This window comes from Brassica napus, chromosome C7 (genome assembly GCF_020379485.1).
Source record: "Brassica napus cultivar Da-Ae chromosome C7, Da-Ae, whole genome shotgun sequence".
Classification (NCBI taxonomy): Eukaryota; Viridiplantae; Streptophyta; class Magnoliopsida; order Brassicales; family Brassicaceae; genus Brassica; species Brassica napus.
In genome coordinates this window covers 21,869,725-21,937,642 of record NC_063450.1, presented here as the reverse complement: position 1 = coordinate 21,937,642, position 67,918 = coordinate 21,869,725, and the positions used below count along the sequence as shown (strand labels likewise).

The following is a 67,918-nucleotide window of genomic DNA, read 5'->3' as shown; positions in this document are numbered from 1 at the left end:
GTGAGACCCGCGTTTTCTTATTACGAGGTTTTTACGACGAATACGGCTTACGTGGAATTAACGACCCCCGCGTTCTTTATTTTTTTAATTTCGTCATTATTTCCTGGTTATTTACGAGAAAATTACGAAGATTATGTTTAAATCCCTAAAATCCGAAACCCCAAACCCCATCGTCCTTATCTTCTATTTCATATGTTCCAAACCCCAAACCCATCTTCCCTTTAACCTCAATCTATTCTTTCCATTCCAAACCCCAAATACTAAAACCACAATTCCTTAACTTATAATCTCAATCTCTTATTTCTAATACAAACTCCCATTACCTTACACAAAATCAAATTATATAAATAGTTTTTCATGATTAAATCCATCAAATCACAAATTTGAAAATCAATCTTATTAAAAACAAATACATCAATCGGATACATCGACATTCTCGTCATCACTAGAAACATCATCATTTTCATTAAACTCGTCTTCAACAGCTTCGTCTGTGGCATCGTCGGTAAGATCTTCGAACTCATGATTATGCGGATCAATGAGAAGGATGTCATCAATTTCTTGTTCAGGTTCCTCGACTTCATTTATTTGTTCTTCTTGCCATGGTGGTTCTTCTCCACTGATGATTCGTCCTCGAGGTGTAACTTTGATCACGGCTAACCAATTTATTCCCGATTCTCTTATCCGAGGGTATGGAAGGAAGCTAACTTGGTCTGCTGTGAAGCTAAGATGAAAGGCTCGAATTTGTTGTACCTGCAAAAATAAAGAAAACATAGAAATAAATTTATTTTGCTCATGTATGGCAAAAAAAGAATTTGTTGTACCTTCGTCCACCACTGACATCAACTACACCGAATTTGTTAAATCGAACACCTCGACGACGGGGTCGAACCATTCACATTTGAAGATGACGCATTTCAGCTTCAATATCCCTGAAAATTCGACATCAATAATCTCCGTCAAGATCCCGTAGAAATCTGTTTTCCCTTTCACACATATTCCATAGTTACTGGTCGCCCGCTGTCTACCATACTCATATGTGTGAAAAGTATAGCTTCGGGTGAAATACATCTGTGATGTGGTGACCTTTACAAGTGGAGATTGAATTATTTGTGTAACCACTTAAGATAATCTGCATCGTCGTCATAATCAACCTGCAAAAATAAAGAGAACATTGAAATACAGATCTTGTATGAAAAAAGAGTTTGATCGACCTGAAAAAATTAAGAGTTTGAGTTAATACCTGATTCTTCAACCACTTAATAAAGTGTTGATCTTTCCTTTTGTCTACGTCACTTGTGGATATACCTGGGAATGTTTCTTTGACTTGAGAAACAAATAGGCTGTAAAATCACATTTTATATTAATTAATCTTTGACAATTATATAATTTATACTTATATGTGTTTAGAAGTGTCCATATATGTTACCTTTCAAAATAACGCATCAATGGATCCTCGCAATTGAGTAGAATATAGGTGTGTGCACTATGAGCATCTTCTTCACTCGACCACCAAACCTCTTTTGATTTCCCACCGAGTCGCCCAATCTGGCTAAAGATGTCTGGAACACCAGCAACTGCATATGTTGGCGCGACACCACCATCATCATATCTTCTTGGAGCTCTTTTCCGGGTACGTACTTTTGACGCAAAGTAGTACGATGTGAAGTGAGAAGTTTCTTCCGTCAAACTTCCAGCAATTATAGAACCTTCAACTTTTGCGAGGTTCTTTGTTTTTTCCTTCAAATATTTCATGGCTCGCTCATACTGGTACATCTATCCGTAATGTACAGGTCCACGAAGGAATGCCTCATATGGGAGGTGAACATCTAGATGCTCCATGACGTCAAAAAATCCCGGAGGAAATATCTTCTCCAAGTTGCACAATAAGATGAGAATGTTCTCCTGAAGCTGTTCCACGACTTCTTCTTTAAGAGTGCGTGTGCTCAGATCCCTGAAAAATGCTCCAATGCCTTGTATATTCCAAAAACAATTAAACACATTACTAGTCATATATTATTGCAAACTAAACCATTATAAAATTACTGCGTTATAATATACTACCTGCAAGTGCTTCATGTACGTTTGTTGGAAGTAGCTCCACAAATGCAAAGGGAAGTAGCCATTGCATAAAGACATGACAATCATGACTCTTCATCCCGGAGAACTTTTGACCATTTTCAACACATCTAGAGAGATTTGAAACATACCCATCGGGGAACTTCACTTCTGATGCCACCCAGTTGAACAACACCGACTTTTTTTCTGAAGACAATCTAAATATCGGAACGGGAACTTGTCCATTGCTTTTTATATGTAACTCACTTCTTGAGAAAATATCCGGCAAGTCCAACCTCGATTTTATGTTGTCTTTTGTCTTCCCTGGGACATTCAATATTGTATTCATGATGTTCTCAAAGAAATTCTTCTCTATATGCATCACATCGAGGTTGTGCGCAGAAGAAGATCCTTCCAATATGGCAACTCCCAAAATATACTCTTCTTGTGTCAGTTGTGATGAACACCGTAAGAATCAGGCATATTACTCGGGACATGCCAATTACCACCACGAGGAACTGTTTCCAAAGCTCCATAGTAATCGAGTTGCGCTTCAATTTGTTGTCCAGTTAAATGTGGAGGAGGAGTGTCTCTCACAACCCTTTTGTGCCTAAACAATTTCTTGTTTCTTCGGTACTAATGGCCAATGGGAAGAAATCGACGATGACAATTGAACCAACTTGTCTTCCTACCATTCTTCAGTTGAAACGCATCTGTCGTTCCATTACAATATGGACAAGCTAATCTCCCATGTGTAGTCTATCCAGACAACATCCCATAGGCAGGAAAGTCACTTATGGTCCACAAAAGCATCGCTTGCAGCGTGAAATTCATCTTCGTTGAGCAGTCATACGTCATCTCCCCTGTTGACCACAAATCCTTCAGCTCTTTTATCAGTGGTTGTAGGAAAACATCCAGAGACCTTTTTGGATGGTTCGGACCAGGTATTAATATGGTCAAGACTAGCAACTCCCATTGCATGCACATCTCTGGTGGCAGGTTGTATGGCGTAAGAAAGACTAGCCACAATGAATATTGTCTCCCTGACATTCTGAATGGACTAAATCCATCTGTGCATAATCCGAGATACACATTCCGGCTATTGCTAGCGAAATTCAGATGTACTTTGTTAAAATGTTTCCAGGCTCTTGCATCTGATGGATGAGTCATCTCACCATCCGTCTGAGTTTGCTCGGCATGCCATCTCATCTTTCCAGCAGTCTGCTCTGATTGGTACAATCTTTTCAATTTGTCTGTAATTGGTAGGTACCACATTCTTTGGTACGGTACCATATTACGTCCCCGTCCTTGCGGCTTGAATCGTCGCTTCTTGCAGAATCGACATTCTTCTAACTTCTCATCATCTCCCAAGTAGATCATGCAGTTGTCGATGCAAACATCTATCTTCTCCGAATGCAACCCAAGACTATAAACCAGTTTCTGAATCTCATAATAAGAATCAGCAGACACATTGTCTTCCGGCAAATACTCTTTAAACAAGTCTGCCCATTCACTCATGCAACTTTCAGGTAGATTGTGATCAGTTTTAATATTCATCATTCTAGCAGCCAACGACAATTTAGAGAGACCTTCTCTACAACCACTGTAAAGTGGCTGATTCGCCGCATTTAACATTTCATAAAACTTTTTTGCATATATATTAGGTTCTTCATCTTCATCATAAGCTACGAATGCATCAGCTACCATATCATGAACCCTATCATAATCTAGCATCTGCTCCTCCTGATGGTAACTATGTTCATTATGCAAATGATGATCAACCGGTTCTTCCTGAAAATTGCTATTACTACTACTAGTTTCATTCTGATCGTAATTATAACATTCTCCATATTGAAACCAGATATAGTAATTTAGCGTGAAACCTCTATTTATTAAATGCTTCCAAACATTTTTATGATTTGTCAAATTCGAATTGTTGCATTTAAGACAAGGACAGAATATCTTTCCACTTTCTTGGGCGAGCGGTGTGGAATCTGCTTGATGCATAAATATCTCCAGCCCCGCAAGATATTCTTTCGTCACTCTCCTGTTAGCATCTCTATGCATATACATCCACCTCCGCAACTCGAAAATATTCCCGGAGCCCGACATTTTTTTTTCTTTCACGTTTTTTTTTTCTTGTTGGTGTGTTTAAAATGATGTTCAAACATCCATATTTATAGGAAATTTTTGAATCTGGTAATTGTAATTTTGCTAGGAATTTACGACGAAATTTAGTTAGGTTGCCGAAAAAAATGTGTTACAACTAAAAAGTTGGTGGATTCAAAATTTTCTCGCTAAGTAGACGTAAAATATTTCCTCGTAAAGTACACGCTACATTTACGTCGAGTTTACGAAGAAAGCGTATTTCCTCGTAAAAGCCACGTGACATTACATCGACTTTACGACGAAATTTCGTCGTTATTTTACGAGGAAATAACGTTGATTTTATATTTCTTCGTAAGTTCCTCGTAAAGTCGACGTAAATTTACGAGGATTAGTTTTCCTCGTTAAGTTTCCTCGCTAAACTTGTGTTTTCTTGCAGTGCAGAGTCAGGGGAACATAATCCGCTGTGCGTGTTTCCAAATGGAGTGATAGCATAGTCAGCTCGTAGTAGCTAGCTTGTGTGATATTCAGAATTCTCCACCGAGTTGCTGGGCAGAGAAAAGTTGTCTTGTAGCTCACCATCTTGTCGTTGATGTTAAAAATAACTTGTTTGGCATCGTATTCAAAGAGATGCCAATGGTGTCGTTTTCCGCTCAAAAATATTGTTGTGTTTGTGTGATTTACTCGAGGAGCTTTTAAATCAGTTTGTTAGACCACTATTTGTGTAGTAGGTAGAGTTTGGTCTTGATAATCCCTCCACCGGTTCTATCTCCGCTACAGCCACCGATGTTGGATTGGAGCGGTGCGGTGACTCTGGTGGGAGGAAGAAGAGGACATGCATGTTTTTTTGTAGGTGATTACGAAGGATGATATGCTTGAAGATGGATTTGTGAGGATCATAATCCATGTAGGCTTTTCGCCATTTGTGGATCATATTTTTTTCGTAAAGTGAATTGATTGATAATAGGAGTATATAGGAGCTGAGAGAAAACTAGAACTTTTAGTGGAGATGAAAAAACTGAAGCGATTTACAATTTATGAGAGATAAAAATAAGATTACAACTGAAGAGACGAAGAAACTGTTCAATTTGTTAGCAGAACAGAAGAGAAGACACTAAGATTCAGATGTAGCGTGGATAACGAGCTCTAGCTCAATCCCTTTTATATACTGGAATTGAGAAATTGGTAGAGAGACTGACAATAAAGATCTTAAAGAGCCTAAGGAATTTTTTTAAACGCTAAATTTATGTTTGTGTGTTTACAAACAACTGAAATGGTAGATTCATAACTCTGTGCACTTCAGTCTTCAGGTCATGTTCGCTTAAACCCCGAATTATGAAATGTGTGTTACTTGTAGTTGTAGTAGTGAAAATTTTAAAGTGCATCATTTCACTGAAAAATCAGACTCTCACCTTGCGGTGAAGATTCATAACTTTTAAGCTATTAATCATAAATCATAAAACACATGAAAACATACACATTAACATGTAATTTAATTATTAATCTATAAAAAAAAAAATTCTCCTTATTTCTTTCAATAAAAGTTACAGAATTACCTAATATAATTTAAAATATATATGACAATTAATGAAATTTAGCAATACATATTTGATAAATCATTGTGTATCATCTATCATTTTGTTTAGTTTTATATTATTAAGTAAATTTAAATCACATTAATCATATAATAAAAAATAGATTTTTTCAAATTTGTTATATTTTGAATTTCTTAAATGACTATGAATTACTAAAACTGTTAAAATCTCATTTTATGATTAATAGCTTAAAAATTGCTAGTTTTTTTTTTTTTTTTTACGGCAAACGGCTATTCTATTACTCAAACTTGAGGTGGTCTGGGAAGCCAGACCGGAATAGAACAACCAATAAAACATAAGGATCTATGAAAAGAACGTGCATTCCTAGCTAACGAATCCGCAATCTCGTTCTGCGTCCTTGGAACGTAGCTTATCTTAAAAATTGCTAGTTAAAAGATACAAATAATCATAAATTATATGAGTAGTAAGGCTCATTTAATAGATATCCAAATTAATATATATATATATATATATATATATATTTATTTATCTTAATATCACTTAAACTAAACTACACACTATACAAAAAATTCATAAATACTTTATATTTTAGTAAGATGTATTATAGAATGGATGAAAATTAAATATTTATGCAATTTTAACTTGATCAAATCATTAAAATATCTTCATTATTATTATTAAAAAAAATATATTTTTAAAGCAAAACTTGTTTATTTAATAGATATATTATTTAACTAGCAAAAAAAAAATTCATGATATCATAAATATGTTTATAATTCAAAATCTTAGAAGCCGACACTAAAATCTAAGAGAAACATATATAACAATCAGTATATGTAATATACAGTGTTTTGAAACCCGGTCCGGACCCGCGGTTGAACCGGTAAACCCGTTGACCCAGAAAAATCCGGTTTGGGTCTTGTGAAAAACCCAATATTTATAAATTAGTGTGTTGTCTATTTAAGTGAGGCCCTTAATTTTGATTTAAAATTGAGGTTTTTTCCTATTTTTATAAAGATAAGCGTGACATCTTGTATCTTTTCCGAGAAGTTCAGGACTCACAATTCTATTTTTAGCTGTCCCGGTTTCCCCACTCCGACCTCTGCAGTCCCACCACACTACATGCAGCTACACATTAAACCCTTTGAGTCTAGAAAAGCCACATTGAGGCTCTTTGTTGTCTCAGAAATGACATTCTTTGTCTTTTTTGACGAGTTATCTAAAATTGAAATCATGACTCTACATTTAGTTGTCCCGGATTTCTCCTTGAGAATCCACATCTTTCTTTGTCGCATTAAACTGTCGAGCCTAGAACTATCACAATGAGTCGCCTTGATTTGGATATAGTGTCACTTGCTTTTTAAGATGAGTACTCTAAAACCAGAGTTTATGGTCCAACTCTCTTTCACCAAGGAGTTTTTGTGAAGGACTAACCAATATATCTTTCTTTACCGATCCTAGCATCGTCAGAGACGGTCGCCAATCACTCTCAAACTCATCAGTTGGGTCTTTCAACGTCGGTTTTGTATCCGACTTGATTGTGATTGTGTTCTTTCAAACACGGGATTTAGAATTCGAAGTAAGACTTCTCTACGGATCTATTCTATATTTGGTTGTTTTATTTTTTTTATTTGTGTGCTTCTCCAGTTGCAACCATCTTAATTTAGGTCTTGATTGGTAGAGCATTAGCATTAGCAGTAACAGTATGCTACAGAAGCAGTATGCTGCAGGAACTGTATGCTTTTGTTAAACTGTTTAATATGATGATTGGTAGACCAGTATGAATATGCTATTTAAATTATTATAAAAATTATTATATAATATATAATATATTTATTTTAATGAATATATTTCTAATATATATGCATATATATATAAATATATTAACATATAAAATTTAAAATATATATAATTATTTTATATTATTTAATAATTTAAAAATTATGTTTATATCAAAAAAATATTATTTTAAAATAAATTTTATAATTAAAATATCTATTTTTAAAAATAATTTTTTTATATTTAAAATAAATTAAATTATATTTTAAATGTGAAATACTATTTTTTAAAAAAATTATTGTAAATTAATTTTAGAAATCAAAATTTTATTTTCTGGATATAAAAATAATTTTATGATATTATTAAATAAAATAAATGAATTAATTATATATTTTCCTTAATTTTATAAATTATAAATGCAAATGCTATTCTAAAAGCTTCTTATGAGAGCATTGGCTAAAAATCATTTGAAAAGCATTAGCATTTAGTAAATGCTTCTCTAAATGCTTACTAAATGCTTTTATAACAATTGGTGATTGGATAATGTATAGCATAATGCTAATGCTAATGTTAATGCTCTACCAACCAAGGTTAGCAGACTTCTAATTTTAATAGAAGAGTTTGGTGTTAGAAAAAAAACACGGCGTTCCCTTCATGTTGCGCTTCTATATCAAAAAGGAATTATAAATTTGTATCATACAAAATGCGTTTTTATATAACGGAATTTTTTATTAGAGAAAGAAATGGGACTAGATTTTTATTCTGTTGGGCCTATGTTTGGATTATACTGTTAATACCTCATTCATGGGCCTATGCATTGGCTAGTTGAAGTAAATGTTATATATAATGGCATGACTCCGTATAACGTTTCAACTTTGTCTTATATTTCATCAAACATCAGTTTATTATTAGAAACGTTAAATACCTAAATCGTTTGCAATTTGCTGAAAATAATCTGGTCAAGTTCTCGTCTGATGTGTCCATAAGCTAGAATGTCAGACGACAGTATACGTGTTAATAACATTCTTTCGTTTGATAATTGATTTTGATCCATAAATTATCCACACAAAGGTAATAAAGTTCTTGGTCCACACGGTACCGAGTCTGCCGACCCAAATCTTTAACGAATAAATCTATCTCCAATACTTGCACGAAAAGAATCATTGCAGAGAAAATGACATGCAGAAGCTGGTAACGAACTCGTGCCCACTTTATAATGACGCATCAATAAACTCCAAGCCCTGGACCAAAACTTGTGTTCATATATACATGAAACCATGAGTTGTAGGCTTGTAGCCAAAATGGTAAAGAACAAAATCATTATTCATTAATATGACATAACTACGACTCTACGAGCAGAATGTTTATATAAATAAGATGTCTAACCACGCTTTCACTTTGTCGGTCTTAGTATATTACATGTATATTGTATATATATGTATCAACTAATTTGTATCCATTAACGTCGTTTCTGCGAAGTTTCTCATATTCATGAATCTCCCATTTGACATTAGCTAAAGGACGCTTTCCTTTTGGACAATTAATTAATCAAGTCATCCACATGTACCTTCGTCCCATATCTATCGTGATTATAATGTAGATATATATAACATAAATATACATAGACTTGTATCCAAAAGAACCTGAATAACATAACTCTTACATGAATAACCAAAGTTTTAACAATACAAAACCACACCCTTCCCTCTGTTTGTATACCCAATGAAAGCCACACCAAAGAAGAAATGTGAAACTAAAAAGAAATCAAACGTGAAATGAGTTTTCTGACCCCATGAGAAACTCAATTTAACCCAAATTTACCCTTCTAGTTCCAATGAAAAGAAACACCAACCCATGTGGTGGACCTTCGAATTACATAGATGAAAAAAAGATGATGAAAGTCAGGACCATATTATTTACGTACACATATCATTTACCTCGAGTGAACATAACAGTCGAACATAGTTAACCTTCAACCAATCTTGAGCGCTCTTTTGTTTTTCTTGAACAACGCGGGATGAAGATGTTGAGATGAAGAGGATCCGAGGGAGTTTATAGAAGCTAACATCAACATTTCCCCTGATTTTATCTCTCTGATCCAAGCTTCTTCTCTCATCTCAAAACGCAAAGAAAAAAAAGTGATGAAGATGAAACCCCAGCTAGTAATAGATTCTATAAGCAATAAGTTAATTTTGGTTTATATCAAGGAGGTAAGGGAGGATCCAACGTTATTATTTGTCGAATCAAGCCATTCTCCATTGACAACACTCGCATTATTCCATATGTTGTTGTAGTTTGAAGGATCTAAAGAGGATGGTGACATGAATCCACTAATGGTCCCTGAGATCTGACCAAGCTTCCCTTCTTTGTTCACATCTTCATTGTTACCTCCAACATGCAGATCTTGAAGGGATGCTAGGGTTTGGAGATGGGATTGTCCCATCATCTCACCACCATTGTTCATGGGTTTGTGTGGATGCTGGACAAGATTAGAGGAAGATGAAGATACCGAGGACCCAAATAGCCCCGAGAGAAGAAAGGGTTTGTTTGCGGTAGAGTTGTCGATGAAGCCACCGTTAATGGCGGTGTGGTCATGACTCATATGATGTGGAAACCCTAGACCAAGAGCACCTAGGCCACTAAAACCAGATGAGAAAAACTCACTCTCTAAACCACTTGATGAAGTCTTTGAAGAATCATTGAACCGGCTTGGAATCATTGGAAGACTATTACAACTGTTCACATGATCTGATAAACCATAGAGCATGGGATGATGATTCATGGAAGAGAAATGGGAGATCTGATGATTAGGGGATGAAGAAGTAGTCTTCGAGACCGTGGAGGCAGCGGTTGCTGGCCGCTTCACACGTTTATTTTTCCGGTAGCTACCGCCTACGGGAACGTTACGGAGGGTCCCACCTCGTGTCCAATACCTCTTGCAAGCCTTGCAAAAGTGCCGCGGCTGAGAGAGGCTGTAGTTGTTGTAGTAACAGAACTTTGTGTTAGAAGAATCACAACGAGGGCATTTAAGTTGTGGTTGCGGTTGATGCGCTTGCTGTTGTTGCTGCTGCTTATGAGACGGAGCCACAATCATGTTCTTGCTCTGCATACTCGCCTGAGAAGAGAGGGAGAAGGAAGAAAATTTTAGACCGTGTGGTTTAACTAAAAGCAAGAGAACAAATGGATATTATTCGGATCCAAAAGCTAGGAAACAAAAGATAACTGACTCATATTATTTGGGATATATATATATATATAGAGAGAGAGACCAGTGGAATGGTATTGGGAGAGCTGATGCTAGGCATCTTCTTCTTCTGGTCACAATTGCCAAACATATCTTTCTTGATTAAGCTCTTTTGATTTTGTTTTCTTTCTTTGTTTCTTCACTTCTTTAAAAGAGAATCCTTATGAAACCAGCAGTGTACAGACAAAGAGCTGTTGGCCACTGAAGCTATTATTACTGTTTTAACTTTCAAAGATTGAAGCACAAAGATTCTTGACAGATGTTTTCTTAAGCTCTTTATTTTATATTATTGTAATTATTTGTGCCACTATTCATTAACTTTTTATATATGTCACTAGGGTTTTCTCTAGTTGTACATAACATAAACTACTAGTATTAGTTTGTTAATATTTTGTACAGAGATGTCCAGGATGCCTTTGTACTAACTATCTTGAACAATTTAAATTATATATGAATTTATATTTTTTTAAATAATTTAAATTCGTTATCTGTACCCGAACCCGAAAAAATATGAAATCGAACCGAAATTATAAATATCCAAATGAAGTTGATCTTTAACCCTAAAAATCCGAAACCCAAATAAATCTGAACCGATTCCGAATGGATACCCAAACACCCACCGCTAGTGAAAAGTTGTGTCCATAACATTCGAAACTACGAAAAACGAGTTACACAATATTACAGATTTATATATTTACGCTATTAGTTTACATAAATTATATTTTTGGCAATCAAATCACATAAGAATAATCTAAACATTCTTAATTGAAAACGGTAATTAACTCTTACTGGACGTTTACATTTACTCTACTTCTTAAAATATATTTTTAAATTCAAATGTTTAAAATACCATCAATTAGTTGTGTAGATTTAGTGACGACAATAATTTAAAATAGTCATGTAAAATAGTTTTAAAATTGATTAGAAACAATTCTACTTACATCATGTAGATTCGATCCGATTGTATGGAGCTCGTTAGAGCTGTCAACTCGAATTCATATCCGGTGGAATTTTTTGAAATTCTCATGTATATCGAATTTTTATCTTTATCTTTCAATTTTTTTTTGTTTTACCTTCATGCCTAGAGAGCAGAATGAACTAGCCGACTCTCTTGCTAAGGGAGCCTTACTATATATGTACTGAAATAATTTAATTAACAAAAACAAAAAGTCCTTTTGCTAATAGAAATAGTGTACCTGTTTGTCAGCCATCGTCTTTGGATATTCTATGGTCTTCACCGTTGTGTTTCCAATTGGTTGCTGGGTTGTACTGCCTTTTTGGTTGAGTTGTAAATACGATTTTCTAAAGAATATTGTGGTATTTTTCTTTCATTTTTTTTGCGTAAATGTTAAATTTTATACCAAATTTTTGTTTTTGACAGAAGTTACAAGGAAAACTAGAAGCTGATAAAGATAAAAAAAAAACTAAACACCGAGAGGAGGAAAGAAGAAGCAACACCAAGAGTCCTATCAGACAGTACAAACAATTTACAACACGAGCTAACTAGCAAACCAGAAAAAATAGCTTGGTTGATAACGAGCATTGCCAAATGAGATTGATACCTTTGATAAACCATGAGACCACGTTCCGGTAGAATGCGGCTTGCCCAAGAAAGCTGCTCCATATGATTGACACCATTCACCGCTCAGCTTTGCGAGTAATGACTGTCGAGCAATCAAACCTCACAACTACCACAGGTAGACGAAGGCATGAGCCCGAGCTATAGACTTCTAAATCACACCAGCTGCTCTATTTGCGCCATCCGGATAGTCACAGCTAGGTCAAGGGCCACACTTATTTAGCTCGACTACAGAAACAAATGCGAGCCATAGCAAGAAAGCGGGATGCTAAGAGAGCCACATCATGGCGAAGCCCTTCAAACCCTACCAACTGGACCAAAGATTAGTCCACCACTATGGACCAAGAGACCCGACAATGGTGCTGGGATGACTAATCAAAACACGGGTCTCCTACGAGGAACTAACCGACCAAAGACTCAATGGAGAGCCAAGTTCCTCGCCCCGCGTTACCACCGAGAACCGGTGATAAGTCCATAAGGCCTCGATGGAGAAGCATCAACGGAGGAGTTCCATCAAGCAACACCGAAGAGCCGGGTCAGAAAAGGAAGCACCCGCACACAGCAGAGCACAACAACACAAGAGCGGTGAAGACCGAGACGACATAGTTGAAGCGCCTGCCGGAAAAGTACAAGGCAAGTCATAGACGGCGAGCCTTACATCAGAACACAACTGGCGCACACGAAACCCGACGGAGCCTCAGCTAGGGCTGGGCACAAGGCGGGTACTTGTTATTTTGCGTGTACTTGCGGTTTGACTTGCCTTGTACGAGTAATGAAATTTTTGACTTGTACTTGACTTGTTAAAAACGAGTACTTGCTATTTCAAGTACTTGATCAAAAATAAAGTACTTGCAAGTTACTTGCATTGCTCTATTACTTACTATTTACGAGTATTTGTGAACTATTTACGAGTACTTGTGAACTATTTACGAGTTTTCGGAATATTAAAGAACTACTTTCTACTTAAAAATGTAGTTATATGACTTGTTATTACATGTTACTTGTTTAGAGAAGACATTTTTGTTATCGTGAAAATTATACAATGTTTATATATCGAAATATGCATATATATTTTTTATTTGTCTTCTTTATGTAATACTTGACTAAAAGACAACGAGTATTTAAAAATCAATATGGATACAAAACAAGTAACAAGTATAAAGAGAGTAATGAGTATTCGTGTCCATTCCTAAATGCAAGCAAAAGAAAAGACAAATATAAACAACTAATTAATAGATCATGTAACAAATAGCAAGTAATAGAGCAAGTAACGGGGCAAGTAACGGGGCATAACGAAACAAGTAATAAAAATAATAATGATACTTGATACTTGACTTGGTCTTGCAAGTAATGAAAATTGTCGACTTGTTACTTGCCTCGACAACATCGAGTACTTGAATTTTCAAGGCGGGTACGAATCAAGTAGCGAGTTTAAGGCGAGTAACGAGTAATGATGCCCAGCCCTAGCCTCAGCTACCACACAGCAACCTAAGCATCGACGAACGCGCCTTTGGAGAAAAAGATCTCCGAAGCCCAACAAGACCAACCACAGAGAGGGATATCGTGATGTTCCAGTCAGTTAAACAAAACGAAATGACATCAATGTTCACCGCTTGGAGGACTTTATACCTGAATGTGCATCGGAACTGATCATATATCTATACTAAATCCCAAATCCGATCATGAGAAAATGACTCTTTTTTTTTCTTTCTAAAGTCATCGGAAATGACCTTTTTTTAGAAAGTTCATGAGAAAATGATAACAGAAAAAAAAATAAACACACAAGCAAAAATAAAGGTTGAACATTTTAATGAGTTCAATATACATTATGAGGACCGGGTGATTGTGGTCGAGTGGTAAAGAGACGGAACTGAGACGCCAACACGTTTCAGGTTCGATCCACCTGCTGCGCGAAACTAAGTCACAATTATCCTGGTCACCTAACACGGATATGGGCCTATGCTTTAGGGCTCATTTGAATACCCGGAGAAAGGGTCTATCCGTGGGCTGCACCTCCCCTTGGGGATTAGTCTGGGCCTCTCCATGGCCCTGGGATACCCCCAGGTTAATCAAAAAAAAAAAATATATATATATATACTTTATGAGATAATCTTCTTGGACAATCTTTTAAGTTCTTCTCTTGTTTTTCCTAATCTTAATTGAAAACCACAAAAAAAATCATGTTTTTTTTTTCTCATGATTCGATGGATGATGAAAATTCAGTTTAATCTTAACAAAACTAAACTTCTAAATAGTGACAAAGCACTTGAATTTTTTGTCTGCTTGCCTTTTGTTTTTCAACAATATGTATTATGCATATTAAATATGCATGTATCTTGACCAAAAATAGTACGAATGCTTAAAATGAGATACAAAACATTTTGTTACATGTATTATTTATAAAAACATATGAACTATAAACATTCTTCAGAAGAATGAAACATAAAAAATGTTTAAATATTTGTACGAATCAGAGCAAACAGAAAATATTTCAAATTTACGAAAATGTTATATATCTTCTGCCCAACCCTAAATTTAGCTTACAAGGCGGGTCAAGTTGGCAAACCAAATCTAGATCCCTAATCAATTAACTTACATTAAAGTAAAGTGTATATTTATATGAAAAATGCAAGAAGAAAAATATAGAGACAATAAAGGAGAATGTAACAGGTGAATCTTTCAGAGGGATCGAGGAACATCACTCATCACGATAAGTGACATTCTTTTGCATATTTTGGAATTGGAGTGAATCCCAAGACCCACATCAACCTATTAATCCCACTTCCAACTCTTTGATTTAATTTATACAAACACCAACTATCATATTATATACGCATCTATCATACAGACCCACTATAGTTTATACGCGTCGGTTTGAATATTATATGATAGTACTAGCTGCATCTTTTGAGATGGTCGTAATAATTCAAGAGATTGCTTACAATATTTTGGTAGGCTGGAGAATGTTTAGAGATAATAATACATTCAACAGTGACTGCATTACATAATACAATGAGAAGAAAACAAATATAACTCTTAAATTTAAATAACAAATTTCAAAATATAGGAGTTTTTTTTTTCATATTGATTGACGTCACAAAATATGGTTTTGGTGACTACAATATTTTTTGAAATTGCCACTATTGTCCAAGCATAGTTGAGACTATATGCATGGTAGATCAAATTAGCATATCATTAGTTATAAGTCATGATTACGATAAAAAAAGGACCTTTAAGAATTAAATACGAAGTGGGGTTGGATTAGAGTCGCAAGGAAAAAACAGAGAAGAAGGTAAAAGAGAAGTGAAAGCTCCAAGAGCAAAGGGACAAAAGAGAGCATAAGTGCATGTGATGTTCCATCTCACTCACTGCCAACACCAAATGGGTTCACATTTCCAATCTCCACTTTATTCTCCCTCGTCTCTTTCCTTACATTATCTTTGCTTTTCTTTACTTTTGTTCTAATAAAATAATATAATTAGATCTTAGGTTTAACTGTCGAAACGAAATCATATAGATATTACTGCACATTTTCAAGTTTTGTTGCATTTAAACAAGGCTAAAAATTCGTATTTCAAATGAAGTATAATGAGATAACCATGAACAACAAATATTCCGAAACATTCAGCATATAGATCATCAATGTCCTTTTTTCTTTTAAAATAATGGTAAATATGGAATAGTGATTTAGATTTAAAATTAAAGTAAATTATTGGGTACGAATGATATGATATGCTTTAAAAATGAATTATAAATTTTTAATTGGTTGTTGTTATTCCAAAGTACAGATGCAAATCAATCTCACGTACTCAATACGTTTGAGTTTATAAACTTTTATAAATCTTACTCGATTTATAAACCCTTATAAGAAGTTACGAGATAATTATGTTTCTTCTTCTCACTTCTTAACCGATTGTGGTTTGATAGAGGTTCGCCTAAACAATCTCCTAACACAGAACTATACCCCTACAATGGTGTGTGTAGTTTCGTAGGCGTCTATCTTGAGAATACAACTATCGGTCTCCGTACAACACACCCGTACCGAGACCTTAGCAAACTTTACTTTGAGTTTTCCTTCACAAACTTGTTATAGGAAAGAAGAATATTAAATCCAATTGATTCTCAGTTATCTTATCTCTTCTCTCCTTCTGCTCTTCCTTTCTCGTATTGCACTTGATCACTTTACATAATCATTCAAGTAGTGCCTTTAATCAACGCATACGTTAACTCAAACGGTGCATTTTAATCAACGCGTATGTTGACTCATAACCGACACGTTTTGTCTGAAATGTTGCTTCCTTTAATTAATTAAAGTCCAACAGTTGTTGCATTTCAACCGCATGGTGCTTGCTTTTTAATTGTGAATTTAAAATCAGATCATTACAGAAAATGTGGGTATTAATAGCATCATAGGATAGCGTTTAAAACAGTTCTGCTATTATATACCAACGCTGGCTTTTCTAATAGTGTTTCTGTTTTTAAAACGCTATGTTTCGTATCGCGGAAAAAATTATAATTTTAGCCGCGTTAATTTGCTAAGTGTAGGCGCCTTACTATTGCAGACCCCAAACTAATAGCTATCGTAAATGTAAAAATATATTTATATTTTGTCAAAAAAATACTTTAAGTTTAAAAATACTCTTCGGTTCCTCTCTCTTTCTTCGCACTTAGTTCTTTTTACTCGAAACCGAGAATCCAGAGAGTTCCTTGACTCGAAACCTTCGTTCTTCATTGTTTCTCAGAAAATCGAGACTGTACTCTTGAATCGAAGCTTCAAATGGTATGATCTTATTCAATCGTAGCTTATTTCTTTAATCTCATTGATATCGATCGTTTCGTTGTTAATTTTTTTTTTAATGAAATTTTTTTTGAATTATACAGAGGTATCATGGCCCCACAGAAGTGATCCAAACTAGTCACGTGTTGCCACGTGTCGGTCCTCTGTCCATGGCGATGTCGAAATGTTAATTCCCCAGTGGCCGGGATTCGAACCCAGGTGGCGGTACTCACAGCTGTAAGCCCTTTACCACTAGAGCTAGAAGCTCCGTTGTTAATTATCAACAAATATTTTGAAAAGCGATTCTGGTTTTGGGTTTGTGTGAACATTCATGTGAAAGTTTTTGAATTCGGGTATCAATTTTGATCATTGCATGTCGAAGTTTGTGAATTTCGGATTCGATTTTTGATTTTGGGTTTCGATTTTGATTTGGGGTTTCAAATTTACTTTGATTGAACATGTTCTTCGTTTGATTTTGGATTTCGATTTTACCTTGATTGATTTCAGAAATGGCAAAGACAAGAGGAGGAGGACGAGTTGGTTCTCGTCGTTCTAGTAGATGTACTCAAGGGTTGGAGGTACAAGTTGCTTTTGCAACAACACTTAAGGTGAATAAAAGATCAACAAAGAAAGTGGCTTCCCCAAAAAAGAATTTAGCTCTAACGTCAACGAGAAGAAGTATAAGAATCAAGAATTTGACTGTTCAAGAAGCTGTGACACCTGAAGATGATGAGATAGAAGATGTAACACCGGAAGATGTAACACCGGAAGATGTAACACCAGAAGATGTAACACCAGAAGATGATGATGTTGCAGGAGAAGATAAGGAAGATGATAAAGAAGATTCTGAGAAAGACGGAGAAGCATGTTTGACTGGACATGAAGAGCAAGAGGAAGACATAGAGAATGACAATGACAACAATGAGAAAGGAAACGAAGAAAAAGCTCTCAATATGGAAGAAGATGAAGTTACCAATGCTCAAGATGATGAGATTCCTAGTACTGACGGAGTTCAGCTACCAGCGGATGAAGTGAAAGAAAAAAATAGAAGAGGACCAACAAAGATGCGTAGAGTGGCTGAAAATCCTAATGAAAAGGTTGCGGTCACATTCAATGACTTTGGTGATCATGTTGGACCTGGTTCAGTTACATTGTCATCTTTTCTTGGTCCTCTTGTGAGGGAACATGTTCCGGTAACTCTTTCTGATTGGAGAAAACTTGATGCAGCGACTAAAGCAACAATGTGGGAAGAAATTCAGTTTTGTATATATATGTTTTGTTGAGCCGCAAGATGAAATTATAAGCATGTTTGACCTTTGCTTATTTTGATGCAGGGGAGGTTTAACTTGCAAGATGAGTGGCAGAAAGCTTGTATTTTCGAGCAGTTGGGAAGCTTGTGGAGGGCTGGGAAGTCAAGGCTAGTGTCACAAGTACGTGCTGCTAAGAGATTAGATTTAAAACCCAGCAACGTCCCATCCATTCAATTGTGGAACTCTTGGGTTAGGAGCAAGACGACCACAACTTTCACGGTAAATTATCCACAACTAAGTGATAACTTTCTTGTTTATATGTCATGTCTTATAGATTTAATCACACTCATATTTATATTGTAGGAAATAAGTAACAGGTACAAAGAGCTGAGAAAAAATCAGATTCCTCATACAACCAGCCGCAAAAGAATGCTTCGTTTAGCTTATGATATGGTAAAATGAATACCTCAAACTTCTATATATTGTACAGCTTACTAGAATAAACTCGTATTGAGATATATCTGTATTTTATATAGAAAAAAAAAAGAGCCAAGACCCAAGTAAGGTAAGTAGGAGTAACGTATGGATTGCGGGACATACTCATGCTGATGGTAGACCCGTGAAGCCTCAATTTGCGGAGACTATTGTAAGAATTCTGGAACTTGTTATACTATGTATGATCAATGGATTATGATCAATGTGTTATATTGTGTATAAAATGTTTGTATCAGGAACAAATACAGTCACTTGATAGTCAAATGGACTCTACATCAGCAGATGATAACATAAGGGAGGATGTTGTGACCAAGATTTTGGGAAAAGACAAAAATGGACGAGTAAGGGGGTTTGGTAGAGTGGTTACCGCTACTAAGCTAGCATTTCTGCAATCTAGAGACGCAAAGATTGCTGATATGGCTAGTGAGATTGAAGAGTTAAAGGTCATGGTCCGAGACTTAGCTGAGAAGAAGGTAATTGTTTTAATTACATTTACTCAACTGGTTTTATGCCATTAATAATTCTTTTTCCTTCTCACAGAATAGTAATGGTGAGACTGAAACATCCGAGACTAGTGCTGGATTCAAAGAATGAGTGAGAGTACAAATACTGGATTGGTTTGAGGCAGAAGATGTAGTTGTTGGTGAAGAGGAATTTTGCTCTGATGAACCGATGTACAAAATTGGTCGTGTACCGATTGGTCCTAATGCAGTGGCTGTTATTGTGACATCTGCATTAAGTTCAGAAGCTTCTCTCTGGAGGCCTACAATAGATGTGTTATCTCTTGAGGACGCTGTGGGGTGCAAAGTAGCTTGGCCAATAAATAAAGTGATTTTGCACAGGAATCCAGTCGCTTCTCAAGATGTATCCATGGTAAAGTTTGCCAATCTTGTTGTTTCTGCATAAGTATATATATGTCTCTAATCATTAGCTTCTTACATTTTAGCAACCCAAGGAAGGTGAAACTCGAAGATACAAAATCTATGATTGGACTACTGAAGAGAAGGAGGTTGTTTCTGAAGGTCTTGTCTGCTCATCTAATTCCAGAGATATGGTTAACAATATACCTCTGGTTCCAAATGCTGTTAGCAATGAAGTTGTGAAGGTGTTTAAAGATCATGCTCATTTGTGGAGGCCAACTGCAGAGATGTTTTTGATTGGTGATGCAGTTAACGAGAAAATCGCATGGCCAATCCTCAAGTTCGAAGTCATGGCTTCAACCACAACAGATGCAACACCTACAAAAACTGCAGCCAAGAAAACAACATCACCTACGAAACCAGCCAAGAAAAAAGCAGTGGTATGCTATTTACATGAAGTTATTTTATTTGTTTGTCTGTTGATTGACGTTGGAACTTGTTGAGTTGTAGAGTCCAGGCAGCACTAGTTCCACCAGAAGTGCAAAGCAGAAGTGTATTCTCTTAGATTGCAGCGACTTTGGACGTAAGGTAGCTGAAGGAAGAGTAGCTTCGACGGATCTGAAAAAGTTGTGCCACTTTGTACCCCTAGGTCCAAATGCAAGCAAGGTTTGGGTTGAAGTGGTTAAGATTGGTAATGCAAAGGTCTGGAGGCCAAACTCAGAGATTGAATGCATATCTGATGCAATAGGTTCAGTTGTGGCATGGCCAAATGATAAACTCAAGTTCGTGTGAAACAATGTCAAGTTGGTGTTATAACTTATATATGCTCTGGAACAATGTATTATATTATCCGTTATGTATTTTTAGTTTGAAATTATGTTAGGTATAATATTATGTGTAAGTTCACAGACAACAAAACAAATATTATGTGTAATATTATGAAGGTTTATGTGTAGTAAAATATTGTGTAATAAATCTCAAAAGTTTAAAATTTAAAACAACAAGTTGTAAAATAATTTAGACCATAAACTTAAAAAATTAAAACCCTATACCCTAAATTTAAAACCCTAAAGTTCAAACCGTAAACCCTAAAGTCTTTGATCCCAAATTTTTGTGATAATTGTTCTTGATTTCGGATTTTTGTAATTATAAGATATGATACTGTAATCTTGATTTCATAAAACTCATTTGTTGATAGTTTTATAAAAACTCATTTGTTAAATCCCTAAATCCTAAAGCCTTTGCACCTACACTAAGTCTTAGTGTTTATATAAGTTAGATTCTTGGATTTTATAAAAACTCATATAAAAATTTTATATTTATAAGAAATAATATTTGAAAAAATGGAATTCAGATATTTAAATTTTTAAGATTTAATTTATATTTTTAGCTCAATAACATATTTTATATTGTAATTTTCGCATTTAAAACGAAATTAATATTCTAAGCCAATGAGGAGCAACCTCCGAGATTGCAGACATGGCGAGTCATACACCGATGGATGTGACTTGCCAACTTTGATTTGTCTCGTGAGCTTTGATCTGAGCAGTTCTTGTTCTGAGCCAATGAGGAGTAACCTCTAAGATTGAAGACTGATTAATCCTAGACCGTTTGATTTGTCTCCCTAACTTTGATCAGACCCGTTCATTTTTTTTGTCTCATTTCGCGGCCAAAAATTCAGAACACAACTCAGACCAATTCGTGTTTTCTTTCAAAATAAATCGTGTTATGTCTCGCGAGCTTTGATTCGAGCATCTCGTTTCACAACGAATCTTACTTCCATTCGCCGATTGAAACGAAGCATATGGATAAGACATGGATTTGGCTGGGTATAACCTATAATCTCTCGAGCTCACTTGTATTCACCGATTGAAAGAAAGATAACTTGTTTTCTCTGATTTACCATGTAGGAATAGTCACGAGTACTCAGAAGGAGCAACTAATTTCGTGAATTCATCAGCAAGAAGATTGGGAAGCATGTCTGAAATGCTATGCCCTTGCAGAGAATGCCGCAATTTAAGCCATCAGTTACTCGATAAAATAGTCGAGCATCTAGTGATTAGGGGTATGGATAAGAAGTATAAGAGCTCTTGTTGGAGTATTCATGGCGAGACAAGAGAATCTACACAAGACAGTGGTCTTCAATATGAAACGGAGGCATTTGATTTCTTTAAGACAGCATTCTCTATGGATGAAGATGGTCCGAATCAGACGAATGACAATGTGGTGGAGACAAATGATGATGATGAATCAGCAGAGGAAACTGAATTTAGGAAAAAGTTAAGAGACGCTGAATCGCCATTGTACACGGATTGTATCAAACACACGAAGGTTTCAGCAATCATGGGACTTTACAGATTCAAGGTTAAAAGTGGTGTGTCTGAGAACTACTTTGATCAGCTGTTGGTTTTGCTTCAGGACATGCTATCTGAAGACAATGTTCTTCCGAAGAGTATGGATGCAATCAAGAAATTTTTGAAGATATTTGGTTTCGGCTACGACAATATTCATGCTTGCAAGAATGATTGCATACTCTATAGCAAGGAGTTTGAGAAGCTAGAAAGCTGTCCAAGATGCAAAGTTTCAAGATGGGAGAAAGATAAGAACATCAATGAGTTAAAGGTTGAGATTCCAGCTAAGGTCCTTAGATATTTTCTAATCAAGGACAGACTTAGGAGGATGTTTAGATCAAAAAAGATGGCTGAAGATATGCGTTGGCACTATACCAATGCCACTGAAGATGGTACAATGCGACACCCCGTTGATTCTATCTCTTGGGCACAAGTGAATGATAAATGGCCAGACTTTGCTGTTGAACCAAGGAATCTTCGACTTGGAATTTCTACAGATGGGATGAACCCTTTCTCCATGCAAAACACCAATCACAGCACATGGCTAGTGTTGTTAGTGAACTACAACACGCCTCCAACTATGTGTATGAAGGCTGAGAACATAATGTTGACTTTGTTGATCCCTGGTCCAACAGCTCCTGGTAATAACATAGATGTTTACTTAGCACCATTGATAGACGATTTGAAAGATTTGTGGGCTGAGGGTATTGAAGTCTATGACTCATTTGCGAAGGAGAATTTCACACTGAGAGCCTTGCTGCTTTGGAGTATCAGTGACTATCCAGGCTTAGAAACATTTTCTGGATGTAAAGTGAAGGGGAAACAAGCCTGCAATGTATGTGGAAAGGATACACCTTCTAGGTGGCTTAAGTTCAGCCGTAAGTTTGTCTACATGGGAAATAGAAGGAGACTACCGCCTGACCATCGTTACAGATATAAAAAAGCTTGGTTTGACAACACTGTTGAGGAAGGGAATGCTAATAGGATACAAACTGGCACTGAAATATATGAGACACTACAAGCTTTTAGGAATGATTTTGGAAGACCTCTAGATAAGGAAAGTAAAAGAAAAAGATCAGAGTTGGAAGATGATGAGATGGTTCAAGAAGAAGAGTGTGAGGAATCAAATGATCTCTGGCGGTGGAAGAAGAGATCGATATTCTTTGAACCACCTTACTGGAAGGTAAAGTAGAGTAACTGAACTTTATTCTCTGATTGTTGTATATGAATATGCCTAACAATTTCTTGCTTAATGTGTTAGGATATGCCAGTTCGCCACAATATTGACGTTATGCACGTTGAAAAGAATGTGTCGGATGGTATATTGTCTATCTTGATGCAAAGTTCAAAGTCAAAAGATGGTTTGAAGGCAAGAAAAGACTTAGAAGATATTGGAATCAGAAGTCACTTGCACACAGAGATTAGGGGTTCGAAAACATACTTACCTCCAGCAGCGTATTGGTTATCCAAGAAAGAGAAAACCATTTTCTTGCAAAGGTTATCTAAGTTTAGAGGTCCTGATGGTTATTGTGGTAATATTGCGAATAGTGTTTCAGTTAACCCTCCAAATATATGTAGTTTAAAGTCGCATGATCATCACGTGCTAGTACAGAACTTGTTACCAGCTGCATTAAGAGAGTTGTTAGATAGGGGTCCTAGGATTGCCATTAACAGATTATGCAGTTACTTCAACAGGTTGTGTCAACGCATCCTTCACATGTGAAGGAAGAAGATGGCTTCATTCTTGTTAACCTTCACATGAACCAAGCAGCTTATCTGAAAGATCCATTCATTCTGCCCTCTCAAGCAAAACAGGTTTTCTACTCTAGGGAAGATGATAATTCTAATTGGTATGTTGTTATAAGAGCACCACCTAGAGGCTATCATGAGTTGGAAACATAAGAGGATTTAGGTGATGCACCTTTGCCTGTCCAAGAAGTCGATGATCTGGGTGGTGAAGCTTCTGATGATGATAGTGTTTATGCTAGGGATGATTGTGAAGGATTGTTAGTGGTAGATTGATAGTGTGTTTGATAGGTGTTGATGGCTTGTGTAAACAAGAAAATGTATTATGGGCTTTTAAACATTTGAAGATTTTTTAGTTTTTCTAATATGATTTATTGTTTTTATTACAAATATTCGAAATAAATAATAATTTTAAAAAATAAAATCTATTCGTAATTATATTTAATTAAATATTCGGATAATTTAAAACAATTTAATAACATGAAACATTTGCTATCTATGTATAACAAACTGGTATAGGTAAAATCAGTTTGATGGGTTTTAATAACATTTATATCACGTTATTATAACTATTAACAATTGCATAGATAATAACGCTATCATTATTAACTTAACTATAGCATACAACAGATCTGCTATCAAAAGGGTCGGACATACGATAACGGGCGTTGTGAGAGCGTTTTTGGGAACGCTATTAAAACGGACTAATAGCGTTTATCGCCAGCTATTAATACTCACATTTCCTGTAGTGGATGTTTTCTTACGATCGAAACCATATTACATGGTACACTGCAAAATAAACAGATTTTTATGAATGGTGCTGCAATTAGCCGTGTCACTTACAACCAAGTTATGGTCATGGTAGACCATATAACAACCAAGTATGGTTACGGTAGACCATATAACAAATAACAATTGTAAATCTTTGTATTGAGAAGATAGGAGCAGCAAGAAACTCAATAATTGTAGTTTTAAAAATGAAAATGCACATGACTTTTTCTCTTTCGGATATGTCAATCACAACCTTTTTTTTTGGTGAGCCACACAAACTACTTATCAGTTATAAATTGGGCTTATTTGTGAAATAGCAAAAAAAAAAAAAAATTAGTTTTGTAGAAAGAAGGTAGAAAGAAAAAGGAGGTGAGAGTGTTATTTTGGTTAGTGAATAAATTTTGGATATTTTCTGGTGTTATAGCAATTTTCCGTATAAATTCTATATACACTATTTGTTTTTCTTTTTAATCTGGAGTTATTTGGACACAAATCCAACTAATCCTTCAAAGAAAACAGTACTAACGAGTACTCCCGCTTCCCTAATGAAAGCTAAAACATAGTTCTATCTTTATCTGGCCAAGCAAATAATAACTTAGTTTCTACTAGGCTTCGAACCTAAAATCGACATGGTTATGTCTTGTTCCGATTTCTTTTCTTATTTCTATACTACCACCAGTTAGTTCATTCCATATAACTTTGGCAATCAACTCTTTCTGCAAGAGAAGTATTTACTTGAAACTCTGATATGTTTTTGTATTTCATCTTGTAATCGTCCAGGAAATATATCTTTCCTATATTCACCACGGAAGCTATACTCTCCTAATAAAAAATCTCCAACAGATACGAAACTTCTATCTTTTTAGATAACTCATTTTCTTAAAGAGTCTATATGAATACATAAAATATGTGTGTATGTGTATGTTAAATTGTTAATATAATGTTTACGATAATGCATGTGGGAAGCAGATTGGAAAGAACAAACAAAAAAAGCAAAAGCATTAGCATTAGCATAGGGAAACTTAATGAATTTGTAGACTTTCAAGGGATTTTCTCTTCTCCCGTTAAAGTTACATTCTCTATTTGAGTTACTGCAAAATTATGACTATTTACTTGTTTTTGGTTTTTGTCAGATGATAAATTTACTTATGGGCAAATCTCCAAAATAGCACCTTTCTAAGTTTATATCACAAAAATAGCACTCAAAAACTAAAATGACCAAAATAGCACATTTCTAAGTTTATCTTTTGAAAATTTTAATTTTTTTATTTTTCAAAATTTGAAATCTTATCCCCAAAACCTCATTTCTCAACTCTAAACCTTAAACCCTAAACTCTAAACCCTAAACCCTAAACCATAAACCCTAAACCCTAAACCCTAAACCATAAACCCTAAACTCTAAACCCTAAACCCTAAACCCTAAACCATAAACCCTAAAATCTAAACCCTAAACCCTAAATTCTAAACCCTAAATTCTAAACCCTAAACCCTAAATCCTAAACCCCACCCTTTAACTTTAAACCCTAAGTTTATGACTTTTGATAAAACATTAAGTGCTATTTTTGTGACTTTTGACCTTGAGTGTTAGTTTGGGAACAAAAACTTGATTTAGTGCTATTTTTGTCTTTTTCTCTTTACTTTTTATTCTTCTGAACTTCGCTTTATTTTATCGAATTTTAATGTTACATTGTCTTCTCCAGATTGCTCTTGCAATATTTGCTTTTGCCACAAGGGATTATTAAAATATAAATATTTTCATTATGTTATCGTTTTCTTAGACAGTGTTCTCGAAGTTTTGATTGGCAGTTGATTTTCGATTCCTTTACATCACAATCAATATTAAAGTAAGCATATTCCGTTATTAAACCAAAAAAATGTTTTGTTTTGTCAAGAACTTGCGAATACAAAAACAAAGAAAGGAAATTTAAAAAAAGAAGATAGAGAAAGGAACGATGACGTGTCAGTTACAAAAAAAAGGAACGATGATGTGCATAGTTTTAGATTTTATAAGATTAAACAAAGATGGAGGTTAATATATAAAAAGGGTTATATACCTCCAAACAACCACAAAAAAAAAGAGAGAGCAAAGTAAGAATATAACACTCTCTCAGCTCTTCTCTCTTCCTATCTCTCTTTCCCTTCTTTCTGCAAAACCATCTCTCCTTATTTTTAACTATTTCACAAATAAACCCTATAAAAAAAAGATGTGAATTAGGAAAATTGCATGATATATACATCAAACAAATTATAATTTACTATCTAACCAAAAAAAAAATTTCCTCCATCATTTCTATGTTGTATACCATATTACTCTTTTTATTTATTTCTTTAATTTTAAAAAGTTTTGTTTATGTCTTTCCCCCAAAATCTTATTTCTTATATATTCTTCAAACTGTACAATAAATCAAAATTTAAATTCAACTAAAAAGTATAGTCTTTTTTTAATATAGTCTTTTTCATATATAAGACTATATAAAAAAGTAAATAGTCATATATTTACCCCTTGTTTTTTATATAGTCTTTTTTTATATAGTCTTTTTCATATATAACATGATTTGATTTTTTTTATTTAGACACTTTATCTGAAAATATAAGTAAATAGTTATAAAAAATTTCCGTCATTCTATTCTATCTATTTATATTTTCTCAGTAGTCATATATTTACCCCTTGCTATTTATATCGTATTTCTAATACTATTTTCTTATTAGTTATATATACAATTTTGACAAATCAGATTCTTAAAACGTAGCACGTGTCCAGTCGTTTAAAACAACATTGATCAAGAATAAATATTTTTTACATATACCATTCATTCAGTAGTAGCTTAATTTGGTTTCATTTGACATCTATCAATATATAGTATCATATATCTTATAGTATACTATCATGTAGCCATACTATATAAAGAAATGATAACAATAGACATAGTATAACTATATTGTGTGTTATAGAGGGAAGGGTAAAACATGAAAACAGTGTGTTTTGGTTATTGAATTCATTTCCGAATTAGTGATAATATAGATTCTTCATACTTATTTAGAACTTAGGTTAGTTGGAAAATTCACCCTATGATTTAAGCAAAAAAGAGAAAAAAGAAGAGATCATATGGGCTAAGTCTTTTTGCAAGTGCTCACTTCGGCTTTGTGGTTGGCTCATCGATCGATGTAATAATCATGGCCCAAGCGAATTTCGGACTGGTTTATAAGACATGTTAACCAAACTGTTCTATAAATAACATATTCAACAGTAGTCACTCTACAAAGTTTAATCTTTTGATATACAGTGATTCGCGAGTCAAAACCAATGAATAAAAACTAATAAGTGCATAATCATACCCATTTCATTTTATATTACTTTAGCAACATATCCATTTCAATATCTAAAAGAAATGAAGACCATAGTCTCAACCATCGTTTCAAAAGTACTTCAACAAGGTATACAAATTATATTATTAAAAATTGTTTATCAAGTAAATTTACTCTGATATCAATAAAAATTTATAGATTTCTAATTCATAACTAATTGACAATGAATACAAGAGATAATGGAGCTTTTCTGCCATTTGCTAGGTTGAAATGTAAACCTTGAGATCCTCATGATCTAGATGTTTTCCGGCAAGGCTATATCTGATTTAGGGCGCTTATTCCTCACACATTCTTGTCTATTTCTTTGCTCGCACTACAAGAAAACAGCGGCATACCGAGGAAAAAAATCGTCGGTCTGTCGTCGGAATAACGTTATTCCGACGACATACCGACGAAACAAGTCCTCAGAAATAACTCATCGGAAATTCATTTTTTCTCGGAAATTTCCGACGGAATTCCGAGAAAATGAATTTCTGAGGAAACTACTAGGACCACCAGTTCGTCGGAAAGGTCTTCGGAATATACCGAGGGAGAACTTCCTCGGGATATTTCGATGGACTTTCCGATGGTCCAATCCTCAGAAGTTCCGACGAAATGTTCCTCGGAATTTTCATCGGGAATTTCCGAGGAACGGAGCCCTTGGAAAATTCCGAGGAAGGAGTCCCTCGGTATATTCCGACGACTTATTCCGAGGAAATGTTTGTCGGAAATTTCCGAGGTTCATTTCCTCGGAATTTCAAAAAAAATTAATTTTTTTTTAAAAAATAAATTTTTTGAAATTTAAATTCGAAAATATAAAATTAAAATTAAAATTGAAAACATATTAGATAATATTCAAAGTTGTACAAATAAAAATAAATGATTCTGAGTTTTTGAAAAAAAAAAAAAACTACGGGTCTTGCACGTTCGGGAACACCTCGTTCGGGTACATCCTCTGCATCATCTCCATCATTTTCTGGTTCAGCCTCTTCTGTGCCTCATAGCCCGCCTGTTGAGCCGCCATCTGGGTCTCCAACAAAGATATGCGATCATCCTTGTCCTTCAACTGAGCCGTAAGTACTTCTGGATCAACAAAGGGCGGTGGTGCAGAAAAAGGAGGAACCGACCGGGAGGGAGACCCAAACCGACCAAACGTCCCTTCTTCTTTGGAACCGATTGAAATAGAAAATAGTCAAATTTAAATAATATAAAAAGATGATAAAATAAAAATCAAGAAATAAATGAATTGAACTTTAAAAAAAAGAACTTACCGATTGAACGATTTCGTTGATTCGAATCCGGGACAAGTTGGTCGAAGCCGTCGAATCGTCATCCTCGGTTTGAAGCTGAGACACTTCGTCTTGCATCTGAGTTTGGACCAGGGTGACCACTTCCCTCACAAGACCATCATCAATCTGGTCGGTCTTCTTGTTGGTATACACCCTCTTCATTAGGGCGAGATCATCAACCGGCTCGCCATCATTTTCTTCCGCCTTGAAAAAAACATAAAATTAAACAAACATTAGAAATTAGAAGAAATGCACAAAAAATAAAATTTCAAAACTTAAATAATTGAAGAAAAAGCGGCTGAACTTACCATGCGATCCCCCAGAGTGGAAATAGATTGAGCACCCAAGTTATGCTTGAAGACGCCCTTCCCTTTACGCTCGCTCATGCGGTTGGTGGAGTTGGTGGAAGAAGTTTCTTTCGTCTCTTCCTTATCCCAATGCACACACAACTCCGTCCAGACCGTGTTGTTCATCGACTTTGGGACCTTTTAATATAAAAAAAAAAATAGTTAAATAAATAAAAAATAGTTAAATAAATAAAAAATAGTTTAATAAATTAAAAAATTGTTTAATAAATTAAAAACAACCTTGTTTATTTTCCACTTCTTCTTCCACTCGTGGATCTGCTTCCCATAGTTTTCCATAACTTTATGGACGAAGTGGTGATAGATAAAGAGCGTATCATCGGAATTCCAGTTGAATTCTTGCTGGAAAAAAAATCACAATTAGTAGAAAATTTATATTAAAGATTAAAAATATAAGTAAAAAATTAGAATACTTACCGCAAACTGACGAAACCACAGATGTTGCTTGTCGGTAGGGAAGTCAGTGAAAGTCGGATGTCCCTTGTCGAGGGCCGAGTACATCATACGGTTGATCCATGCGCTGATCTCGTTCCTGGATCGGTTGAACCTAATAAAAAGAACAAATTATTAATAATGAATCAAATTTTAATGAAAAAAAAATATGTTTAATTACCATGTTTGACCCCGTCCATGTGGATACGAAGTGAGATAGGGAAGATGGTCACGACCGGGCTGTCGAACCAACTCCGCAACACTCATCACTCCCGAAGGACCCGGAGGAGCAGGAGCGGGTGCAGCAGCGGGAGCGAGAGGAGCAGGAGCGGGAAATGGAGAGGGAGATGTATGGTAGGAGCTGTGGGCCGAAGCGGAATCCTGAATCTGGCTGGAATCCCGAGACTGGCTCCCCGTACCACCACGACCACGACGCTGTCGAGGCCGGGTCTGATCATCATTAGACCTGTAAATTAAAAAAAAAACATATTTAAAAATTAGTTCTAATAATTTTAATAAATAAAAAAACATATTTAAAAAATAGTCTTTAATCACAAAAATATAAATAGTTTAATAATTACAAAAAAATAGTTTTAATAAATAAAAAATAGTTTAATAATTACAAAAAATAGTTTTAATAAATAAAAAATAGTTTAATAATTACAAAAAATAGTTTTAATAATATTAAAAATGTTTAATAAATATAGAAATTTATATTATATATATATATACATATTTTTTAAAAACAAATCCCAAATAATAGTTTTTAATCACAAAAAAAGTTTTATAGATATTAAAAATGTTTAATAAATATATAAATGATTTTATAATGTAAAAAATAGATTTTATTTACAAAAAACGTTTTCATATTATATATACATAATTATCAATTAGATTTTTATAACCACAAAATTAATAAAAACAAAAAAAAAATTCCAAATCAAGTGAATACCATAATCAAACTCAATTTTACACAATCCTACCATTCACCCTAACAAAAATCTATAAATATCATTCCAAAATCATCAAATCTACTTAAAAACCTAACAAATCTAACCTAAGAGAGTGAGATAAGGTTCATACATGATGCAGTGACTGAAATTGAGAAGGATTAGGGCGGATTCGCCGGAAATCGTGGAGAGAGAAGGGAGGAAACGGCGGAGAGGAAGAGAGCTTCGGCGGAGAAGAAGAGAGAAATGGGGAAGAAGATCTGGTTCGACCTAATAAAATGAGGCGTCCGACGGAAAATGTCCGTCCAAATTTCCTCAGAATAATTAAATATTTCCGTCGGAATTTTTTTGGAAATCATTAATTCAATTTTCGCGAAATATTTGGCGGCTTGGTTTACCCGGTTAAATGAAAATATTCCTAGGAACCATGTTTCCTCGGAATACCCTCGGTAATTACCGAAGAAATTCCGAGGAAAAAGGGTTTGGGGTTTCAAAACATCGATTTTTTTTGCCGTATTTCATTTCTTATACAATTATAACGCATACCATTGAGGATTCTTTGTATAGATGATCATAAACCATGAAATAACACAATTTCGAAAATAATTGTAAGTATTCCCTTTACCGTTTATTAAAGTGTATAAGTGTTTCTCTTATGTTGTGTGGTTTTCGTTCATGCAATCGTAAAAGTGTTTGTTATTGGGTAAAATACCAAAGTTTGACTTCATAATCTGGTTAAGACACTTAATGAAGGTTATATACGTGTTATTCAATCCGCAAAACGTTGTTTTCGGTTAAAAACCCATAGTTCCTCGAAATTTCTTCGGAATATTCCGAGGGAATTCCGAGGAAACCCTTATCTTCCTCGGAATTCCGTCGGAATTTTCCGAGGAAATTCCGAGGAAAAAGGGTTTGGGGTTTCAAAACATCGATTTTTTTTGTCGTATTTCATTTCTTATACAATTGTAATGCATACCATTGAGGATTCTTTGTATAGATGATCATAAACCATGAAATAACAAAATATCAAAAATAATTGTAAGTATTCCTTTTACCGTTTATTAAAGTGTATAAGTGTTTCTCTTATGTTGTGTGGTTTTCGTTCATGCAATCGTAAAAGTGTTTGTTATTGGGTAAAACACCAAAGTTTGACTTCATAATCTGGTTCATTAAGGATCGTGTTCATGAGATTGTCAAAAAAGTTCTTCTCAATATGCATGACATCTAAATTATGCCTTAGCAGATGATCCTCCCAGTATGGCAGATCCCAGAAAATATTTTTTTTGTGCCAGTTACGTAGGTCTCCAGCAGCATCTACCGGAAAACGCTCATGTCCACCGACGTCTGGCGTCCTTTCTGCACCAAAATCTCTTAGTTGTGTCTTCAAATCTTTCCCACAAATTTCCGGAGGTGGACTGTCAAACACCCTCTTGTTCTTCGTAAAAAAATTCCTACTCCTACGATATGGATGATCAGGTGGTAGAAATCTCTTGTGACAGTCAAACCAACACGTTTTCCTTCCGTGTTTTAGTTGGAAAGCATCAATGTCATCTTGACAATATGGACATGATAGCCTTCCATGCGTTGTCCATCCAGATAACATACCATATGCTGGAAAATCACTTATTGTCCACATTAGTACTGCCCGCATTTGAAAGTTTTCTTTACACGAAACATCGTATGTTTCAGCACCTTGAGTCCATAGTTGTTGCAACTCATATATTAGTGGCTGAAGAAACACATCAAGTGATCTCTTAGGATGCTCTGGTCCGGGAACGAGAATCGAGAGAAAAAAAACTCTCGTCGCAAGCACAAGTTTGGGGGTAGGTTGTATGGTGTAAGAATGACTGGCCATAGAGAATATTGTCTTCCACTCTTGCCAAACGGGCTGAAACCATCAGTACATAATCCAAGGTAGACATTTCTTCTCTCATACGCAAAATCTGGATACTTTGATTGGAAATGCTTCTACGCTTTTGCATTTGAAGGATGTCTGATCTCACCATCTGTTGAGTGCTCTGCATGCCATCTCATTGGTTGCGCTGTGCGTTCAGAAAGATACAACCTCTGCAACCTTTCCGTCAAAGGCAAATACCACATCCTTTTATATGGCACTGGAACTCTTCCACTCGTATATTTATAACGAGGCTTCCCACAAAATTTGCATGTAACCTGCTGTTCATCCGCCCTCCAATAAATCATGCAGTTGTCGCTGCATACATCTATTACCTGATACGATAAACCAAGACCAGCTACGAGTTTCTGAACCTCGTAGTATGAACCAGGAGCTACATTATTCTCGGGTAGAATACCTTTTAAAAATTCAGCAATCGCATCCACACAGTCTTCAGCCAAATTATAATCTGTTTTAATGTCCATCAATCTTGTAGCAGATGATAAAGCTGAATGACCATCTCTGCAACCTTCGTACAATGGTTGCTTTCCAGCATCCAACATATCATAAAATCTCCTAGCTTCTGCATTGGGTAAATCTTCCCCTCTAAAATGATCATTTACCATCTGCTCAGTACCTACACCATAATCTACATCCGTTCTAATTGGTTCTTCTAATCTAACCGCTGGCAGAGGTTCGCTAGTACTACCATGTTCTTAATCAGTTTCCCCATGATGATACCAAATTTTGTAAATTCGTGTAAACCCACTCAAATATAGATGAGTCCAAACATTCCACTCTTTAATAACCGTTCTATTTTTACAATTAGAGCAAGGACATCTTAACATACATGTTTTTGCTTCCGGTTGTCGGTGAACTAACCTCATGAATTCGGTTATACCTCGTTGGTATTCTTCCGTAAGCAATCTCGTGTTCGGATCCAAATGAGGTCGATCGATCCAAGAACGAAAATAATTTGAAGAAGACATGTTTTTTTATGAATCAAATTCGTGTGTAAAGAGAGTAAGAGAGAGGATGAAGATATGGAGTGAATGAAGAGGAAGAGGGGTGCTTGTATTTATAGTTGAAATCCTGCCGACAGACCGAAGAAATTCCAACGGAATTCTGACGCCAACGGCTAGTTCGTCGGAATTTCCTCGGAATTTTTAAAATCCCCCAACGGCTCTCCAACGGCTCTCTAACGGCTATAATTTATCCTCGGAATTCATCGGTTTTTTCTGAGGAATACATTTTTCCTCGGTATTCCATAAGAATATTCCGACGGATTGATATTTCCTCGAAATTCCGTCGGTATATTCCGAGGAAATTCCGAGGAAACCAAATTTTGTGTTTCCTCGGAATATCCTCGGAAATTCCTTGGGATATTCCGAAGATTTCATTTTCCGCCGGAATGTCCGTCAGAATACCGTTGTTTTCTTGTAGTGTCGGTCACTATGAATAATTTGCTGTAAATATTCAAAAAAAAAGAATAAATATTTGCTGTAAATTTTTATTGCCTAACATATATTGCATGAAGTATATGTTATATTATACATGTAAACATGTTCTATGATAGAAAAAATCAACCCACTGAAACAAATCGGACAATCTCACGTGATATAAGAGCTTTTAATAATTCTCTGAAAGTCATTCGAAGCGAACATGCTAGATGTGTTCAATCCAAGTTTCGGTTAGTGTTTAATTTGCAAACATTTAGGTCTTAGGAAACCAATAACCAATGTAAAATCGTAAGGTTATATTGCATGCATGCAACCACTGAGATATGACATGAAAACCGGTCGACAGGGCCGTGCCTGATACCAAGCAGATCAAACATTGGCTTTGGGACCAACAACAAAATATTCACTTTAGGGGCCAAAATAAACGAGGTTTCTCTCTAGTTCTGGTGGCAAATGCCAAGGTATAATACTGCGGGAGTTCATGGGTAATACATGGAACACCTTTTAATATTTTCATGTTTTATTTAGATTATGGGCCAAAACTTTTTTTTTGCTTTTGGACCCGAAATTGTCAGGCCCGGGCCTGCCGGTCGATGCAAGCCAAGATCACCGAGTAGCTTACAAGCTCAACATATCAGGAGTCGGAGAGCTAAAAAGATAAGAAATAAATAAAAGAGTATGAAGATTGATAACATGGTTAAATATGTTACAAGCAGAAGAATCAAGAGACAATATCAACACATGGTAATCTCTGTACACAAATTAAAATTGCCACTCGAGCGAAAGGATAAAATGAAGACACAAACTACGCAGAAAAGGCCATTTTGTCATAAACTGCTAGGGATCACGTGTTGCCGGTAAATCTTTGTTGGTTTTACAAACATGTATAGGGTCTCTGCCATGAACTTGGCGAACTTTGATCCTTTTGTTTTGTTTGTTGTTATACCATCTTTGAGTAATTTAGATAGATTGGTTAGAGACTGATCACAGAGAAAATTAGAACCTAAACTAAACATTTAATATATTAACTTTGCTTACAAATTAAATTTTTGTTATTGGTTTATGTATTTTAATTGATTTAAAATGTATATATGATTTTTAAAACGTAATAATTCATATATCTTAGATTATTATTTTTAATTTATGTTTTGTATTTTTATATGAACATATTTTTCAACATATTTTTCAAATTCACTAAAATTCACCGGGAAATCAAATTCATTTCAGATTGAGTGACACCATATTTCAACTAATATTTCAAAAATACAAATGCATAACAGTAATTTTGACAAAATAAAATAAATTATTAATTATTAATGGAATAGCATTGGATTTGGATTGAATTTCTAAAATAATTAAAATAGGGTTAAGTAATAACCCTCCAACAAAAACTCTGAAATCTTATAGGTCAAACCAAAACCAAACGGTCACAATAAGTTAGAAAGTTTCCGGTTCTTGATTTAAACATTAGACCGGTTTAATCAACTGAACCGTGACTAGAAGAAAACTGTTTGGTCCGACTAAAACCGGCCTTCGAACGACTAAACCTAATAAACCGGGATCATGCGTTTTTCTTGTTTCAAATCCAAAGGGGTCCGTTGTCTTCTGTATTTCTTCTTCACCATAGCGAACAAAAACACCTACGAGAATCAATCGACAGAGGTCAGTTCTATTGTCTTCCTAATCGGTTTGTTTTCATTGCCCAGAAACCGTTTCTTTGTTAGCTTATATTTGAAGGATTGGACTCCTGTGTTTTTAGTAGTCAACACAGATCGAATTATAATCTAAAGCTACGAACTTTGCACGAATAGAGAGATAGGTTCAGATTAGATAGGATAAGGTGTTACTTCTCTGCATAAAGTTCATAACAGCGTGTTTGAGTCAATGTCTGTGATTTGATTTTCAGAGATGGAGAATGCACCAACTCAGGCTTCTTCTTTGGCCTCCGGATTGCAGTAAGTTCTGTTTCTTGCATAGGATCCAAGAAACGTATGGAACCATTGTGTTATATTATATTGGTTTCTTGCCTTGTTTCTCCTACGATTATAAGATTTGGAATCTCAGGGATAATAAAGCCACGTCCTTTAGTCTAAACTATCCAATTATTGAATTGTTATCTGCACTTGTTAGCTTATGGGATTAGCTGTTTTCTGATTCAGGATAAGCGAGGAGGTCGAACAAAGATTCAACCTAGTTAAAAGTGTTGGCGAGCAATGCACACATGATGATGAGCTGAGGGAGCTTCTGGCTAAGAAGGCTGCTCCGGTTTGTTACGATGGCTTTGAACCATCAGGAAGGATGCATATCGCTCAAGTGGGTTTACCTTTTTTCAAAATGTAAGCTTCTGCTAACGAATTTAAACTCTGCTGTTACATTTGGCAGGGACTGATGAAGATCATGAGTGTGAACAAACTGACTTCTGCTGGTTGCCGAGTGAAGATCTGGATTGCAGATTGGTTTGCGTATATGAACAACAAGCTGGGAGGTGATTTGAAGAAAATCAGGGTGGTTGGAGAATATTTCAAGGAGATCTTTCAGGCTGCCGGGATGAACTGTGAGAATGTGGAGTTTTTATGGTCATCCGAAGAGATTAATGCTAGGGGAGATGAGTACTGGCCTCTTGTCATGGACATTGCCTGCAGAAACAGTCTCGCCAAAATAAAACGGTATCATGTACACAGCTACGTCGATGATTGATGATGATGGACTTTCATGAATATGTTTCGGATCTTATCAGGTGTATGCCTATTATGGGTCATAGTGAGACCGAGGAGCTGAGTGCAGCTCACATTCTGTACGTGTGTATGCAATGTGCCGACACTCTCTTCCTTGAGGTACTTTTTCTGTATTTTTGTATAATCCTTTCTCTGATCCATCTAATATCAAGTGCATAGAGCTTTTGGCCTTTCTATAATTGTTGCTGAAACGTTTTCTTAACCTCCGCAGGCTGATATTTGCCAGCTTGGGATGGATCAGGAAACGGTTAATCTGCTAGCGAGAGACTATTGTGATGACATTAACAGAGGAAACAGACCTGTCATCTTGTCTCACCGTAAGTTTCTCTTTTTTTTTTCTGTTAGATATCTGTTTTCATGTGTTTTCTTTCAAGTGTTCTTATGATCTCTAGTTGTAACGGGTTGCAGATATGCTTCGTGGTCTTCAACAAGGACAGACAAAGATGTCTAAGAGTGATCCTTCGTCTGCCATCTTCATGGAAGATGAGGAGGTAAACCACCCACCTAGTTCTACACTAAGTCTAAAAACCTGAGAGAAGTTTTATAGTTATTGAATGGTGTTTAATGACCACTTCACTTCCAGGCTGAAGTTAATGTGAAGATAAAGAAAGCCTACTGCCCTCCGGGTATTGTGGAAGGTAACCCATGCGTGGAGTACGTCAGATACATCATTCTGCCCTGGTTCAATGAATTCACAGTAGAGCGAGACGAAAAGTATGGTGGTAGCAAGTGAGTTTTTACTATTTCTTCTGGAACTTTGAGTTTCGTGTTCGGTTTCTGGGGGTGACCAATGCCCGGGATTATATATATTCCCTTAGGTTTCTTTGTATACATGTCTCTGTTTGTAGGTTTATCTAGCAGTGTAAGTTACTAATCTTTGAAATGAAATTCTTTTAATTTGGCAGGACCTACAAAAGCTATGAAGACATTGTCACTGACTATGAGAGCAATGTGTTGCATCCTAAGGATCTAAAGGACGCTCTGTCGAAAGCATTGAATAAAATACTGCAAGTGAGTATTTCCTTCTGTAGAAACAACACGGTTATAGTATTAGCAAACAGTTGTATATATGCAACTATATCATCGTGGAACATAGAAATCTACCTTCTTTAGATCTTTATTTTGAGTTTTTGAACAATTTTAATCCTTTTTATCCATTTTGCAGCCTGTCCGTGACCATTTCAAAACCAACAGTCGTGCCAAGAATCTGCTAAAACAGGTCAAGGTAAGAATAATATATTCCCAGTAATGTTTCACGTCTCACCAGTTACTTATAGCTTGGACTTTCACCTCTGAATTTCTCTCTCTTCTTTTTGGTTTATGTGTTATTGTAGGGCTACAAAATCACCAGGTACATAAGTTACAGAGCCAGAAACATATACTGGGATGTCAATATATCAGAAACTCTCTTATTTTAATTACACTTTACCAATATTTTGGTGTAATATCCTGGATTTTTGTCTTGCTCTGCCAGAACGGCTCTATCCAAGGAGATGGAGGCTCTTTCCGTCAACGCACCAAACTCAGCATCTTCAGCTGCCGGATTACAGTGAGTAGTCTTGTAGTTGTTTCTTCTGTAACTCCTATTCAGTTTCTTTCATGGTTTGTTGCTTAGTATCTGAGAAGAGGAACAACTTATGAATGTTCTGTGATTGTTTTCTCATCTAAATTTTGTTTATTTTGTTACTCCGATTTGGAATTTGGAGATAGATTTTCTCTCTTAAACTTTGTAATAGTTTCGGTAATTTTAAATAGTAATTCAGTTAAACAAGGAACATGTTTTAGTTCAAGTTCTCCAATTTTGTTATCGGATAGGTTTTTGTGTTGATTATATTTTGGATCCTTTTTTAACTGATTAGTTTTTACTGATTCAGGCTGAGCGAGGAGGTAGAGAATAAATACAATATTGTGAGGAGTATTGGCGAGGAGTGCATACAAGAGGATGAGCTAAAGAACCTGTTAGCCAAGAAGCCCACTCCGATCTGCTATGATGGATTTGAACCATCAGGAAGGATGCACATTGCCCAGGTCAGTTATCATTCTGTTATGCTTACTTCATACTTTTATAGATTCTGAGCGGCCAATCATGATTTATGCAAAATAAACTCTCAAATTTTAAGCCTCTGCGAAGATTTTTAGTCGATTTTGAAGATGCATTTTGACAGTTGTTGAGCTTTGATAGTTCACTAGGACAAATTAGTGTACAAACTGAAAGTCTTTCTGGTGTTTTGATTGCATGAGAACTTTCTTGTAACTTATTTCATTTTGGTATTTCCTTAACAGGGAGTGATGAAGGTCACCAATGTGAACAAGTTGACAACAGCTGGTTGCCAAGTGAAAATTTGGATTGCAGATTGGTTTGCTCAACTGAACAACAAGTTGGGAGGTGACTTGGAGAGAATCAAAGTGGTTGGAGAATACTTCAAGGAGATTTGGCAAGCTGGTGGTATGAACACTGACAAAGTAAGCTTTCTTTGGGCTTCAGACGAAATTAATGGTAGAGGCGGTAAGTATTGGCCTCTTGTGATGGACATTGCTCGCAGAAACAACCTCCGTCGAATCTTGAGGTAAATAATCCTACTCCCCCCAATGCATGGTTCATGTAGCTATGCAGTTACACTGTATCTGATGAAATATGTTTCCTTTTCCTTACAGGTGTGGGCAGATTATGGGACGTAGTGAGACAGAGGTGCTGAGTGCAGCGCAGATTCTTTACCCTTGTATGCAGTGTGCTGATATTTTCTTACTCGAGGTATCTTTTATATGCATTCTTGGTTCATATCTATGTGTGTACTCACTTCTATGATTGATATTGATGCTTATTGTTTGACTTGTGTAGGCTGATATTTGCCAGCTGGGGATGGATCAGAGGAAAGTAAACATGTTAGCAAGAGAATACTGTGATGACATTAAGAGAAAGAACAAACCCATCATCTTGTCCCACCGTATGTTTCTTAACATTTTCTCTCTCTCTCTTCACTGTGTTGTCATCTCATCTTTTAACTGTTGTTTAATGGCTTTGCAGATATGCTTCCTGGTCTCCAACAAGGACAAGAGAAGATGTCGAAAAGTAATCCATCATCTGCCATTTTTATGGAAGATGAGGAGGTAAATATATAGTTACAGAAGTTACAAAACCGAGAAGATTGTTTTTGTAGATAAACTGACTTGTGTAATGAATGATCTTTTGTCTTCTAGGCTGATGTTAAGGAGAAGATCAGCAAAGCTTATTGCCCAGCAAGAATTGTGGAAGGCAATCCATGTCTTGAATACGTCAAATACTTAGTTCTACCACGATTCAATGAGTTCACGGTTGAAACTGATGGCAGTAACAAGTGAGTAGCTGGAACATAATCTACAAACTCTTGGATGCAACTTTTGAGTCTCTACATCACAGACTGATCTTTGAAATTGTTCCCAACTGTCAGGACCTTCAAAAGCTTTGAAGATATTGTTGCTGACTACGAGAACGGCGCGTTGGCTCCTGAAGATCTGAAGAAAGCCTTGGTGAAAGCACTGAATATAATGCTGCAAGTAAGTACTTCCCTCGACCATATAATACTCAACAAACATAAGCAAGCAACTTTTGATCTTCCTTTTGATGTTTGAGTTATCAGTTTTATATGAAACGATATGCTTCTTATCACTTACCTGTATATCTCTCAGCCTGTTCGTGACCATTTCAAAACCAACGATCGCGCCAAAAATCTACTGGAACAGGTCAAGGTAATAAAATGTTTTTCCCCTTGTGTTTATGATTTGATTAACCACATCGCTTGTATATTGACATGAATCCTCTTTGACTCTTTTTCTATTTATGTAGGCTTTTAGAGTCACCAGGTGAAGATGCAAAACGCAGAGAAGCAAACTTGTGTTCATCGTTACAAACTTTCTTAAGAACTTCGGTTACTTGCAATTCTATTTTGTCCTGTTTTTGTTTTTGAAAAGAGCTGATATTGGTGATTAAGAAATCAAGCAGAGAAGAATTTTAAAACTATAATGATAAGTGAAAAAGGACTAGAGTTTTTTATAGGGCAAATCTCCAAAATAGCACCTTTCTAAGTTTATATCACAAAAATAGCACTCAAAAACTAAAATGACCAAAATAGCATTTTACCTTTTGAAAATTTTAATTTTTTTATTTTTCAAAATTTGAAATCTTATCCCCAAAACCTCATTTTTCAACCCTAAACCCTAAATTCTAAACCCCATCCTTTAACTCTAAACCCTAAGTTTGACTTTTGATAAAACACTATTTTAGTGACTTTTTACCTTGAGTGCTAGTTTGGGAACAAAAACTTGATTTAGTGCTATTTTTGTTTTTTTTCTCTTTTTTATACTAATAAAACTTTTGTTATTACATATCAATGTTTTAAAAATTGGTTTGAATTTAAATGAAACTATTTTTCGTGAATGATTTAAAAAAAAAAATCAGTCTAGACGTTTAGAAAATCAGTTAGGCAAGGATCAGTGGTACTATCCTTTCCATGTGGATCAGACCCGCTACCGGACCGAGTGTTATCCCGAAGCGTACCAGACTCGACCATCACTTGCTCTGCACTATGGATGTTGACAAAAAAAAAAATCATTGATTTCTATATACAGTAGTCCAGTAACTAATTAAGATCACCAAAATAGCTTTGCAACAATTTAAAATGATAATAGTTATAAATATCATCTTCATTCTAAAAGTATATTTTCAAGTGTCTTCCACAGTAATGCTGCAACTTCCTTTGCTATGTACATCAGTAGAACCACTTATCATCATCATCTCCATCTTTTTCTTCATACTCACAATATCATATCATGAGCTTCTTGGGCTTCATCTCGAGATTCAACTTCCTAAATGTTTCACTCGTTTCCAAAAGCTTCCATTCTCTCCTCTCTTCATCAGGGCTCTACAAGCATCACTCCCGCCTCAGAACCACCGAACGACTCATCAAAATGTAGTTGATGAAGACAAGAAACAATCTGTTGGTGACCATACCAAGTTGTCAATCTTTTCTAGTATCGAAATCGTCGACTGCAGTTGTTGGTTCTGAGTCAGAGATCACATATGAGGCATTAAAGCAGAGCCAGCTTCGGGTCCTAGATTGTCATAGTCGCACTTGACGTTGCTCTTATCATGTTATGAAAGACGTTGGTTAAACGGGAATATTTGTATTTGGAGGGTGGCTCTGCTCCTTTTTAAATGTGGACCATGTGCTTAACCTACTTTTACAACAACAATTAAAAGAAGTTTATGAAAAAGGTTCTTAAATTTTTTGAAAAAGGCTCTAAATACTAATTAAAATCTTGTAGAATTTTTTTGGATCCAGTGCAACACACTTTTGGCACATACCAAAAACCGGACATGGGTGTAAAGTTGATCATTGGATGAATGATAGATAAGACTTGTACTGCGATCGAGGATGTGTTTGTATTGTAATGGTGTTCCTTTGGGTCCAGTTAGATTGACACTCAGATTAGAAAGTGGAGATTCGTCAAGGGTTTAAAGAGTTATTTAGTGGATGGTGGTTTAAAGAGTTAGAGCTATTTTGAAACTTACATAGGTGGGAAATTTGTAATCATTTGGGACAAGGCTGGGCTTCCTTGACCTCTCTCCTTGGCTATGTGAAAGCTGAAAACTAAACCAGATAATTACATTTGTTTATTTTATATAGCCAGTTCAAAAACCCACTAGATGTGGAATACAATTATCAAAGGGAAATCGCCAAAAATATCATTTTCAAAGTATCACTTTTAATGTTTACACTAACCATTTTTACTTTCACCTTGAATGAAGGGTAAAAAACATTTTTACCCTTTTAATTAACTTTGAAAAAAAAAAAAACATATGGTTAACTAATCTAAACTTAAAACATAACTTTCAACCCTAAATCATCAACTATAAACTCTAAACCATGAAACATCAACTCTAAACCCTAAACCCCGAAACATCAACTCTAAACCCTAAACCCTAAACCTTCAAATCTAAACCCTAAACCATCAACTCTAAACCCTAAATGTAAACCCTAAACCTTAAATCTAAACTTAAAACATCAACTTTAAACCCTAAATCATCAACTCTAAACCCTAAACCTCGAAACATCAACTCTAAACCCTAAATGTAAACCCTAAACCCTAAATCTAAACTTAAAACATCAACTTTAAACCCTAAATCATCAACTCTAAACCCTAAACCCCGAAACATCAACTCTAAACCCTAAACCTTCAAATCTAAACCCTATATCTGAAATTCGAACCCTAAACCTTCAGATCTAAATCCTAAAACATCAACTCTAAACCCTAACTGTAAACCGTAAAACCCTAAACCTTCAAATCTAAACCCTAAAACATTAACTCTAAGGTTTTACGGTTTAGGGTTTAGGATTTAGGGTTTAGGGTTTAGAGTTGAAGGTTTAGGGTTTAGAGTTGATGTTTTAGGGTTTAGAGTTGAAGGTTTAGGGTTTAGGGTTTCGAGTTGATGTTTCAGGGTTTAGGGTTCGTATTTCAAAAAAAAAGTTTTAGGATTGATGGTTTAGGGTTGAGTTTTAGGGTTTAGGGTTTGAATTTCGAAATAGTATAATTTAAAAAAAATAAAAAAAAAATTATTTTTTATTTTCTTAGATTTTTATATATTTAAATATGTATTTATTGTCACTTAATAAAATGTATTTTTGAAAATATATATTTTTTATGATGGTAAAAATGAAAAGTTATAGTATGGAAATGATAAATATGTAATTTTCCCTCGTCAAAGTCAGATGATGGTTCATGGAATGAGAGGAAGACAAGTAAGCATCAGCGCTATTATTCTGTAGGCTCTCTCTGAGATCTGTAACTAAATAGACACGTCATAAAGCTCACAGTGTCACGTGAACACGAAAGCCAAAAACAAAATTTTCTAAAATATTTCTTGAAAATGATCATTTTTAGCTCTGTGATATTTCATATTTGTATTAACTTAATGGGTTAATTTAATAAAAGTAATAATAATAGGACTGCAAGTTTGTCAGAAGTCGGACATCAGAGAGTTAGCACGTGTATACATTATGTTAGATATGGACAACAGAGGCTAAGTCTTGTCACGTGAAATGAAACACCAGTTGGCGTGGGCTTTTCACGCCCTTTTTCTCTAATTTCTATTTCTCTTACACCATCTCCAACCCAGACCGCAAAACACTGCATTAGTGTAATTTTTATACTAAAACATCTCTAACTCAACTGTAAAAATTACATTATTTTAGTGTTACACTATAATTTCACACCAAATTTAGTGTGATACACTATTCACCACACTAAAATACTATTCACTCCATTAAAACACTATTCATTTATTTTATTAATAAAATGTATAATTAAATAAATAATAAGTTAAAACTTAAAAATTAAAAAATATAATATTATAAAATAACTTTCAGTGTGAAGTTTAGTGTTGTGGTTGGAAAATAATATTTTTCTAGTGGAGAAACTACACCAAAATAGTATAGCTTTGACACTAAAATAATGTTATAGTTTGGAGATGCTCTTAAGATAAACACACACAAAAACTCTTTTGCAAAATTTTGAAATTACACATAAATATCCCTCCTTTTTGCGATATATAATTTTCTTATCGAATTTTGAGACAATTGACCTATTCGAACGGTCTAAATTTTTTCCGGCTAGAGTAAAACGTTGAGGCCAGTCATTGTTTTCATTAAAATTGTCTTTTTACTGAAAAATCATAGGAGTATTATATTTGGACTCACTTATAATAATTTGGTTTAATTTTTTTATAACTAAAAGTATTTTTTACATTGTGAAAAGTTAAATAACTAGAGGTCATAAGCCTTTTTTTTACAAGGCCATAAGCCTATAAGCCTGTAAGTGCATCTATTTTCAAAGAAAGAAAGAGACATACATTATGTTTATCTCTTTGGTCAGCAGTAATGTTACATCAAATGGCTAGTTGTTTTTGGACAAAAAGAAAAACAAAATCAGTCAGAGCTACTATATAGATAGAGTAGTAGTGACGAGCTACTTTTGGTATGATAAACAATGGAGTAACTAAGAGTGTGATTGGTTAAAATAGAGTAAATGGGAGTAAATATAAGTTGAGGTAGTGAGAGGAAAACAAAAGATGGAAAACAGAGGAAAGAGAAAAATGGAACCTAGAGTAAAAGTTTTCTCTTGACTAAAGTAGAGTAATGTATTACTCTAGATTTACGCTATTGTGGAGTAAATTGACTAAAACCACTTTTCTCTTGATTGGATGATATCATCGTAATACAGCTGAAAAATTGTTTTACTCTAATAGATTATCGCCACAAGTGCTTTACAGTCAGAGCTTAAGTGTGTGATTGAAAGACACAACTAGCGTTAATATTTTCGCTAGAAATTAATTACGCTGGCTTCAGCTGATGAGTTCACCAGTCAGGTGAAAAAGAAAATAATTTTTATTTTATTCTTTTAATCTGATTAGAGCATGTTTACTGGCGTAGTTTAGGAGAGTTGCTTAGGTAAATTACGATTAAAAATAAATGAAAAACATGAATTAAGCAAAGGGACATTGCCTAATTAGCACCGCGAAGCGTCCGTCCCTCGGCGCCACGCGTCGGAGCTTCATTGGAGAGAGGAGAGAGAGAGATGACACGAGTTGCGTCTCTTTTCTTTCTTTTCCTTTTTTTCCTTCTTTCTTTCTTCCTTCTCTCTTCTCCGACGCGATCAAAAGGCGATTTCACTTCTTCACGGTGGATCTACTCAACGAAACGGTGTCTCTCTCGGTGGATCTTGTCGGCTAACGAAAACGGCGTTCCTCTATCGGTTCCTCTCCTCGACCAAGAAAAACAGCGAGATCTCCCTGGTGGTGGCTCTTGGAGAGGAAGCAAATCGGTGACTGTTGATGCTCAGAAAAATCGAAAGGTAAAGATTAGTTTTAATGTTTGAAAATTTCAATTATGCATGTCTTAAATAATTTCAATTAGATTGTTCTCTTTCATAGTGAATCATAACGATTTCAATCCTCTGATTTTTTTTTTCTGTCTTTGTGTCTTGAGGTGGGTTGATCAAGAGACATGATCGAGGCTGGACCTTTCTCTTTGTCAGACAAAACACCCACGATAGTTCATGAAGGTAAAACCTCTGTCTTTGATCTTTTGAATTGGATAAATACTTGATCTTTGCTCTGTTGAATTGATTAAACCATTGTTTATATTGGTTGGTGTTTTGTGAGTTCAGTTGCGATTGTATTAGAATTTTATTGTTGTCTGAAATGAATTTTATTGCTGTCTTGAATTGGAAAAGCATGTTTGGTTAACTTTCTGTTTGAGTTCTTGTTCTTAAACCGTAATAAATTGCATTATGTTTGAACGATATAGGAGGTGTAGTGTAATGAATGCGTTAGGTTAGAGTTGTATGAAGATAATAAATTAAAAGTACGGTTGTGTTAAGATAACAAATTGACGTTTTGGTTTGATAGATATGGATGGTGTAGTGTGATAATTGTGTTAGATATATGTCCACTCGGGTTTGGTTGTGATCAATGCTTCTCTTCCTTCTATTAAACTGTGTCCTTCTCCTCTTTCTTGAACAACCCGAACCCCACTTCCTCCCTTTTGTTCTTTAATTTATCTCTTCTTTGCCATCCTAGGATATGGATTCCAATCCATATAGACATAATCCAAATTTTGTTGATCTACTAAATAGTCAACAAGATATTGCCTTTGGTTCCTATGAAGATAGTGTCAAGCTATCTTCAAGCCAAGTTCCTTTTCTTCCCACTCAAGGTAAAGCTGATTCGAACTTCGTTGGAAACACTCCTCCTGACCGTAAAGAACGAAGGAAGTGGACGCCTTCGGATGATATGTTGCTCATTAGCTCGTGGTTAAACACGAGCAAAGATGCAGTGGTTAACAATGAGCAAAAATTAGGCGCTTTCTGGTCAAAAGTTGCAGCGTATTTTTCAGCGAGTCAGGTCTCTGGAGGTGAACATAGAGAGGCAAATAATTGTAAGCATCGATGACACAAGATAAATGAACAAGTTTGCAAGTTCTGTGGAGCCTATGAAGCTGCAACAAGGGAGAGAAGTAGTGGCCAGAACGAGAATGATGTGGTGAAACGTGCTCATGAAAATTTTTTCAACAACTATAAGAAGAGATTTCTCCTTGAACATGCTTGGAAGGAGCTGAAGAACGACCAGAAGTGGTGTGAGCTTTCATCTTCCAGAAACGCAGGAAGCTCAAAAAAAAAGAAAGGTTGATGAGGACGGGGCAGATTGTTCAAGCTCTCAACCAACTGAAACAATGCGTCCAGAGGGTGTTAAAGCCGCTAAGGCCCGTGGTAAGAAGACAGTGGTTGAGGAGAATGCGCGGAAGGAGAATGCGGTCAAGGAGTTTCAGTCTATGGTGTCATTAAAACAACAAGACTTGGTCTTGAAAGATCGCTTGTCTAAGAACATGCTTCTAGACAGTTTAATTAGCAAAAAAGAACCTCTAGATGATGAAGAACAAGCCCTCAAGAAGAAGCTCATCAGTGACTTGTTGTCTAATTAGTTTAAGTCCGTTTCAAGTTCTTTAAGTTTGTTGCTTGGTTCTCTTTTAGTTTGTTGCTTGGTTCTTTAAGTTTGTTGCTTGGTTCTCTTTAAGTTTGTTTTTTGTTATGCTTGTGTAGTTTAAAATGTTCTCACGCTTCTCATGTATTAAAAATGTTCTTGTTCTGTTTTATTAATGAGTTAAAATGTTTTGTTCTTGTTCTTCTTATGTTTTATTAATCAACTAAAATGTTTAAAATTATCTTGTTATGTTCCTCGTGTTGATCTTGTTCTTGTTCTTGTTATTGCAGGTGGAGAGAGTTCATGGGAGTGGAGCTGTTGTCAATGACTGGTCACGGGAGTGGAGCTGTTTCTTGTCTTGTAGTTGTCAGGAGAGTGGAGCTGTTTCTTGTCTTGTAGTTGTAGAGGCAGTGGTCATGTTTCATGTAATGTTGAGGTCATGTTGTTTTGTAGTGGTCAGGAGAGTGGTCATGTTTCATGTAAAGTTGTGGTCATGTTGTTTTGTAGTGGTCACGAGAGTGAAAGCTTTTGTAGTGGTCACGAGAGTAGTGAAAGTTTTTGTCTTTTTGCATCACGGGCACATTATCATTCTCCTATCTATTATATATTGTCAAGAGTAGCAGCGTAGTTCTCCCATCTCTCTCCATTGTCTTTCTAAACCAAGTCTATTTTCTATTCTCTCATCTCTCTCCATTGCCTCTCAAAACCAAGTCTATTTTCTATTCTCCCATCTCTCTCCATTCTCTCCATTATCTTTCTCAAAAAAATCTATCTCATGGCATCTTCTTCTCACAACAATTTTCAAGACTCGTTTGATGAAGAGTATGATCAATTTTTTGATCAATATTTGGATCAGACATTCGAGAATTTAATCATTGCTAACAGTGATCAAGAAGGCGAAAAGAAGACAAGAAAAAAAAGAGTTTTTATCGAAAGAAACCGTGAAGATGGTCATTTCCGGTTGTGGAAGGATTATTTTAGTGACGCTCCAACGTATCCAGAAAATCTATTCCGACGACGATTTCGAATGAACAAACCATTGTTTATGCATACTGTTGATCGTCTCTCAAATGAAGTTCAATTCTTTCGTCAGAAGAAAGACGGTATCGGAAGGCTTGGTCTCTCTACACTTCAGAAGTGTACGGCAGCTATTCGTGTGTTGGCATATGGTTCTGCGCTTGATGCGGTCGACGAATACCTCAAGCTCGGTTCAACCACTACTCGGTTATGTGTGGAAGATTTTGTGGAAGCAATAATAGATTTGTTCGGCGATCAGTACCTAAGAAGAACAACACAAGATGATCTTCAACGTCTACTTCATATTGGAGAGCTTCGTGGATTTCCTGGGATGATAGGAAGCATCGATTGTATGCATTGGGAGTGGAAGAATTGTCCCACCGCTTGGAAAGGGACCGACTATCGTTTTAGAGGCGGTTGCTTCATATGATCTTTGGATATGGCATGCGTTTTTTGGACCTCCAGGTACCTTAAATGATATCAATGTTCTTGATCGCTCACCTATTTTTGATGACATATAGATGGTCAAGCTCTGCAAGTGAATTTCTCGGTCAACAGAAGAGATTATCATCTGGCTTACTATCTCACCGATGGCATTTATCCGAAATGAGCAACTTTTATCCAATCTATTCCAATTCCACAAGGGCCTAAAGCAGTTTTATTTGCTCAAAGTCAAGAAGCTGCCCGAAAAGATGTCGAACGTGCTTTCGGAGTCTTGCAAGCTCGATTTGCCATTGTTAAAAATCTGGCACTTTCTTGGGATAAAGTCAAAATTGGAAAGATTATGAGAGCATGTATCATACTCCATAATATGATAGTAGAAAACGAACGAGATGACTACACTCTACACGATGTTTCTGATTTTCAACAAGTAGAAGGAAGCGGAAGTTCACATGTCGATCTCACATATTCAACAGATATCCCTACTAATATCACCAATATGATGGGTGTTCGAACAAGAATTCGTGATAGACAAACACATCAACGACTGAAAGGTGATTTGGTTGAACATATATGGCGTAAATTTGGACATGATCAAGATACCAACTGAGTTTCGATGTCTCTTTCAAATTATTATCGTTTGTTTTAGTAATCTTTGTTTTCATGCTTTTATGTTTCTATTTTAAAATTTATGTTTAACTATGTTTAATTTAATTAATAAATTTTATATTTTAAAAACAAAATTATGTTTAATATATTTTTATTGTTAAGCAACTTAAGTTAAGCAACTATCAATAAACCAATATCATTAAGTGTTTCTTAAGATTATCTCTTATCTTTACTTTAATACGTAAATATTCATTAACAACCACTTAAGCAACGCTAGCAATAAACATGCTCTTGCTATCTAAGTGGAGGTAAAGTACCTTATTTTTTTCTCATGTACTTCTACGAGGAATCAGTTAAGCTACTTACTATTCTCTTTTTACTCTATAGTTTTTACTCTAAATTACTCTACTTTAATTACTCTCATTTAATCCAGTGTTTGTCAATCACACTCTAAAGTCTAAATGTGTGATTGGCATTAACTAGAGTAAAATGGTAGAAATAAAAAAGTGTAAATGAGTGGAAAACCAAAAATGAAACTCAGGGTAAATTCTTTCTCTCACTTAACCTAAAAAAATGCATTGCTCTACTTTTACACTATTTTTCTCTTTCCCTAACGTAAGTGGGCTGAATAAATATTTAACTTGATTGGACAAAAATAGCGAAATTCAGCTGAATAATTTGTTACTCAAATTTATCAACGTTCATTGTGTCATCCAGTCATACTCTAAGAGTAAATTAAACACTCTCAATTGGAGTAACTTAGAATAAAATAGTAAAATAAATAAAATAACAAAACAAATAAATGTTAAATACAGCTTAACTTAATTTTTCTCTTCCAACATAGTGAGAGAATAAAGTGATCTACTTACCTTCGGTCAAACTAAATATTGTATTCATTCATAATGTTTTTTCTTTGTGTATACAGATCTCACCCGCTATACATTTATTGTTGTTTGCTAAAGATATATAAATATTTAGTTTTAAATATATTTATTTGTTTTTATAAATACAATATTTTCATTCTATTTCACTTACAATTTTGACAATATAAAACTCTCATTGTCTATATATTTATCTTTCTTATTTCGTCATATAACTTTACATTTATTTAAATTATTATATTTATAAAATGTGTGTTTAATTATAATATGTACTATGCAAAATATAGTAATATAATTTAAATATGTATTCTAGTAGAAGATATATATATATATCATTAAATTTTAATGTTTTCATATATTGATTTCAAAATTGTAGTAACATGGTTTTAGTGCAAGATTTATTGTTGTTTATATATTATATTTCTATACTATGTTTTAATATATTTTATTGCAATTTTTATTATTTAAGCATATCTTTATTTTATTTGAACTATTTTTATCAATGTTTTAAAAGCGGTGGATAAGCGCCTTATAGAGGATTGCTGTTTATGCAGATACATAGGACGGTTTTTTAAACGCCTAGACCAACTTTTTAATAAATCGGTTTGGAAAAACTGTTTCGTTCATACCTGATTTGTTGACTAGGTGGCACCTAAACCGATTATTAGAACACTTATTTTTATCATTTAAAATTAAAATAATTTTTTAAGTCTATCTCTCTTGCATGATCCGTTTGATCTGCGTAATTTATTTTGATCTGCACCATTTGAATTGATTCTAGGGAAATATGGGTAATAGGTGCAATATAAATATATTGTAGCTCCAATAATTTATCAGCTATTTACGAATATTCTTTTCTACTAAAAAGAGTAAATAAAGATTATACTAAAAGAAGTCCAAAAGAGAGAGAGGGCTAGACCAGTACGGGTTACATCAGCCATCCCTAAGCACAGATCCAGTCAAAGAGGCGGGTTCATTACTCTCTTCTACCGAAAATACTTCAATAACTTTTTGATCAAAAAAAAAGTTATTTTACAACAAAAGTTAATTCTTCTCCGAACCATTTTATTATTAGAGAAATAATTTTACAAAATAACTTTAACGAAAAAATAATCAAAATAAATTTCATTAAAAAATAAATAACTAAATATATATTTATAGCTTCAGAATTAACTAGTTTAGATTCAAGGTGTAGAGTTAAGAAATTGAGTTTTGGAGATGACATTTTGTTTTTTTTTTAAATTTAAAATAAATATTAAAATTTTAAAACCTGAAAAAATCAAAAACATATAATTCGAAACTATCAAAAAGTTACTCTTATATGTTTTTTAATTTTAGAAAACTTTTTTATTATTTGTTTATATTTGTATATCTACAAAACAATAGGTAAAATGTTTTTTTTTTTCCTTTTTAATTAAATCTTGTTTGGTCATTTTCATCTTTGATAGCTCTTTTTACGACGAAAAAAATAAAATAGACTATTTGAAAGAATTGCTTTTATTATTGTTGTTAATATGAAGACAATACCCCTAATAAAGCATTCTAAACCGATAACATTTTATCATTTAGTTTACTTAAATTTATGTTATTTATGAAAACTCTAGAATTGATCTTCACCAATGGAGACCCAGCATCACTCCGTGGTATCTTCGCCACACTAGATGAGTTCGCAGCGATTTCGGGTCTCATAATAAACCCTGCAAAATCGTTAATCTTCATGGCAGGAAGAATCACTCAAGCTTTTCAAGCAGAGGTAAACCGACTGGGCATACCAGTAGACATTCTCCCAGTTCGATATCTTGGTCTTCCCCTTACTACAAAATCAATGTCTCGAGCAGACTACGAGCCTCTCATCGACAAGATCAGGTCACGTTTTCTTTCTTGGTCTAGCGGTGCACTATCTTATGCGGGTCATCTCCAGCTTATTAACTCAGTCATTGTCAGCATAACCAACTTTTGGTGTTCTGTTTTTCGCTTGCCGAAATGTTGTCTTGAAACCATCGAAAGTATGTGTAGTGCCTTCTTCTGGTCAGGCTCTCCACACACGAACACGAAGGCTAAGGTTGCTTGGCTGGATATATGCAAACCAAAACAGGAGGGCAACTTAGGCATCAGGCGTATGGTAGACTCCTCGCGTGTCTTTGCTCTTAGCCTCATCTGACGATTGCTCACAAACTCAGGCTCGTTGTAGGTTTCCTGGACAAAACACAATCTGCTTCGTCGACGATGCTTCTGGGATGTGAACGACACTGGCTCTGGCTCGTGGATCTGGCGCAAGCTCCTTAAGCTTCGGCAACAGGCTGCCTCCTATCTGCGATCTGAAATCGGTAATGGTAGGCACACTCTATTCTGGTTTGATAATTGGCTTGACATGGGAAGGCTGCTTGATGTTGCTGGTGACTCTGGCACTCAGCTCCTCGGTATCACTCGCTATGCAACTGTCGCTGAAGCAGCCATGTCTGGACAATGGAGCTGCGACATCTGGACAATGGAGCATTCGACGATGCAGCTATCACCTACGGACGATGATAGCTCGCATCCACGATGTTCCAGCTCCTTTAGTGGATGCAGAACGCGACAAACTGCTATGGCGACACGGGGAGGACGACTACAAAGCATGGTTCTCTTCATCGAGGACATAGGATCAAGTGGCATGGAGTGAGTTGGTTTAGTTTCCACAAGCTATACCTCGCTTCTCTTTCATTGCATAGCTTGCTGTTCGCAACCGTCTCTCTACAGGTGATCGCACTCAAGCTTGGGGTGAGCACCAATATTGTCGCCTCTGTGGTGAGCCACAGGAAACACGAGACCACATCTTCTTTGGTTGTCCATATACGTATACGGTCTGGACAGAGACGATAGGATCACTGCTTCCGAGACCAAACCCAGACTGGAACATCACTATCACAAGGCTCATCTCTAGGCGTCGAACAGCCACTGTCACTTGCTTGCTTTGTCTCTCATTGCAAGTCGTGGTACTGGTGTGAACGGAATAGACGCAAGCACAAATATGGTTTCCATACAGCAACAGAACTCATTAAGAAGATTGACAAGATTATCCGAAACAGAGTGTCCTCTTTGCGTCACAAAAATGTTGCTTTCTATGGCAGCATGATGATTGAGTGGATGGGAAGAACAACATAAGTTTTTACTTTGCTCTCTAGTATACCATTTTAGCTCTACAAATGTTTCCAAACTCTTTTGTGCTGTAAACATTTTTTTCTTTTGTTGATAAATAAATTTAACATTTCTACAAAAAAAAAACTCTAGAATTGATGTTCTTTTTCTGGTATAGTGTATGTAGAATACTGTGCCATAGTAAAGTAATCAATCTATTTATCTACCCATCAATATACGCTTTTGGAGTTCAATTTACAGTTTCAAATGAACCATGAAATCAGATTTCATTTATATTATTAAAATTAAAGTACATTTAGAAATTATTTGGATATATAGATAACAGTATAAATAAGAATTATTTGAAAATATAGATAGTAGTATAAAAAAAGAAGTATAATGTTCTTCTAATAATTTCATTAATTATATTATGTTAACAATACATCACATCATTAATTATATTTACCTTAACAATATACCAAACCCTTAATTATGTTATCATAAAAGTAATAGTACAGATTTTTATTTATTAGTTAATCAGTATTAACTTTAGATTTTTATTTATTAGTTAATCAGCATTAACTTTGTGCAAATTATAAAAATCAAAAATGTAAAATAACCATGTTTTGTATATGGTTAATAATTCGGTTTAATCTGTTTTACTAAAACCTTTTTTTATCTTAGTTCCAACCGGTGAAAAATTACGTAGCAAACACACATAATTCAAAGGCATAGTTTATGTTAACAAAATCATAATTTAAATCAAAATAATTAAAACATATTACATTTATTGTCACTTAATGTTTCACTCCATATAACTATTTTACTAAATATTTTTTTATATTTTCCTTATTTTAGCCAAACATATAGAAAGAGTTTTTTTTTAATTTATTTACAGAATAAATTATGTATATATGGACATTCAGGTACTCATTCAGGTACTCATTCAGGTACAATTTGTTTCTTTCGGGATTAGTTTTTTTTTTGTTTTGAAATTTGTTTCCGTTTGGATATTATAAATTTATGTGTGGAGTTTAAGTTGTGTACTCTCGGGGTCTGAATGATTTTGATTTTGATATGTATAAACATAAAAATATCTAAATAATCAATGTATGTGAAATGAGTTCAGAAATTTGTACAAAAAATAATTTTATTATCTAATTCAGTTTGGGTCTTTTGAATACAATTTTATTAGAGAAATTCTCTTAGATAGTCTTTTTTAGTTTATTTTCACAAAAATAGACCTCAAGGAAGAAAATGACCAAAATAAGTTTTACTAAAAGGTAAATACGCATTTATACCCAAGGGTTAACTAATCGAGACTTATGGTTTAGAATTAAGGGGTGAGTTTTGGAGATAAGGTTTCATATTTTTAAAAATAAAAAATTAATATTAAAAATTTTCAAAACAAAAAAATGCTATTTTAGTCATTTTTTGTTTTGAGTGTTATTTTTGTGACAAAAAAATTAAAAAGGTCTATTTGATAGAATTGTTCTTTCTATTATACGACGACACATCTAAAATATATAACACTAATTATGAAAAACAAATATTAATTTATAAAAACGTAAAAATTAATATTCGCGCGGCTCTTGTTTGCTTTAAAAAGTAGCTAATTTATCAATAAAGGAAAGTAAGATCATTTAACATGGTTGATTTTGTAAGACCATTTTCGCATTTGGACAAGTTCATCTGTCAAATCTTGAATGCGATCGGTTTAAGACGAGAGCTAGAACCAATTTTCAAGCAATTACGCTTAACAGAGCTTATTAAAAAAAAATGTCTACAAGCGCTGAGTATTACTTGGTCCGCCGTTACGATTAATCATTATAAAATATTGAATTATTACTGGTTCACCGACCAATAAAATTTTGTTAATTCATATTCGATATAAAACAAAAAAAATATTGTCAAATTATATTATATTTTTAAAATAAAAAGGTAAAAACTAAATAAAAAATAATAGTGATTATAAAAAGAAAGTTTTTTTAAAAAATATTTTTAACATCGTTAGCAGCAACACACTAAACCCTGAATCCTAAACCCTTGAATAAATCCTAAACTCTAAATCAAAAACATTAAACTCTATATCCTAAATCCTAAATCCTAAACCCTTAACCCTTGAGTGTTTTAGTGTAGTGTTTTTGATTCAGATTTATTTATTCAAGGGTTTAGAGTTTATCCAATGGTTTATTATTTAGGGTTTAGAGATTAAGATTTAGGGTTTATGATTTAGTGTTTTGCTGATGACGTTAAAAATATTTTTTTAAAAAAATATTTTTTTTAACTACTATTATTTATTATTTTTATTTTTTTACCTTTTTATTTTTAAAAAATAATATAACTTGACAATATATTTTTTTTTTTTGAAAAATATCGAATATGAAATAACATAATTCTATTAGTTGGTGAATGTAGAAAGGTGAACCCAAGAATAAAGGTGAACCCAAAAACAAAAGTGAACCCAAAAATAAGTCTATGTTATAAAAGTAATGGAAAAGTATATCCTTATTCATAACATTGAGGTTTCTTATATATAGGAGATTACACCGTCATAGATAAATTGAAAGATTACAAATCATAATCTCTTGGTTATGAGCCATCCACAATCTGGTTCATAACACTCCCCTTAGATGCCATAACCATTTAGAGCTTGTAATGTGCTTTAATGTTACCTCATTAAAACCTTACCAGGAAAACCCAATTGAGACAAAACCATAGTGAAAGAAAAAGAGTACAACACACATTACTCCCCCTGATTTGGACATTGCTGAAGGTCCTTTGGACCTCTCCAATTTTCTACAATCCGTGGGTGATGAAGATCTTGGGCAGAATATGCTTCGTCCTCGAACATGATAGTTGGTTCTTCTTTACCATCGACCATGTCACAATCTGATCGAACATATTGAGTCATCGACCTCAAATACACACACACGAAATCTTGGATGATGTTGCTGTGATATGCGTGTACCACCATGTGTAAAACATAACATGTCTGAAAACAAATCAACAAAACCAAATAACCCCTCTTTGGGCTGGTTAGTATAAAATAAATCAAAATCAAAGGCTTCTTCATCGTCCTTCTTATGGACCAATCAGATCAGTGTCTAAAACAAGACTTCTGCATCGTCCATCTCAGGACTAAATGGACTTCTTTATCATCCACCTTTAGACTGAATGGATCAGTGTCCAAAACAAGTGATCTCATGCCCATGTACTAGATAATGGGTGAGACTGGTCCATATTAAATCTCTTGAGTACCCTTTTCTGTATATACTATTTGATGAACAATGATTTCATTGTTAATGTACTCAAGCTGTAATCCCAAACAAAACTTTGTTTTCCAAGATCTTTCATCTCAAACTCTTTCTTGAGATATTCAACTGTTTGGAAAATTGTATCCAGAGGTTCCTAAGATATTCAGATCATATACTTTGATGATTATCAAAATTGTTCTCAAGAACTTGATGTACTTTCAGCTCAATACCCTCAACTACTTTCATTATCCAGTGGACCATATAAATATGCAGTCACTACATCAACTTGCTGCAAGTATAATTTTCTCTCTTATATAGCTAGACTTATGAGAAATCTAAAAGTAGTTGCATCCACCACATGAGAGTATGTCTCCTCATAATCTATTACTGGTCTTTGTGAGAATCCTTGTGCAACATCAACTTTATATCTCACGATTTCTATTCCTCACAAGACCCATTTATATCTACTGGTTTATCCATCATATGGCGTCTTAATCATATGGCCAAATACGCCTTTCTTCCTTAAACTATTTAACCCGACGTTTCCATTCAATCCAATCTGTTCTACGAGTGCGCACTCTTATATTGACGTGGGTTCATGATCCACGCTTATATTCATAAATTCAAGTGCTACCTTGTATGCAAATGAATCATCTTATGTCGACATTCCTTATTGGTTCCATTGTGTTCCAGACATGATATAATCGATTGAGATTAATTATTATCAGGACCTGTGATACTTTGCAGCTTGGCGTCCCAAGCTACATTGTTTGGTACCTGTACCTTAGAGCCGGCCGGCCTTATCTCCATGTCTGGGATGGTTTCCTTAGTAACCTTGGATTTGAATTTTGATTATCATTCTTTGTTCATTTCTTTTGTTTCCGGTGATTCTTATCTTTTGGAACCTATTTGGTCTACCACGTTTCATACGTTGTCTAGACTCCGTAGCAACTTGACTGTGTCTCTTCTTGGACATCAAATTCGTTGGTGCTTTACAAGCTGGTTTATATATGACTTAGTCATTCTTTTTCGGGTCAGCAAATGTGTCTGGAATTTGATTAGCTAGCTTTGTAAATGTATAATCTTTGGACGTCTATTTCACATTCTTTAGTCTTAAGATCTTGCCAAGACATTGATGGTTGATTCCATTCTATTTATTTTACCATTCTGTTACCAGCTTTATTATTTTTCTCCTCCTGGTCTTAAAGTAATCTGTGTACCTGGCCTCAAATATAATCACTCATAGTTGGCTCAAAGTACTTTATTATTGTGGGATAATCATATCCAACATATATCCCCATCCTTCTTTTGAGGTCCCATCTTAGTTCTCTATGGTGGAGCAATTAGTATATAGACAACACATCCAAATATCTTATGATGGGTATGTCTGGCTCTTGACCCGTTAATAATTGTGATAGGGGATATATATGCTCAATAAATAGCCTGATGCGTATTAACTTAGGTGCATGTAAATTTCGTGTGGTCCAAGCTGTGAATGGGAGTTTTGACCTCATAAGTTATGGTCTATCAATCAGCTATTTGCGTTTTAAAAGATTTCGGCCAAGCCGTTCTTGGTATGGACATGTATCACAGAATTGTCCACACTTACCCCCATGGACATACTATAATCATTTAAACGCTTGGGACATGTATTCACTTGTATTATCTAGACATATAGTCTCTATTTATGAAAAAGGGGCTCGTAGTCGTTTTACTGGTGATGGCCTAATGAGTTTCCCTTGTGTACATGCTACACACGTGAGATTCTTTGGGATAACTCTTCTTATCTTTTAATGTGTGCCTTTTGAATATCAATTTTCGCATCATGTTTGGACCAGGATGGCCAATCCGGTCGTGCCATAAAGTGTATATTTTTGCAGAATTTTAGCCTCTATCATACTGATCTATGCATAGTCTAGGTCAGTAGAGAATGTAGGTATAGTCTTTAGGACTTATTATGGCATTGGGCGATTTTATACATATATATGAAGTAACTCTTTGTTTCCTTCGCCCATTGTTTCAATATGGAAACTATTCATTCTTATATCTTTAAAACTCAATAGGCTGCTCTTGCTCTTAGAGCTGGGTGAATATAAGGCATCACTGATTTCTAGATGCATAGCCTTAGGCAATAATATATTAGCCTAGCCATAGTCTTCTTTCAGACTGGCGATACCTGCTTTAGTACTTATATTGGCGTTTTTCAGTGTACTCATATATAAAAATCACATTCATTTAATCTAAGCAGACAATGTAATAGAAATAAATTCAATGAGATAAAAATCAGAGAAATCATACAAGCAAAACAATCACACAAGTTTGATGTCGAAATCAGATTATCAACTTGATTCTTTTAGGCAATCATAAATCTCATCTTGATCATGTTCGAAATTATTTTCACCATCTTTATAGACCAAGTGGGTTTCAGGATTCTTCCCTTTCAGACTCTCTTTGATAGAGGTCACAAAAATGTTTGGGAGTCCTTCATATCTTAGTCCAATGGTTCCCCATTCCACATCTATGGCACACTGATTTGGTCGAGCTTTGTGGTTTAAAGGATATACCACGGCCACTGCCTTGACCATGGCTCAAATTGGGTTGATACCCACGGCCTCTGCCATAGTGATTCCCACGGCCAAATGTGTTATAGTGGCCATGGCCACGTCCTTTCCACCCTCCACGGCTATGACCGTGTGGTCTATCATTCTGGACGTGGTTACCTTTTTTTTCTTTTGCGGCCTTATTGGTATCTGGTAATGGGGTTAATCCAGGAGGTCTCAATTCACTGTTTCTCATCAGTAATCCATTATTTTGCCCAGCTAGTAATAGACTCATCCACGGACTTATAGTCCTGGATTCTGGGATTCCTCCAATCAAATAGGGCATTTGGTAATAGCATCGTTCTTTGGTGATCATATCTCGATTTTTAACTCTGTCCAAAGGTCTAGAGGATTCTCTATAGTCAGATATTGATCTTTGAGACTCTTAATAAGATGATGGCTAATAATTAATATTGCCATGTATCAATCTTTCTTATTGGTATTATTTCCTTCTATGATCATTCACCAAGTCTTTTTGACTTTAGGTTAATCTTTGTATCCAATGCCCACCGTAAATAATTTATCTCCAGAGAGATTTACGGCAGCAAAATCCAGGTTGATTTTCGACATCTCAAATCATATATCACTCAATATTTAGGTATAATTTTCATGCGGCCTTACTCTTAAAAACAATCAATTCGGGTTTCAATCATGTGAGGACAATGAGACTATCAATCTTAAAGGCATTTAATCAATCAGTCAATTTCTAGCAAGTCTCAGCAATACTATTTCTATGTGCTCATAATATTATGGTTTATCAAGACTAGCAAAAATGGATTCAATTAATCATGCAATTAGAGTTTAACAATCAATGGATTTTAGCAATACTAGTAAAAAGATTTATTAATCACTCAATCAGTTTCGAGGCTGATTTTAGCAATACTAGAATATAGATTTCAAGCATGAATTTCAATGAATCAGTTTCAAGGCTGATTTTAGCAATACTAGAATATAGATTTCAAGCATGAATTTCAATGAATCAGTTTCAAGGCTGATTAGTATTTAGCATAAACCATGTGTAAATAATTTATCTAGTATTCGAATTTATCAAACCTCAAAAACATATAATCAAATCAATCAATTTAATCGAACTTAGCATTCAATCTTAAACCTCAAGACATTAGATTTTATCATGAATCTATTAACCTAGCATACGGATTCTCCATTCTCAAAGACATCCAAATCAGATCAATATAACCTATCATACGGATTATTTAGGGTTTCTATTTAAAACAGATCAGATTACAAAGCTATCAATCCTAGCAGATGATATTAAACCTCAAGAATCATGCAATCAGAACATTCGGATTTTAAACAAGTAAACCTCAATCAATCTATCAACCTATCGGATTATATAAGCAAAGCAAGCTAGCAACCTATCGGATTCAATCAATGTTTTAACAGGCTGGTCGGTTTAAACAATTTTAAATCAGATGAACAATTAACCAAGCAGGATGAGAAAATAAATCTATCAATTTAACGGTCAAACAATTCTAGCAACATAGCATCAGATTCAATAAGATTTAAAACCTCAATGATCAAAACCGAAAACAGTTTTGATTTCAAAATATTCGATTAGGGTTTTAATATGTGATTTGATAATTATAGTATAATTAATTCTTATACTTATATTATTTAGGGTTTATAGATATAGGGTTAGGGTTTGTCGGATTTTAACTTGTAAAAACCGATTTGGGGTTTTAATCATGTAGGAACATGATTTAGGGTTTGGGGTATCAAACTTTTAGAGCTTCGATTTACTCAATTAGGATTTTTGATCTATTACCCTATGGTTTTGATTCATAAAGATTAGGGTTTTAGGGTTTTATTCTTTATCAATCAATCCATGTTCGATTATGGGTTCTTAGGTTTTGAATAACCTTTTAACCTTAGATGATTGTTGAATCGGACCACCAATGGAGTTGAGCCGCGAGCTGAACACGAACGGGACGCGAGCTGGAATGGATCGAGTCGCTTCTATCGGGTCGCGGATATCTTTTGTTGCTTGATCGGGAACGCCTTGATCGTCGGACGCGAGCTGTCTGATGTTGTCGCGAACGAGGAAGAGGTCAAGTGCTGGAGCTGCTCTCGGGTCGCGAACGTCTGAGCTAAGATCAAGAACGTCTTGGGCTGAAGTTGATCAGGGACGCGAGTTGGAACAGATGCGGGAACAAGAGACGCGATCGGGGTTTAGGGTTCGTCGGATCGTCGGCTAGGGTTAGGTTTTAGGGTTTTTTGATTTGGGTATTAGCTTAGGGATTCGTGCTGATAACGTGTTATAAAAGTAATGGAAAAGTCTATCTTTATTCATAACATAGAGGTTCCTTATATAGGAGATTACACCGTCATAGATAAATAGAAAGATTACAAATCATAATCTATTGGTTATTAGCCATCCACAATCCGGTTCATAGCAGTCTAAAATATTTCATAGTAATATTAAAACGATAATTTTGGTGTAAGAACACCCACGTGTAACCATCTTTCAACATAGCACAGTCACATCGCCAAGCTAGCAAAAGATCGAACGGTTGCTTGATTCTTCAAAACACCCGAGAAACCTCGACATATTCAGTCTAGGGGTGGGTACGAGGCAACTACTTGCCGATTCTTGGTTACTTGGTACTTTACTTGCCTTGTCCGAGTAATTATTTTTACGATTCGATACTTAACTTATTTGAAACAAATACTTGTTTTATCAAGTATTTGGAAAAAAAATTTATACTTGCAAGTAATTTGCTTTGCCTTATTACTTGATAAACCAAGTAATTGTCTCTTGATTACATACAAAAAAACACATATTCTAAATTTTTAACATCCAAAAGTCACATGAATTTTTAAAGAAATAGACAAAAATGAAAATAAGCGTTCAAAATATTGAAAGACCATATGAAACTCAATGTTCCTCCATTTTTTTTCTCTATTTTATTTTGATGTTCCAAAATTTTTTTGCAAGTAACAAGTATTATTTAACAAGTAACAAGTATTTTATAGAACGAGTAACAAATAATGAATAACGAGATAAGTACCAAAAAATAAAACGATACTTGATACTTGCCTTATTCTTGAAAGTAGTAAAAAATTTTGAATTGCTACTTGCCTTGCTAACGGCAAGTACTCGATTTTTCAAGGCGAATACGGATCAAGTCACGAATATAAGGCGAGTTCGAGTAATGACGCCCAGCCCTAATTCAGTCTTTTACTTATTTTATTATGTAAAAACAAATGTATATTGCTTGTAATACAAAATGGTTTAAATTTTATAATCGTCAAAGAAGCCGAGGATTACGAACAGCTTTTTTTTATCCTCTCTCTCTCTCACGGTCAAACCAGTCGACGAAGCAAAACTCTCTTTGGTCTATTCTCTCTCTCTCTCTTTCTCTCTCTCTTGAACAATGACGTCGACGACTTGCGCGAGAGAGGTTCACTACAGAGGAGTAAGGAAGAGACCATGGGGTCGCTACGCAGCAGAGATTAGAGATCCTTGGAAGAAAACTAGGGTTTGGTTAGGCACTTTCGACACTCCCGAAGAAGCTGCTCTCGCTTACGATGGCGCCGCCCGTTTCCTCCGTGGCATCAAAGCTAAGACTAACTTCCCCTCTCCTCTCTCCCTTGACCTTAACCACATCCCTTCCGCTCCCTCCGTCCCCGCCGCAGATAACCATCACAACCAACTCCAACAACTCTGGTTTTCGACTCCTCCTCCGGTTTCTGACAATCACCACCACCAACACCATAGAGTCTTTCTCCGAACCGGAGTGCTCAACGATACGACCTCCGATTTCCTCTCTAGAGAAACACCGCTTCACATCGCCGCCTTGCCTGCCGCTGCCACGTCTTCGCCTCGAGTAGTTGAGTTTCCGATGAGTACTGCCCCCGCAAGGAGAAGACCTTGATCTCAACGAGCCGCCGCCGCTTTGGCTGTAAAACACACTATGAAAATGGAGAACGGCGCCGTCTTGATGAACACTTTCGGTGGAACTATTTTTGTTTTAACTTTAGTTTCTTTTTAGCTAAACAATATCTTTTTAGAGTAATATGATTAGTTTTCTTTTGTCAGTGTCCTTTTCTATTTTGGTTATGTAAGAGACGGATACTGATGGTTATGATCCATCATCCATGTTGCGGAAACAAAAAATAAACTTCTTAATTAACTAACACTTAGTATTAAGTAGCCTTGTGTACATTGTTATAATTGTTTGATTAGAAAAATGGATCTAAAGAAAGTTATATTGATGTTGTGGATTGTTATTTGTTACGAGTCCAACGACAGGCGCTTATGTCATGAAGTACGGACTGACTTGTGTACTAGCTCTCTTTAGTATGCTTTGCGTTCTATTTGACTCACGCGCCTCTCTTACAACGACAAAAGACTGAGAAAGAGAGAAAGAGAGAAACAGACGAAAGAGAGAGAGAAATAAAAACTGAGCAAGCGTGTGAATTTGGACAATTGGACTGCCATTAACACTTACGGACTAGTTGTATTATCTTATCAGTTCGAGTTTTTTTTTTTTAGACACTATCGAAGTATTTCCAAGCCAATTCTATTTTTCATTTTAAAATAGAGTTTAGAGTAAAAATACTTACTGTATTTCTCATTCTATAGTAGAGTAAAAAGTAGGTTTACTCCAAATATAGAATAATCTATTCTAAAATAGAGGACAATTAAACTCAAACTCTATTATAAAATGATTCTATTTTAAAATAAAAAATAAAGTAAATCATAGAAGATGGTCTTACCTCAGCTCGCTCGAGTTTATAAATAGTTTTCTATGCTTTTACAAAATAAATATATATTTTTATCCTTATGTTCTAGAAAATATATTTTCTAGAAAATAACTGCTACTTTTATCCTTATGTTCATTGTTTTGTATATAAAACATTGCGTCCTAGAACCATTAAATGTGTTAGACGAATGTAAAACCAAAAGTTTAATGAGGTTTTTGTTGAAACCAAACTTTTATTTTATGTTTAGATGAGCCATTTGTTATTGAATACCCATAAAGTAAAGTGAAATTATAAATGATATAGAGTGTATTTATATATCATTTCTCTTTAAACTATCTCGAACCTATTTTTATATCTTTTTAAGAATTCTATTACAGATATGGTTCTTGTTTCGATGTATTTATTTTTAATTTTCTATAAAACAGTATTATTTTTATCTTTATATTTAGAAGTAAAAATAACATTCTCATATATTTTTCTATAAATAAAAATAATTATAGAAACATATATTAGAGTAAATTCATATCAACAATGATTTTTTTTATTTTAACATAAAATGAAAAACTATAAGGAAGAATTGAAGAGGCTCTTATAAAATAGCAAAATTTGTTTTGAAATGCAATGTTATACTTAATTCATGTAAGTACATGAGACCCTAGATATTATTACATACTAGTATTCTTTTTTTGTTTTTGGTAAATTATAATTAGAATCACATACTTTTTTTGGGCAACAATTACAATTACATACTATATGAATATATTTTAGGCCTAAGAAACCGGTTGTTCAATTTGAATTTGAACATGGTCTCTATGACGACCGCTGCATGTGTTTCTGGATTAATGTAATTTCCCTTTTGGCTCTTGCGGAGACAGGAATGCAATAACTCGACTGTAAGGTCCACCAAGTGCGTGGGCGCGAGGTCATTTCATTAGGTGAGGGTTCTCTTTTACATAAAGGTTTAGCTCATCGATGAATCGGTCGAGCGGAGAAAAGAAAGAAAAGGACCAGGGATTTGCCGACTAAGCCCACTCGCCGTCGCCTGACTTTGGGGTCTTTTTTGTTTCTTTGACATTTACTTAGTTTATTATAGGCTAAACTAAATGTTTAGCGTGGTCCTCTGTGAGTCTCTTGTCATTTTGACCTCTTACATATAATATGGAGTTCGTTGTTGTCTATCCGCTAGCTATCTCTAGTTTTTTTTAATAACCTAAGATTTATTTAGTTATTTGACAAAAAGTCTATATAATAACAATTTAGTGCTGTTTAAGTTACTCAAAAGTGCGGCGGTGGCCGACCATAATTTTGAAGCATCGGTAATAAAATTAGCTACATCGTCGTCACGTAAGCTAAGAACATCTCTAAAAGATATTTTATAACTTCAAATATAAAATTTTTGGCTTTCTAAAAAAGAACTTCAAAACTTCAAATTTTTATTTGCATTTTGGTCACTACAGTTACAAATCACATTTATAATTCTTAAATATTTTTTAGTTTATCGTATTAATCCTTAAAATTTTATATCTCATTAAAATTTCATTTTTTTATAAATCTAAGTTTTACACATAAAATTAAATAAAATTTTTAAATAAGATTAAAAATATTTTAAAATTAGATTGAGACAATACCAATACAAAATAAACTTGACAGCAAAAAGCTTTTAAAAATTTACACGAATACATAACTATTACAACAATTTAAATATTACAACAACACTAATAGTCAGATACATTTGATCCGGAACCTCCAAATCTCAAAATATTATAAACAAATTTTGTGTAACTGAAGATGGTTGTTATTGTTTTGATGTCTTTTTCGTACAATTCTTTCTTATTCAGATTGACTGTATTCACGAGTATTAATATCATCGATAGAGGTTAAGTCTTTTAGCAAAAAAAATTTCTCTTTTACTTTCTTGTTCATATCTAATATACTTACAAGTCTAAGATCATTCGATCTCAACAATTTTTAGTTTGTAATCTACAAATTAAAAATAAAGAGAAATATTTTTTACTTCGAAATGCATTAGTTGATCATATATATATTACAAAAATAATTTTATTGAATAATATGATATTTTGCTTGAAGTTTAATATTAATTATGTTATTTCTATTTAAAATTTCTATTTTAATATAACATTTTATTAATTAATATTGTTGTAATATTTTTATATATGTGCTTAGTTATCTACAAAATTTTTATGAATTTAAATTAATTATGATAAATATAAGGACCATGATATAAAATACAAATAGTTTTGAAGTTAAGTTTGAAATTTTGCTTTTGGAGAAAAACACATTGAAACTTCAAATATAGAATTTTGGAAACTTCGTAATAGAGTGTCTTTTTGGATACGTGTTAAATGAAAAAATTATGGACAGACATATTGTTGACACATGACAGGAAATTTTGTTGGTTGGCGGAGAGGAGCAAATTCCAACAAACATTGCTTTTTCATTTTGGATTAATTTCAAAATAAATTCCAACAAATTCTTCTCTTAATTTCAAAATAAATGTGGTTATATATTTGGGCCATGGGCTGTTAAACAACTGAGGTCCAAGTTCAGTTTGCGTTTATCTTCACTTTAGGTAGCAGTTTGGAATTATATCTATGTTTTTTTTTGGTCAAACATATCTTCTATGTTTTACTTATTTTTCTCGTTAGAAAAGTAAATCCTTATCATAGTCCGACAGCTTAATGTTTTAGCATAATATATCACAAGAACCTTCTAATCACACACACGCGCGCGCACACATATATAAATATGTTCAAAAAATTTTAGCAATCGAAAGTATTTTTCTAATACAAGATGTTTTATAAACTTTTATTTTATTTTATTAACTGATTTGATATTTTATCTAATACAAAGATAAACTTCTATTACATACAAAGATAACATGATATGTAAGAGCAACTCCAATAGTTAGAGCTCCTTACAGGTTCTAATAAATAATTTAATAGTTAATTTTGTGATTTGAAAAGTTTAGAACCCTTGTTAGTGTAATTAAATTTTTCATGGTCCAATGGAAAAACTTTTGAGGTTCTTAATTTTTTTTTTTTTTTTTTAGAAGTTGAATTATTAAATTTAAATTTTACAAAACATAACACAATCCAATACTCTGAAAACAACACATGAATCCAGTGAATTGAATTCTAAGATGGATTATCTCGATACAAGGTGATGAAAATGATGATGTATATTACAGGTATTGCTAGTATGATTGTTCCAAAAAGAGCCTACAAATCGTCTACTACAACAACTGTTATACATGAGAATGAAATGTTTAAGATTTTCTTACCAGCAGCTGAATGAGCGAGAGCTAATATCAAACGCTGGATGTCTACTACAGAAAACCAATCTAATGGGGTGCCTCTCTTGAACGGCACTTTAACCTTGAAGCTTCCAGCTCTTGTTTTAGTGTCTCTATCTTACTGAGCAATGCTGCATTTTCCTAACCCAATAGACAGAAGAACTAATGAGCCACAAGCATCCAATATTATAACTTATAAGGATTGTGGATTTGAATTTATGATTGGGACACAGGTAAACAGAAGAACTAATGAGCCACAGGTAAACTAAACCTTCAACGATCCAGGGACACAGAGCCAACAAAATAACCATTTACAAGACTATAGGAATGCACTAACCACGAAAACAAATGCAAGTTGAGCAGAACATGGGTTTACATGTCACCACAGAGACAACCATAA

At 34.7% G+C, this 67,918-nt stretch overlaps 5 protein-coding genes and 1 long non-coding RNA gene across 17 annotated transcripts in view; 4 read left to right on the top strand and 2 right to left on the bottom strand.

Annotated features, from left to right (window-relative positions):
* Positions 1-8,482: 8,482 nt before the first annotated feature.
* Positions 8,483-11,046, bottom strand: LOC106396534 (dof zinc finger protein DOF1.4-like). 4 transcript variants are annotated; one of them, XR_007326026.1, is made up of 4 exons: positions 10,769-11,046; positions 9,727-10,614; positions 9,437-9,605; positions 8,483-8,740 (listed from the first exon to the last, which is right to left on the bottom strand). XR_007326026.1 is itself a non-coding variant. In XM_013836946.3 (2 exons), exons 1-2 carry the CDS (start codon positions 10,832-10,834, stop codon positions 9,697-9,699), a joined length of 984 nt encoding a protein of 327 aa, XP_013692400.1. In that variant the 5' UTR covers positions 10,835-11,042; the 3' UTR covers positions 9,127-9,696. The 4 variants fall into 4 exon arrangements, 1 of the variants encoding a protein (XP_013692400.1); XR_007326025.1 differs by having other exon boundaries at positions 8,483-8,751; positions 9,437-10,614; positions 10,769-11,042; XR_007326024.1 differs by having other exon boundaries at positions 9,437-10,614; positions 10,769-11,042.
* A 10,473-nt stretch (positions 11,047-21,519) lies between these two features.
* On the top strand, positions 21,520-23,957 carry LOC106392738. The gene is made up of 4 exons (XM_013833535.2): positions 21,520-21,533; positions 21,615-23,238; positions 23,317-23,661; positions 23,751-23,957. The coding sequence occupies exons 1-4, from the start codon at positions 21,520-21,522 to the stop codon at positions 23,955-23,957; spliced, it is 2,190 nt and encodes a 729-aa protein (XP_013688989.2).
* Positions 23,958-35,855: 11,898 nt separating this feature from the next.
* On the top strand, positions 35,856-41,072 carry LOC106396472 (tyrosine--tRNA ligase 2, cytoplasmic-like). Of its 2 annotated transcripts, none has more exons than XM_048762426.1 (21): positions 35,856-35,994; positions 36,214-36,262; positions 36,467-36,620; positions 36,690-36,973; positions 37,045-37,141; positions 37,254-37,359; positions 37,451-37,533; positions 37,626-37,771; positions 37,948-38,053; positions 38,208-38,267; positions 38,377-38,393; positions 38,517-38,591; positions 38,917-39,070; positions 39,326-39,609; positions 39,698-39,794; positions 39,882-39,987; positions 40,068-40,150; positions 40,241-40,377; positions 40,471-40,576; positions 40,709-40,768; positions 40,866-41,072. In XM_048762426.1, exons 1-21 carry the CDS (start codon positions 35,871-35,873, stop codon positions 40,884-40,886), a joined length of 2,349 nt encoding a protein of 782 aa, XP_048618383.1. In that variant the 5' UTR covers positions 35,856-35,870; the 3' UTR covers positions 40,887-41,072. The 2 variants fall into 2 exon arrangements, with proteins under 2 accessions (XP_048618383.1, XP_022569806.1); XM_022714085.2 differs by having other exon boundaries at positions 35,874-35,969.
* A 2,654-nt stretch (positions 41,073-43,726) lies between these two features.
* On the top strand, positions 43,727-52,352 carry LOC111207769. The gene is made up of 3 exons (XR_002660033.2): positions 43,727-45,928; positions 46,063-46,138; positions 47,846-52,352. It is a non-coding gene; the product is annotated as an uncharacterized LOC111207769 (long non-coding RNA).
* A 10,312-nt stretch (positions 52,353-62,664) lies between these two features.
* On the top strand, positions 62,665-63,648 carry LOC106395213 (ethylene-responsive transcription factor 12). The gene has a single exon (XM_013835725.3). It carries the CDS (start codon positions 62,873-62,875, stop codon positions 63,371-63,373), a length of 501 nt encoding a protein of 166 aa, XP_013691179.1. The 5' UTR covers positions 62,665-62,872; the 3' UTR covers positions 63,374-63,648.
* A 3,738-nt stretch (positions 63,649-67,386) lies between these two features.
* LOC125589850 overlaps positions 67,387-67,918 on the bottom strand; it is a 5,698-nt gene continuing 5,166 nt past the window's right edge. For 5 of the 8 annotated variants that reach the window (XM_048762420.1, XM_048762418.1, XM_048762422.1 and 2 more), the window contains exon 3: positions 67,387-67,659. Coding sequence is in view for 1 of the 8 variants with exons in the window: in XM_048762425.1 (XP_048618382.1) it covers positions 67,567-67,659 (93 nt within the window). In the remaining 7 variants the exon portion in view is untranslated. The remainder of the gene's footprint in view (positions 67,660-67,918) is intronic. The other 3 variants (XM_048762421.1, XM_048762419.1, XM_048762424.1) reach the window with 1 other exon arrangement.

Excerpts from the sequence above, each read along its gene's own strand:
- LOC106396534 (XM_013836946.3), bottom strand. The coding sequence starts at position 10,834 with ATGTTTGGCAATTGTGACCAGAAGAAGAAGATGCCTAGCATCAGCTCT. Across the intron at positions 10,615-10,768 it reads CTCCCAATACCATTCCACTG|GCGAGTATGCAGAGCAAGAA; the intron begins GTCTCTCTCTCT and ends CTCTCTTCTCAG.
- LOC106392738 (XM_013833535.2), top strand. Across the intron at positions 23,239-23,316 it reads TTGAACCACCTTACTGGAAG|GATATGCCAGTTCGCCACAA; the intron begins GTAAAGTAGAGT and ends TTAATGTGTTAG. Across the intron at positions 23,662-23,750 it reads CGCATGATCATCACGTGCTA|GTTGTGTCAACGCATCCTTC; the intron begins GTACAGAACTTG and ends TTACTTCAACAG.
- LOC106396472 (XM_048762426.1), top strand. The coding sequence starts at position 35,871 with ATGCGTTTTTCTTGTTTCAAATCCAAAGGGGTCCGTTGTCTTCTGTAT. Across the intron at positions 39,071-39,325 it reads GAAGGATGCACATTGCCCAG|GGAGTGATGAAGGTCACCAA; the intron begins GTCAGTTATCAT and ends TTTCCTTAACAG. Across the intron at positions 40,577-40,708 it reads CACTGAATATAATGCTGCAA|CCTGTTCGTGACCATTTCAA; the intron begins GTAAGTACTTCC and ends TATATCTCTCAG.
- LOC106395213 (XM_013835725.3), top strand. The coding sequence starts at position 62,873 with ATGACGTCGACGACTTGCGCGAGAGAGGTTCACTACAGAGGAGTAAGG.